The sequence below is a fragment of the Solanum stenotomum genome, chromosome 9 (genome assembly GCF_019186545.1).
Source record: "Solanum stenotomum isolate F172 chromosome 9, ASM1918654v1, whole genome shotgun sequence".
Taxonomy (NCBI): Eukaryota; Viridiplantae; Streptophyta; class Magnoliopsida; order Solanales; family Solanaceae; genus Solanum; species Solanum stenotomum.
Window position 1 is genome coordinate 6,940,023 of NC_064290.1, and position 72,089 is coordinate 7,012,111.

Genomic DNA, 72,089 nt, shown 5'->3' on the forward strand with positions numbered 1-72,089 from the left:
AGGGATGTGCGTTCGAATGGTTTAGATTGAATATGAAAATTTCGATTTAATTTTTTAGTTTATGAATTGAAAATATTACAATCCAAATAACTTTGGATTAGATTGGATTTCAGAAGTTTGGTTTAGATTAATCGGTTTAGATATTTTAGAGTTTCATTTTTCATTTTTTAACCTTTAAGTAGGACATAACAATTAACTAATTCGATTCATCTAACATATAGATTGCTTCTTAGAATGTACAATTTTATATAGTTAATAAAAATTTAGGTCATTTTGTCCGCCATGCCGTGTAATTACAATAAATATTGTTACAAATCAAAAGTGAAATGAGAAATACATCAAACTAAGTAGAGTGTAATACAACAGCAAACAATGCCACAAACTGAATATATACTAAGTGATTAGTTCATCTCATCATCTTCTTCCTCTGGTTCTCTCCAAAATCCTATATTCTTAACAGCACACGAGAACGATTTCAGCGAGTTGCAGTGGCTTACTTCAACATACTTAAGCCCAGGCATTGCACTTTTGATTTCTTCCCATGTCTCCTCTAGATCTGGCAAGTATTTCAAGCATATTTCTTCGATTTTCCATTTATATCCTTCAATACCCCTGAAATGATCACTCAGACGTTGTAACACGCATGAGTCTTCGATACAAAGATATTGTAATCGATCAAGCAATTTAGGGGCTATCCATGCTGGTGTAGTATGTCCACAGAATTGCCTTAGGTACAATTCTTCTAGAGTCTTGGGTGGTGACAACTTCTCCAGCCTCTCTAAGAAAATATCATCGTCACGGTCACCAGCATTGACAATTAGCATCCTCAGATATTGAAACTGTGCGAGTACTGTTAGTTCGTCTTCCTCTATCATGCTTCCTTCCATGACATCCAATTCCAATACTCGAAGGTCTCTAAGATCCTTTAGGTCACGCAAGTGACATGCATTTGATACCCTAGCATTAGGTATCTTGAAGCCATACAATTCTTGAAGATGGACGAGTTTGGAGAGTCCGCGTGGTAGATAAGAAAGAGAGGTACAATTCCCCACATCCAAGACAACCAGCTTTGGAAGAAGGGTGATTGATCTAGGGAGCTGTTTTAAGTTGATGCATTCACCAAGTACCAAAATTTGGAGGCCCCATAGCTTCTTGATGGATCGTGGCAGTTTGGTCAAATTTTCCACGTCTCGAAAACTCAAATAGGTTAGGCGTTTCAAAGATGTGATCCAACGCCAAATATCAGCTTCACGAAATTGGGAATTCTCCTTAAACTTAAGGTGTGAGAGGTCTAAAACCCGGAGAGACTTGACTTGAGCCAATGCAGTCTGCTTAGTGAAGCCAATGTCATTGGCTTTGGTGAGAAGAAGTGCCCTTAACTTTGCGTTTCCATCCAAAGGTTGCAGCAATGTTTCATTTGTGACACCCAAACGGCGAGAGTGGATTGTGGCTATGTTTGTATTATTCTCATCTAAAAAACTACAAAAGCTCTCTTTTCTTGCAACTCTAATTATCATTTCTCGAATCATGTCATGCATCTTGCAACTGTAAACTCTCCCGTCATAGTTTCTTTTACTCACAGGTTCAACAAGGCATCGATTAATCAATTCTGATAAACATTCAAGAGCCATTTTTCTTGTAGTTTTTGTCCCTTTCTTGTGAATGAATCCTTCTCCTATCCACCAATTTGCCAGTTGATCAACCTCGATCTCATAATCCTCCGGATAAATTGCAAAACATAGAATACATTGCTTTTGCTGAAGAGGAAGCTCATCATAACTTAGTTGCAAAGTAGCCATTAAAGAATCATGGCTCTTGCTTTCATTTGCCAATATATGAGGCAAATCTTCACATACCTCCTTCCACACGGAATATAACTGACCTTTCGATAACAACAGACCTCCAATTGTCTTGATTGCAATGGGAAGACCACAACATTTCTTCAGAATGTCATGTCCAACATGTTCTAGTTCAATATCCTTGCATTTTCCTCTGGATGATGCAAACGCAACCTTGCAAAATAACAACCAGCCCTCTTTCTCAGAAAGCAACTTGGGTCGATGAATTTGTTCTTCCTTGACTCCCATTCTCTTAACAACATCTTCATTTCTAGATGTAACAATGATGCAGCTGCTCTGCTTCTCTGTTTTGGGAAGTCCATCTAGGATCTGTTTCCACCACCCGTCATCAATGCTCCAGACATCATCCATGACAATTAAGTACTTTTTGTTCGAAAGTGCTTCATGAATTCTCTTCAACAACACATTTTTATCTGATGACCTGTGATCATCCATTTTGAGTTGCTCCAGAATACCCTTCATGATCTCAAGCTCACCAAAAGTTGATTTACAAACCCAAATTCTCACGTGAAAGCGTGAACACACTTCTCTATCGTTGTAAATCTTTTGGGCAAGTGTGGTTTTGCCCACACCTCCCATCCCCACAATGGCAATGAGTTGTAACGATCCGTTGCAAGGAAGGATCCACCTTTTCAGTGTCTTGGTATCTTCAGCTAAGCCAATGGTCTTAGATTCATCGATGATGTCTAATGTCCATCGCACTCTACCCCTACCACTACTGCCAGCCTCTTCAGTTTTACATAGACTAATCATAGAGGGAATGTAGTTCAAAGTTTCACGCATACTCTTTATATCCCTATTGATTTCTGCCAACTTCTTACCAACCTGATTACGGAAATTCTTTCCACGTAGAGAAATAGCAGACAAAGATCTGCTTTTCATATTTTCATATTCTACTCGGTTTTGGCAGTCACTGACCAAATCATCTATTCTGTAAATCAGTTCTCTTAGTTTCGTAGAGGGAGCCTCAAGAGTCTTGAACTTCTCTTTGTGCCTGTCCACATCTCTGAGGTATGCTTGCAAAAATTCAAGTTCTGACTTCATCTTCTGAAACTCATGTTCAAATCCAAGAACCTTTTGAATTTGAGAATCAACTTTGTGAAGAGTCGCATTAAGTAACGCTTCTTCAATCATTTTTGGTCTGCAAAACTTCTCGTCAGTCTAATACTTCACACACATAAGACTTTAGACAATAAGAAAGATGAAAACTACAATGTCAAATTACTATATCTACGACTCCTATACCCTTATGATAACAATGTATGTACTCATATGACGAGCAAAAATGAGCAGTTCCAATACAGAATCTATCAATATGTCCTTGCACTACATGGTTGAGGTGAATGATCAGTTAAAAGTTAACACTGATCATATAAACTACTAACTGCATTTCGACGAAAATTCTACTTACAGCACACAAAATGAATAGTGCTTTTACATAGAGCTATTGTCTTGCTCATGAACAAAGCTACTGCTAGTTCCAACACAAGTATGATAAAGCTATTGTTTTTTCACAACAAAATAGTGTGATACTCAAAATACAATGAACAACATATGGCTTATACGACTGGTACAAATGACAGACACTAACAAGCCTAAACTATAGCAAGGCAAGACAATACTCTACCCTTACTAACCTTTCTATCCTAATAAGCGACCTCGGTAGTATGAAGTTGCGTCATGTCCTATTTAATTACGTACCTTTCCCTAATATTTTTTTGACCTACCTCTACCCTTCGCGTACCCCTATAGCTAGCCTCTCGCACCTCCTCATTGAGGCGTCAGGGCACCTCCTTCCTCAAAAAAAATGGAAAACAAAAAAAGAATCCCAACACAGAGCAGCCGAAATTATGTTTTTAAGTAACAACAATCCAAACAGATTAAAACCCAGATTTTCCAAGGGTATAGAGGCCGTATAATTGGGGTTAGAAACTAAATTGAAATCATATATACCCTTATATTTGGCATAATGCATAAGCATGACTCTTAACTTTAGGTATGCACAAGTAGAGATTTAAACTTATATAAAATTGAACAAATGAACACATTCGTCCTACATGGAACCCTACATAGCAATTTTGTGTCATATATGTCGTACTACATATATTATGTTATATAGGACATGTGTGTCTACTTGTTCAATTTTATACAAGTTTAAGTGTCTCTTTGTGCACACTCAAAGTTAGAGGGTATAGTTGTCCGCTGAAGCCAAATTAAGGATCATATTTATGTATTATGCCCTTATATTTTGCGGGTAGATTTAAATATGTCCTGAGTTTAGTAACGGAGGGAAAATATAGTGAATTTCACATGTTTTAAGATATTTTGGATCCTTTTCCATACTTCGTAATTAAGTGTAACTACCCTAAATAGTTATAATTATGACTTTAAAGTAGCTTATATCCCGTAAAAGTCTCTATTTCTTAATGGTCAGTCTTTTTGGAGAAAAGCATGCGAATCAAAATAAAAAATATCACATCATGTCAACATGTTTCCTTCCTCAAAAATACATAAACTAAGTAGGTGTTTGGCTATAGATTTGAAATAATTTTTTCTTCAAAATTTATGGAGTTGAAGCTGACATGAGGTTGTGTTTGGTTATATTTTTTTTGCCAGGAATAACTGAAATAATGTTATATATTTGAATGTACTTAAATATAACTTCAAAAGTGAAAAGTCACCCAAAAACAAGTTATAATTTGTTTTCCGAATTTGGAACAACCAATTTCATGTTGGATTGCCTACAATTTTTCATTACCATACACTAATTTTGAAATGAAGTGAAAAAAAATTATTCTGAATTTTTTTTTCTATAGCAAAAAAGGTCCTTAAAGTTTCCAATTATTAGAATAAAACAACTTCAACATCTTTCTCCATGATTAAAGAAGTAAAAACATAATAAACCAACGAAATAACTTTCTTTAATTGTTTGATATTGGCATGTATGTAAATTTAAATATAAATAAACTTGATACTACATGTATTAGGTTAAATATATTTTCAACAACAACAAGAAAAAAGAAGAAAAACAGAGGGAGTTGAAATTCAGCTACACCTTAAAAGTATTCTTATATGAAAATCGATCTATAATCACATGAAGCCAAATAATTTGTAAAAGAATGGAGGATTTCGAAACAGAGCTTAGTGCACCAAATTGTGCGATCAGCAGAAACAGAAGAAAAAACAAAATACAGTATGTTAAAGCTATTACTCACCTGAATTAAGAGCTCAGGGTAAAGTAGTGCAGAAATCAGCTGCAAAATTAAATAATCAGACCAAAATTATCTTTGTTTCAGCAAACTTCATAAGAGTATGATAGGTAAGAAACTCAAAATAGCATACTAGTAGGAATAAATCACTCTACTTTTGGTGAGAGAACATGTATACTTGCCAACAATATTTTAATTTTATGAATTTTTGAATTTCTAAATGTTAAGAATTGAATTCTAATTTTAATGTTTATATATATTTAATAAATTTCTTAATATAAATATATTGTTTCAGTTAGTTCCTTATGTATATAAGTTTTTAGTTCCATCTTGTCTGTACTCTATATATTTAATTTATTATTCTCTTTGTTTAAAAAAAATGATATATATATTTTTTTTTGTCTATTTGATAAAGAATGATCCCTCCCTTTTTTTTTGCAACACTATAATTTTAGTTTTTCATGTGACATGATTAAAGCATAAAATTAAAAAACATTTTAATACATTTAACATAATTTTAATTTAACTCCACCATGTATATACTTCATCTATTTAATTTATCCTTATACTATATAAAATAATTTAAAATGTCCTTTTTGGTTTAGTGGTTTCAATTATTGGGGTCAAGTGACCCCTCGCTTGCCACAAAATCGACAATCAATCTATGCTATTGAATTTTTTTTAAAAAAAAAAATTTAATCTATGCTATTGATTTTGTGGTTTATTCTTTATTTTATTTTATCATGTTTTTAGGGATTAGATAGGTAAAAGTGAGAGTGCCCAAATTGTCGTAACTAAACCAAAACTATTAACAGAATTTTAAATTATTTTCGTTAAAAAAATAAATTTAAAAATAGAAAAAGAAATTTGTCACCCCCCCCTCCCCCGCACGCCCCCCTATCCCAAGAAAAATGTAAAAAAAATTGATTTTTTTTTTAAAAGAATGCCTTTTTACCACCCCACCCCTTACCTTTTTTCTTTTTTTTTTTTATGAATGAACATTTGTTACCCATTTTATCCATTTAACTATTCACTTATAAATAAATAATATGAGTATTATTCGTTTTTATCCATTTTTAAATGAGTTGGATACCCAATCCATTTAAAATGAGTAAATATGAATGAATACCCATATAAATTACCCATTTTGCCACCCCTAAATTCATAATCAGGCTGAGCTTGATCACCCTACTCGCATATTTTATTGCAAGTTTATTTTGTATACGTAAATTTTCATATGATTATAATTATAGCAAACATATCAATATGCAGGTTGAAATTAAATGAAGTCAACCTAAATTGGAGTTTAGAAAAGAAAGGGAAGAAAAGGACCAGGAACATGGCCTTGTCCTTCACTAGTGTTTAGTACTCTATAGCTGTACAATAACTTTGGGGTCGTTATTCAACCCTCAAAAAAACCTAGTTCATTTGATAGCTGATTAGAGCTATGTAAATATTAGTAATGTAGAAATCAATTATGAGAAAATGTATATTTTATTTTATGTAAACATAATGTTTAGTTATTCATTTGTTATTTATCACATAAAATAGTAGATATATTTATGTTAATTTTTAAATTTTAAATTTAACATAATATTAATTTTATATATGAATAATTTACCTCCTGACCAACATTAAATATAATATTACTTAATTATGTAGGATTTAATACATGCCTAACTTGTGTCCAAATCATCTACTAAACAACCCTTCAAGTTTAATTTATATTTATGTGCATGGGCAGAGCTAGTAAGAATCCAAGGGGTGTCCGAACCTTCTTCGGTGGAATTTTTTTTTGTTTATATATGATTTTTTTTTTATGTATATATGTAGATTGTTGCACCCCCTTTGACTTTTTCGTATATTTACTTTATCATATTTTGAACCCCTTTAATAATAATCCTGACTCATCCACGATTTGTATGGTGATCATTCTTCGGGTTAGCAGATTATAAATAACTTACAAGTATTTAAGTAGCGAATATATCATAATCAGCATATACCCCCCAAGTATTTAAAAGCAACTTTATAAGAAAAAGGATGGACGATAGAAAAGAAATGGAGGGGAAGTTGGAACTTTTCTTTTGAAGAAGATATTTTTTAAATTTAAGTTATAAAATTCACTATCTATTATTTATATACTCCATCTCTCTCAATTTATGTGACTTACATTCCTTTTTAGTTCGTCCCAAAAAGAATGACACATTTCTATATTAAGTAACAATTTAACTATAAAATGTCAATTTTACCCTTAATGAAATGATTTACCGCCACACAAATTTCTATCATTCATTTTGGACCACAAATTTTAAACTTCATGCTGAGTGAAACTACCTCACATAAAATGGGACGGAGGAAGTATATATATATATAATATATATAAAATGATTTTAATATATATTGCAATTTTCCGGGGGTCTGCAGCTCCACCCGAGTGTATGCAGTGGTGGAACTACATATATTTAAGGGGCATTAATCGATATTTTTTCGTCAGAAAATTACATTATGTAGCTAGATAAAAATATTTTCTTATATATATATATTCACACACTGTGACTTCTTCATTAATTTACTCTTTGTATATTTTGATACTCTTTAATAAAAAATTTGACTCCGTCACTGAGTGTATGGTCTAATTATGATCAACGTGTTTCATATTTCTCTTCAGCTTTTTTGTCCAAGTAATTCCATCTTTATTGGAAAGTCATTTTATTCATAGAGCAAGGTTATTTGTGTTGGTTCAATCACTTTTTTGTGTGCACTTCTACTTTTTTCCTCCAATAATTAATATAGATAAGATAGAATATATCACAATCAGCATATGTCCCTCAACAATCCTCCACTATTTTTCCACAATGATAACTACACTAGCTAGTCTCCCATTACTTCGACTTTGTGATAGATGGACCCTAATATTATATATAGTCTTGGTCTTAATTATATTCGGAACAACACGAGAAAATGATCTCTTCAGATCATTTATAAATTTTATTGATAAAGTAAAATTTGGGAAAGATAGAGTATATGTAAACTTAATTACCTCTATTTCTTGGAGGTATAGATAGGTTGTTTTCGAAAAACTCCTAACTCAAGTGAAGCAAATCAAAGTAATAATGAAAAGGAAAAATAACAGTGAAAAAAAACATGACAACTGTGCGAAGCATATATGCAAGGAATTGTAACATCAATAACAAGGCGTGGTCAATTACTAAACATAATAAACAACCGATGATACATATACCAAAATCCAAAAATACAACATACATGGTACTCTAAATTACTACCAACTCAAAGAATACATGAACAAGTAAATATTAAATATTAAAACAATGCTCGACTATCTATTAATTTTTTTTCTTTATATATACGACCTCCACATTCTCTATCTTAAGTCATACTCAAAAACAAAATTACAAAGAATTACAAAATCAAAACTGCCTAACAATCTATAAACATTTTTCTAAAAGGAATAACTTTAGAACGTTATGCACTGCCCTACTAAAAAGAAAAAAGTTGGAAAAATATTGCCTATTTACTTTTATTAAGGGCCCTAATAATGCCATATCCGACGGACTTGTCTGCAGTACTATGAATTATAAAGTAGTCTTCCATATCATAATTTATAGTATTATATAAACTGACAGAAATATATAATTAGTCTTTATAGCAAATAGAATTATAATTATAGAACGTAATTATTGTAATTATAGCTATAAAGTCTTATTATGTCTATTATATTTTCTATTCTGAAATTTATCCTATATANCCCTACTAAAAAGAAAAAAGTTGGAAAAATATTGCCTATTTACTTTTATTAAGGGCCCTAATAATGCCATATCCGACGGACTTGTCTGCAGTACTATGAATTATAAAGTAGTCTTCCATATCATAATTTATAGTATTATATAAACTGACAGAAATATGTAATTAGTCTTTATAGCAAATAGAATTATAATTATAGAACGTAATTATTGAAATTATAGCTATAAAGTCTTATTATGTTTATTATATTTTCTATTCTGAAATTTATTCTATATATATTGTATTGTATAATATTATTTAATAGATATAAATTTGGATATGTTATATATACCATTTTCTGTGTTTAAAGTACAAGATAAAGTTATTATAATAAAAGAAATAGGATAAAGAGTAAAATAATATTGTTAAATAAAATGTGAGGTAAGATAGAAGAAGAAAATTAGGTAATAACATAATCACATCAAATTAGTTATTATATAATATAATATTACATTTTTCATTATTACATAACAAGAAACTAAATGTCCTTAAGAAATTAGATATCTTGGTTAGACATATCTATTTTTAGTAAAAAAAAAAATGTAAATAGGAACAAAAGGAGTACAATCAAAAAAAAAATTGCATGTCGAAAGTAATAAAACAACACACTAATGACGGATAACATTGGCAGGTGTTTGTTCGGTAACTAATTTGTTTTGCTATTCTCTCATCTTCTCTTTTAATTTTATTTTGGTATATGATTAATATTCGAATTAAACTGATTTGAAATCGATAACAATCAAATTGATAAATATATATTATGTTTAGTTTGATTTTGATTTTGATCAATATCGACTCTAACTCTACCAAATTGGCTGTTATGTTTTTTCTATTTGACACGTACCTCTTTTAAGCACAAGACAAAACTAATTTGGATAAACATCATAATTAGAGGTGTCAAATGAGCGGTTGGGTCGAAATTGAAAATATTAAAATGGGTTGAAATAGAAATTGAGTTGGTTTCTAACTCGCATTTTGGGCTCAAATGGGTTGGACTCAAATGGACTAATTGAACCGCCCAATTTGACTCGCCTAATTTCAATAATTTTAATATATTGTTATTTAAGTTTTATAACTATATATAATTTGAATTTCAACTCAAGAAAATTTTAAAAAAGAAGTTACAAATGGATAGACAAATCCTAAAAGACATAAAATAGATAGTAATTCATATCTTCAATATAGTAAACATACATTACATCAATGAAAATAAAGATCTTAAAACGGGTTGAAATTGGAGATTAAATTGAGCTCAATTGAGGATTTTCTTAAAATGAATTAAGATTTGATGAGTCGAGATTGACCACAATTCAAATTATCTTGAGTTTAACCCTTAAAATTATGGACGGATCGAACGAGTTACCTATAGTTAGACTCATTTTTGACTCCCCTAATCATAATTACGAAGGAATAATTAAATTGGAAGCACGTAGAACACATTGATGGAACAATTCATGAGGATCAGATGCCCCTCACCTTCATTTTGACATACAAAAAAAAACTTCTAAAGTTACTTTTTGCAAGATTGATTGAAGAATACGAGCTATTTACAATCAAATGAAAAAAATACTATTTTTTTGCTGTCATGGGCCATGACTGAAGACTTTGCATGAAACATCCATCTTAAGCCAATCAAGCGTTTATTCTTTTATGGAAAAATTACTTGAATGAATATCTTTTAATAAATAATTATTGATTTTAGCAATAATTTTTTATTTATTACTATTTATAGCAATATATAGCAATACTATGATAAATCTACAATATGTATTAAAAGTGAATTATATATGCAATATATATGTATTAAAATTGTTTTAAAATATATTATGTTTGTTTGATAAGAAATTGACATATTGTATTAATAATGTATTAAAATGTGTGATAAATGTATTATCAATCAATAAAATGTGTTTTATATGTGTTTTATAAATTGTTCTTTGTAATATGTATTAAAATTGTATTATAAATGTATTAAAAGTGACCAAGTGAAAAAAATGTTATTGCTATAAATGGTAAATATTTTCTTAATATAGCATATTTATGTAAGTTTTCCTTTTTTTATTTTATCCAATAAATATCATATCATTAGTCATTACGCTGCATAACTCTAGGTTTTTTTCATGCACAAAATATTCTGCGTTTATAATTTGAGAAAAAAGTCACACCTTAAGGGGTGTGATATATGTGTATTCTGTTCTGATGCAAATATCAATGGCTCAACTTCAAACTGAGTAGGAATGAACATAATCGTTGATTTGATTTTTTTCATTTAACTAACTTAATGTCGGTCGGTTTTTTTATTCTATAAACCAAATTGAACCAATAAGAGTCAATTTTTAGATTTTTCAATTTGATTAGTATTTTTTAGGGTTTATTTCTCCCGTAAAGTCTCCACAATATAAAAACATGCAACAGATATTTCTTTTGTTCCGGTAAGACATACAATAAATATATAGAGCTTTCGAAATAATTTTTTTTTTAAAAAAAATAGAGGAATAACCATGCATTATGCTAAAATATAGTGTCATTAACAGTGATGATAATGAAAATCCATAAAACAATCACACTATTAATTAGAGATAATGAAAATGACCATGATTTTTTATTTTTATTTTTGTAAATAAATTTTTTTGGACCATTTCCCCATTTGTGCAGGGCGGTATGCTAATCAAAATAATAAGTTCAAATTTAAAATAACATTCTATTTGTCCCTAATTATTTGTTCAATTTTCTTTTTTTATTTGTCCATTTTGACAAATCAAGAAAGGACAATTTTTTTACCTATTATAATTTCAATTAATTACTTTGAAAAAGTTAGAACTTCTTGAAAATCTTAAATTTTTAATTCATCCACTTCATTATTAATAGGGGTAAAATGGTAACTCACTATGCCAATCATTATTTTCTTAATAGGTGTGTTAATTCAAAAATGAACAAATAATTAATAACAAAAGGAATATGTTAAAAACATGAATTGTGAAACTATTTAAGAAATACTTACAAATTATATTATGAAGTACAACATATGTATATAGTTGTATAAATAGAGTGTCATTTTGATTTGATTTCAGTTCGATTTTTTTAGTTAAGATCGAACTAATTATTATCGGATTTTTTCCTCTATATCAAACCAAATCATTTGTCATTTTATTTACCCTCGAATTGATTTGGTGTAATTAAATATGAAATGCAAATTAGACAAAAGATTTAACGGTATGGAGAAATTTCTAGTTGTTTCAACACTAATCAAACGATATCGATAGAATTTTGTACAATTCGAATAAAAAAACAGGATCCTACGAAATCTTAATGTGTTTTATTTAGCCATCTCTTTTTTTAAAAAAAAAAAGTGGTATAACTAAAATAGCATTGCTAATGACCACAAACAAATTAAATCGAATCTCCTACTTTCTACTTATCATTTTTGATACATTGAAGGAGAAAAAATTCCTTGTTTTTTTTTTTTTTTGTATAGTTTTTCTCCCTTTCTAATAAATAGGCACTTCCCAAGTTAAAAGAAACACCACCTCTCTTTTTTCTTCTCAACTCTACACTTGTAATCACTAGTTTAAGGTAATTAATATCCCTTTATTTATTCCTATTATACTATGCTTTAATTGTTTCAGATTATTTTAATGTTTATTTTTAATATGTCATACTTTTCTTTGATTTTAGTAATACCTTGTTTTCTTTGCTTCAGTTATTTGTTATCGCTACAACAATTCTATTAGTAATTGTTATCAACTTCATCGTTGTATTTAATTTGTTTTATATACTTGATTTTTTATATGCTTACTCGTAAGGCAACATATACAATCATCCTTTTCAGATCACATTTGTGATATTATATTGTGTATGTTGTTATTGTTGTTGTTGTTTAACATGACATACTTTATATTCTATTGTTATTAAATCCTACTAACTATTAAAAAGGCTTATGATATTATTATTATACCTACGGAAAAGGGTCAAAAATACCCCTGAATTATAGGAAAATGTCTAAAAATACTCTTCATCCATCTTTTGGCCTAAAAATACTTTTTTACTCATCTTTTTTTATCTAAAATTGCTCTTCCATTCACATTTTTGCTCACTTATACCTTCGAAAGTTGAAACTAACGACCCTCTCTTTTTTTCTTTTTTTTAATATTTATTATGTGTCATTCTCTTATTGAATGAAATAAAATCCACATCTCAACTAGATTTTTTCCCCATATTTATCGAAACCAAAAAGAAATTACTTTTTCAAGACCTCAATTATTTTATTTTTAAAGGAAAAATCTAATCATCTTTTATATTTGTTGTAGCTTCTTTTTTTTTTGGATCCGACTCCTCTTCATTTTTTTCTGTATTATCCACAAGTTCTTGCATGGATTGGCATAAGGAAAAATTAACAGCTAAAATTTAATTTAATCAAAAATTTAAATATGATATAAATAATTAATAATGTCATAATCATAATAATATTATCTTATCTATAATATATTATAATTTTTTCTCTCTTTTCCTATTTTTATTTTCCCTACGGGCAACAACATCTATCTTCTTTTTCTTCTTTCAAGGAGTTGTTAAAGAGATTATTAGGAAAAAAATTAAATTGTCAATTTTTATTTTTATTTTTAAAAAGAAGATAGACTTTATTTAGGATTTATGATAATATAATATGTCCTATAATTGAGGAATTACTAATAGTTTTTAAAATATATTAATTATCTAAAACAATTTTTTTAAAAACGAAATCTATAGAAAATAGAAATTACTAGATTTAAAAAATATGTATTTTTTTGGGTCTTGAAAAGGTATATTGTTTTGATTTGGATAAATTATGGGAAAAGATTAATAAAGGTGGATTTTTATTTCATTCAATAATAAAATGACACATGATAAGTATTTAAAAAAACAAAATAAAGAGGGGTTGTTAGTTTCAAGGGTATAAGTGAGCCAAAAAGGTGAATGAAAGGGTATTTTTAGACCAAAGAGATGAATTGAAAGATATTTTTAGACCAAAAGATGGATGAAGGGTATTTTTTTTACCTTTTCCTATAGTTTAGGGGTATTTTTGACCCTTTTTCCGTTATACATATGCCAATAGTAGATGCAAAACATGTCATGGTTTTTTTTTAATTTTCATGTACTTAGTTCCCCTAAAGGGTTACCTTCTTTATTTGAATTCACGACTTGTTATTAGGTGTTGAAGTGCTTTGTGGAGACACTTCTAGGATTTCTGAGTTCTCTCATCAAAATTGTCATCAGACTGTCTGCTAACAGTGAGGTAAGAAATCTCGAGACTCGTCTTGAAAAGTTACAATATACTTCCTCCGTTTCAGTTAGTTTGTTTGGTTTTGAGACACGTACGATATTTAAGAAAGTAAAGCAGAACTTTTTAAATCTTGTCATGTCTTGAAGACTTAAACTAAAGATATCATGTCGAATGTACCAAAATGTGGTTTATTTTTTTGTAGTCTAAACATGTTGTGTGAAAAGTTGAAATTAAAGAGTCGCAAAAAATAGACTAAAAATGAAAGTAAGACAAATAAATTGAAACGAAAGGAGTATTAATCATGGGCTTTGATCTGGTTATATTATCTCACCAGCAGACCTTTTCTACATTTTCTTCAAATTCCATCTACAGAACATCTTTATGATAAATTTAGTTTTATCAACCATTAATTTTCCCTTATTTCCCAAACATGTTCAGTCCCATAATACTGTAACCATCCTACAGAGTTGATTTCTTAGATGGTCATTCAACGAACGTTAATTATATCATAAATTCACCTTTATTAGTTGAGTGATTATCTAAGAAATCAGTTCCAATGTCATTCTTGCTAAAACTTTGATCCAGAAACCTTTTAATATTTCATCCAAGTTACACTATATCAAAAATGATCTTTAGCAGCAAGTAATTAAGGACAATAACTTAATTGCCACTAAATACGTATTTTTAGTAGCACTGAGCACTCTTTATAAATATCTCTAAAGCCTATAGCAGGACTCTTATTTTCTGCCCCCTTTAGTATCTATGAGGGCTCATTACATTTTCAATTTTGAAAAATTTGCAGCTAAGAGATGGGAGAGGCAATCATTGAAGCTGTAGCCGAGCTCATCGTAAAGGACTTGTCAAAGCAAGTGAACATACATGCTCAGTATGCAATACAATTTGAAAGTGAGTTTGAGGTGATGAAGAGAGAGCTGAATCTCATGCGTTCGTATCTCACTGAAGCAAACAGGCTGAAAGGAAACAATAACTCTGTCAAGACTACCTTATCTGAACTTCAAGAACTAATTTATGAAGCAGATAATGTGGTCACTGATTGCCAAATCCGCGAAGACCATCTAAGGACGAAAGGGAATCCTTCTTGCTTGCTTCCATCTCCGAAGGAGATATCTTTCAGATATATCACTGGAAAGAAACTGACAGGACTTAACAAGAAGATATTGAAAATGCATCAGAAGCTGAGGACCTTTGTTGGTCCAATAACTGAACAATCACGAGGTGACGAAAACATCAGCAGAAGGATAAGATGGACCTCACACATTTTTGATCAATCTGAAATTGTGGGGTTATCAGAAGATACAAGAAAAATCAAAGAATGGATCCTTTCTCATTGCGAGTCATTACATCGCGTTGGCATTGTAGGTATGGGCGGTTTGGGTAAAACCACAATCGCGCAAAAGGTGTACCATGACAGACAAGTGAATGTGAGATTTCAAAAGAAAGTTTGGGTTTCTGTATCTCAAACTTATGATGAGCTTCTCATTATGAAGGGTATTTTGAAACAGCTGAATGCAGATGATAGCGGAACTGACAAAGGAGACTTGCTTAACAGAATTCTTGAAGCACTTTCACATAAGTCATACTTGATTGTCTTGGATGATGTATGGAGCATTGATGATGGATGGTGGGATAGAATATCAAGGGGATTACCAAAGTTTGTAGAGCACAATTGTTGTATTATAATTACATCAAGAAATGATGATGTTGTTAAGAGAATGGGAGCTACAGAATCAAGAATTCATCGACCAAGATTGCTCGATGATGAAGAGAGTTGGTCATTGTTCTGTAAATTTGCATTTTTGTCAACTAAAGGGAAGTGCAATACTCAATTGGAAGAAGTTGGAAGAGAGATCGTGCGCAAATGTCATGGTCTTCCTCTAGCCATCAAGACCACAGGTGGGATGTTATCATCAAAACCACATTCACTCGGGGAGTGGACAAGGATATGTGAAAACTTTCGAGAGAAATTGGTATCGGATAGTGAAAGCAATATCTCTGTAATGGCTTCTTTGCAACTAAGCTATGATGAGCTTCCTGCTCATCTAAAACAGTGTATGTTATGCTTCTCAATCTATCCAGATGACCATGAAATTGAGGCGGAACAATTGGTTCGTTGGTGGGTAGGGGAAGGATTAGTCCGTGGTGATGGCACAGAAACTGCAACAGATGTTGCTTTTGGTTATTTGTCTGAACTCGTAAGTCGGTGCTTGGTTGAAGCTGTCCAAAGAAGAAGCTTTGATGGCAAAGTTTATAGTTGCAAGGTGCATGATATGGTTAGAGACATGACAATTCTCGTTGCAGAAGACGAGAAATTTTGCAGCTTCAATCGAGGCAGGAACATTGCCACAGTTAACTCTAGGCACTTGGGGGTCACAAGGGAAACAACTTTTCAGTCCTTATATGGGAACTCAAAGCTAAGCGCACTTCTTCTCACTACAACAAATTACATCGGCTTCAACAGGAAAATCGCTCTGGCTGAAATCAAGACTCTCAGGGTCTTGGACTTGTCATGTGTCAAGCTAGATAAAATCTGTATGATTGATCTATGGCAATGGATCACATCACTAAAGCGACTAGCTTATTTAAATCTGAGAAATGTTGCAAATTTGGACGAGATTCCAGACTCCGTAAGGAAGTTATGGGGCCTCCAAATACTAGTCCTTAGAGAATGCAAGGAACTGAAAATGCTACCAACATCAATCACAACACTTCCAAGATTGGCAATTCTTGATGTTGGAAGCTGTCCATCCTTGTCATGCTTACCACAAGGTCTCTCTAGGCATTCCAATCTTGAAGAGCTGTACGGGTTCAAGATACCTAGTCCAGCAACAACAGAAGCTTGTCGCCTGAGTGAAGTCGTTGCACTGACTCAACTTCGGGTACTGCACTTAGACATAACGGAGGAAAGCATGGTAGATGACAAGGAATTGGATGCATTGAAACAACTTGAACTACTAAGGGTGTTATCGATCAATGCAGGGGACTGTGAAAACAAGGACATCATAAGGAAGCTGGATAACTTGTCACCACCAACGCGCGTTGAAGAGTTATATCTAAGGCACTACCTCGGAGAAACCACACCAGCATGGATAAACCCCATTTCACTTCCCCAACTGCAGTACCTTTGCATCGAAGATTCAAGAGTGCTTAACCACATGAGTGAAATTTTTTGGGGAGATAATGAGGATAACTGGAATGTTGAAGGACTGTGCTTGAAATTCTTGCCAAGGCTGGAGGAAACATGGGAAACATTCCAAAGTGCAATGCCATCCCTCAAATACTTAGAAGTCAGCCACTGCAATTCGCTGAAAAATTTCAGATGTAACGTTGAGGGTTTAGGATATTGGACAAAGCCAGAGGAAGAGGAGCAAAACAAGGGAGATCAAGACGTGATTTCGTGCAACGAAGGAGGTAATGAAGGAGAATTTGATGACATGCACTGATGACTTATTTGCTATTTTGTATGTTTGTTGAGTTTTTATTCGAATATTGTTTTCATGTAACGAACTGGTTAATAACTTTGTATTGTATGCTGTTGTATGTGATTGTGAATGATGGATCTTAATATCTATTGGAAGTTCGCTAAGAGCAAAAATCAAATTGATATAGAGCTGTGATGCTCGGACTTTTCATAAATGTCGATGGGGCATCTGTGATCCTCCAAAAGTAGCGTATTTCTAGAGTATCTGACATGACACAGGTGCGCCTATGTTTTTGGAGAGTCCGAGCAACATAGATGTAGAGTATGATAGAACTAGCAAGCTAGAAATTAGCATATATGTAACATGGTGTTTATCAACTCTGCTTGCATATTTAAGATACATGTAAACGAAATGCTAAGAAAATTTTATTATCTGAATGAAATGGATAGCTCCTCCAAGTGAAAAGGGCGAGATATTCCATGGATGACGAACTTCTTAGACACGAAAATATCGGGTGCTGTGATCTCCACACCATCAATGATCAATACGCGCGAAAAATTGCTCTTAGAAATAGTGACATTCACGGCTGGAGTCAGTGTCTTGAGGGATGATATGTCAGGCAAGAGAGCCAATTCCATGGAAGTGTACCTCTGGGGCATTATATGAAGCCTTACGATTCTTTCGAGCAACGGTGAAGGAGATGATAAAAATCCCAAATGTGGAGGAGCAAAGATTGTTACAAAGCTTAAATTTGCAGAATCTTGAAGAACTCCATCAAGAACAGAATGCAATTCAATTGCAAAGGAGGCATATCCATTGGAGTTGAGCAATTTGATGATTCTTGGCCAATCAACCAAGTTCTTAGTACCGGTAGCACTTTCATTTGGCATTTCATCACAAAGCGGTGATTGAATAGCATCGAGGTGTTCGTCAATTCCATGAAAATCTAGCATAGAGAAGGCCCCACTAACTCCATGAATGGAAAGATTTCCTTCAAGAAACACATCAGGATGAGAAACAGAGACATTGTTGATCTCAATGATGCTCTGTTTTTTATCAATTCTGGTGATGGCAATTTTCTTCTGAGATAAAAGGGTCGTCAAGCAACAATCTCGGGACTTATTCAACAGTTCTTGAAATGGGATTTTCGAAGGAGAAATATGGTACTGAAGGAGCTGCTTCATTGCCCAAGAAGGAACAGAGAGCTTGGAAATGGCGGAATCTTGAATTGCAAAAATGGTGGATTGTGGAGTTGATAGGAAAATTTCAGGGGAGATTTGAAGTAGAGTAGCTATGATGTTGAATCCTTGATTTCGGAGAGCTTTAGAAGCGTTCATGGTGAGGGCATGTTTGCTGAATTGGTGAGGTGAATTTGAGTAATTGACGGTTGATTTAGAATGCATGGTGGATTGGATTGCTGTGTAAGCAAGAACTATGGAGAGGAGTACAAAAAACAGAGCATGACATCCAGAACTAGTCATACTTACTTGCAATTGTTTTCTTCTGTGTGCTCTGTGATTCTGTGTTTTGTGAAGACGAACAAAAGAAGTTCTTTAAAGCAGAGAAAGGAATTTTCCCTCCTAACGAATGAAGAGACCTCTGTGTAGTTCACTTATGTCATTAAGAATGACTCAAAATGACATAACTGGAGCAATGTAACAGAAATTAGGTAATTTTTTCATATTTTTTTTTTTGTGTGTTGAATTCATTTATTTTTTTAAAATATTTGGGGAACCTCTATAATGAGTTGAGGTATCAATATGTATAACTTCACCATGATTCACGATATTTTTAGACATTTAGAAGTCATTTAATAGAAACTAGATGATTTTCATAGTTTTTTGTGTGAACCCACAAATATTTTAGTGATATGATTTCTGGGCAATTTTCATAGAAAAAACTTAACAAGACACTCTATAATGAATTGGGGAGCAATATGCATAGCCTTCGTAGGAAGTTGGGGGAGCAGTACGTACAGTCTCACCATTTTTAGAGTGATTTTTGGGTATTTAGGGGTAATTAACTGGAATTAGGTGATTTTCTTAGTTTTTTTGTGTGTTTTATTTTTTGCAAAACTTTTATGAAACCATTTGTAGAGAGTTGGGGGAGCAAAACGTATAGTCTCACCACTTTTAGAGTGATTTTTAGGAATTTAAGGGTCAATTTACAGGAATTAGACTATTTTCTCAACCTTTTGTGTATATTTGCCTATGAATATTTTGGTGACATTGCTTCCAGATGACTTTTTGTGAAATCTTTATGAACCCCCATAGGGAGTTAGGGGAGCACTACATACAGTCTAACCATATTTAAAGTGATTTTTGGGCATTTTCAGGCCAATTTATCAGAATTAGCGATTTTTTTTGTCTGTTAGCCCATGAATATTTTTGTGATATGATTTTCGAACTAATTTTTTGCAAAATTTGAATGGAGGGAATTGGGGGAACACTACGTACAATCTCACCATTTTAAGATTGATTTTTGGACATTTAGAGGCCAATTTATAGGAATTAGGTGAATTTCTAAACAAAGTTGTGTGTTAGACGATGAATATTTTGGTGATATGTCTTTCAGAAGAATTTTTTGTGAAACCTTTATGGAACTCTCTGTAGGAATTCATGGGGGAGCCGTACGTACAGTCTCACCATTTTTAGAGTGATTTTTGGACATTTAGGGATAGTACGTATAGCCTCATCATGACCCACGACATTTTTGAACTTTTAGGAGCCATTTAACAGGAATTAAATGATTTTTCTGAGTTTTTCGTATGTACTAAGTATTATTTTACTTGAAATATCTTTTGATCTTTTAATATTTCAAAATTTTAAAGTTCATTATTTACATAGTGACGGAACCATGTGCAAGGAAGTAGGAAGTCGTAGAAAACTATACCGTATGAATACAATAAAAGAATTTGTTTATATAAGATTTTATATATAGCCTATAGGATGTGTTTGGTTTAGAGAAATTTCAATTTTGTTATGTTAGGTTTGTCAAATTTTTTTTAAAAATGTTTTTTTAGAAAAATTAACTTTCTAAAAAATGAAAAAAAATATCTTTTTTTTTTAAATCGAATGACAAATAATATTCTATGTTGATTATATTTTTTTCACCGTCCAACACTCTTCATGTGTATGTCATTCATGTATTCTTCATCCCCCTAACCCCGCTCCCTTTACCTCCATAACTCACCTCCAATTATATATTTTTTTAAGAAGACATACATAATTTTACGATTATATATTTTAGTAGACTTAAAAAAGAAAAAATACATTACCAACTTTTGAGGGTCTTTATTGTTCGTTCATTAATATTATTTACTACATAGAGTTTCGGTTAGATTTCAATTAATATGACCTTATAATAGCATAACAAAACATTTCATTTTACTTAAAGAGACGGGAAGATCAGTGTTGCAACGTTACAAAAAAATAAATATTTTAATGAGATTTTCTGACCAAGGTCGGTCCTTCATCTAATTGGGGCTTGCAAAATATTTTATCTGCAACGGCAGCAATAAATAAAGTACTTATAAAATAGATGAACTCCAACAATTTGGACGCTAATTTTATCTCAAAAGTTTTTCAAGTTATAATAATTTTGAATTTTTCTAAACTCACGGATATATTTATTTTCGTTCGATACATAAGTTATGAATCAGATTCATACTAATTTAGGTTTGAAATAATAGGATTATGTATCGACAATAACATTTGTACTAAATATATTCTACACAAGTAAAGTTGTAATGTATCTGATAGAGATGTTAAAAAAGAGAAGAAAAAAATAATTTTTTGTAATATAAATTCAAATGATAAAAAATTTTAAAAATTAAGTTATCTTAAGTCGTATAATTATATAATTTTTTCATAAATAAATTCAAGGCCTTTAAGAGAAATATTGCAATACGCGTAAATGGCTCCATTTTTCTCATTTCCTTCTCTCTTTTTTTCTTCACTAGGGCCCCTACTTTTGGGTTAAATACAACTCAGCCTACCTAAATTTTAATGATTTATATTTTTTTAAATTGTTTTTTTTCTGTTATTTAAGCACCTGAACTTGCACCTATTTATCATCTTAATATATAAACTTGAAATTTTCCCATATTAACCACTCTGAGAAAAAAAAAATAGGAAGAGAAGAATAATTTTCCTTTAGAAAAAACCATTGTACAGTCGTTTAACAGCTTCACTTAAATTAAGGCGCAGTCCGCGGGAATACACTATATTTAGTCAAGTACAATACTCGATTCATATTAAGTGAATTATCGAGAACACCTCTTAAAATATATATTTTAAACTAAGAAATATATCATGAATTAGAAAGAGTAAGTAGTAATTAACTAACTATTCAGCTCACCAACGTGAGTTCTGATGCAATGATGGAACTATTTCACTCTTAATCAGATCTTGGCAAAATCGCATTATCTCCAAATAAATATGTAGTCCGCAATTCAGATTTAATTGAGACTCCAAACATTAGACGAAAAAAATAACTACTATGCTCTAAGAATTCATAGAGGAAAGCTGAATTTTATGTAATTAATTATCTCCAAAAATGTTTGTATCTATTTCTAAATAACTCTTACTATTCACAAATTTGTACTCCATATTCTTCTAATGATCTGCATCTGATTTCTTTCTAGTAACTCTAATATAGCAATAAACAGTAGCAAAAATAGCCGTTACAAGTCCACCAATAATAACCCCTCCACCAGCAACCGATTTATCAGAATGATGATGCTCTGTTTCCATACTCTCTGGAGCTTCAACAATGAAATAAGAAGGTTCTTTTCCGATTTCATTTTCATCTTCCATTAACGACTTTATAGCTGGCGGATCTGCAATCAATAAGGCTCTTTCCACCATCATCTTTCTTGGGTATGTTAGCGAAGTTGTAATTGTAAATTCCCCTGCCTCTGCTTGAATCGCTGAAATTACTAGTAGCAGAAAGTAATAAAACATAAATCTAAATCGATCCATTATTTGAAAGAAAACAGAAATTTTGAAAAATTTAGCAGGTGTTTTGAGTGTGGACTGGTTGATGATACTACTATTGTTTTTGCTTGTGTGTGAGTTTTCTGAATTGTGTATAAATAGAGGAGACAAGTTGTGGAAGTGGGTGTGAAAATTAAACATATAAAAATTGAAGGTTGAGAGAAGTTTCAGCCTTTCATCGGTCCAGCAGGGGCTTAAGTAGGACCTAATTATGTCCAATAGGTTTGGAGCACAAAAAATTCCAATCTATGCAAACTTTTTAAATAAGGGTTTTGATAACGCCTCTGAATTTAGTATGAATTATTAGTTTTATCATTCTTCGGGATGACTCAATTGTTTGAGTTTGGGACTTCCATATTGGAGATTTCAAATTCGAAACCCCTTGCCAGCAAAAGCAAGGGTTTGTCTTCTGGGGCAAGCTTGTCACACTGGGCTTGCCTAGTGCGAATTACCTTTCATTGTGATTTGTGAGCTATTGCATAGCAGTGGGTTTTACTCTGGTCTTAAAACTACCTTTCTACTATGGGTTTCCCTTGTCATCAACAAAAAAAATTGTTAGTTTTATCTCAGAATTATTGACTGAGAAAATTGTCGAAAACATCCATAAATTTGAAGAAAATTTTGAGGATGCATTTTACTCATGTGACAAAATCAGGGGTATATTTAAGTTAAGTTAGTTAAGTAGAGAGTGTTTTTAAGGTTGTTAAAAATTCAGGTATAAAACTAATAGATCACTCCAAATTTTGAAGTGTATTCAATAATTCTCTCTTTTTAATCAATGTAAAACAAACAATACATTTTAAATTTAATTAAATTAATAATTTAACTTTAAATTAGTTTATTTTATCCATAAAAATATGAAGATTTATTTTAAATTATAATTTTTTAAAAAATTATATTTAATCAAAACATCATCACATAACTCGAGACAGAGTTAGTACCATTACAAACAACTTTCCTGATAATGTGATAGTAATGTGGAGTTTGTGAAGCTGTAATAACACGTAAAATTATGGACGGCAAGTGGGTAAGGAGAGTGACATCTGCTTTAATTACTGCGTATGACATCAATTAAAACGTTAACAAAGAAATAATAAATGGGACCGACGGAAAGTATTTTTAAAAAAAGTAAAATGGAGTTAAATTCATGACGCCGACTTTTCTAGACTCTTCTGACTCTTAAAAGTTAAAATCAACTATATAAATCATTTTATTTTTAAATTCTAGAAATAAAACAAATAGTACTAAGAATTTTGGCACATAAATTTTTGGACAAAAAGACTTCTAGAATTATTGAATCTAAATAATTCTGGGTGAGTGAGCTCTCATTAAATTTTAGAAAATAATTTGAAAATAAGTAATTGTGACAACTTTGTAATAATGATGAAATGTTAGATTTTAAAATATAAATGTATTTGGATGACTATTTAAATTTTACTTTTTGGAGCCAAATTTTTTCACCAATTGATCCAAAAAAAAAATAAAAATCAAGTTTTTCCCACCTCAATTTTCCTATATATTTTGTGTAAAATATTTTTTTATATTTTTATATATAAATTCTTAAAGCAAACATGACAACATCACAAAATATTCAAATTTCATTACTTCAAATTGATCTAAATTTTCCTGCTGAATTTGATGTTATTGATAATGAAATTAGACGACAAATGAATTTTAGTTCTAGTTCAACAAATCAATTGTTTTTTTGATTTAAATGGCACATAACTCCTTTATTTGGATCTTGATTTTTCTCAATTTGGCCTTCACATGTTTTGGTTGAGTCTTCTATTTTTACATCTTTGAACTTTTCGAAATGTCATCTTCCTTGATAAAATTTGTTGAAGCTTCAACTTTCAAGATTTTTTTGAATTTTTTTTCATCTTATATTTTTAATTTGTTTGTTGATATTTTTTTCAAAATCAAATTTTATAGAATAAGTAGTGAATAAAGAAAGTAGTTAATTAATGAATGAAGTAGTGAGTAAAGAAAGTAGTTAATTAATGAATGAAGTACTCTCCCAATGAAATTAATTACTTGTAGATTTCCTAGGTTAGCCAGAGTAAATACATTTTCAAGATTAATTAATTAATCAATCAAGAATATAATGGGCAAAATATAGTAATTTATGCATAATTTTTATAAAATGACATATATTGTGGTCCAGCTATTTTTAGAAAGGGGTGACTTATAATATGGGACGGAGGAGTATTAGTTTATTATTACTCCCTCCATTTCATATTAAGTTAATTTTTGAGATATTTTTCATTTTTCAAATTAATTTAATTGTTCAGTTTTCAAGACTACTTTTAGAGTTTTCTTTCAATTTTACCCTTCATTAGTTAATATTGGAATTAGTGATTAATTAATATTTAGTTATTTTAATCATAAATTTGACAATAATTAATAAGGGTAAAAATGGAAAACTATGTTCAATTTATGTCTTAATCTACTTTTCTTAAAGGGTGTGAAACACCTCAAAAATTAACTTAATATGGAATGGAGAGAGTATTAGGTTAACGAATTTTTAATGGTTTTATAAAAAAATATTAGGTTATCGGTTTGGTTTGGAATTTTAGTATTGGATTATTGAGTAAATCGATAACTCATTAAGACTATAGTAATTTACTATTTTAACCCTACATAAATATTAAATATTAATCCTAGTACTTTACTGGTTACTACTTTTTCCTTTAACCTCCAATTCACACTTCACATTTACTTTGAGTGCATAACTTCACATCACTACAACAAATTCGATTATCAAGGACAAATAATTTCGTCATTTATAAATCATATTTCGTCACTAAAATTCTTGTGAGACGAAAAATAATTTGTCACTCAGTCGTCACTAAATGTGTGTCTCTAAAAGTATACAAAGACGATTTAGTGCTTCGTCGCTAAAAGTATTATATTAACTACAAAAAGAAAAAATCGTCCCCAAATGCTTAAACATTTGTGACAAATTCATTTGTCGTAAAAAGNCTTTCATCGGTCCAGCAGGGGCTTAAGTAGGACCTAATTATGTCCAATAGGTTTGGAGCACAAAAAATTCCAATCTATGCAAACTTTTTAAATAAGGGTTTTGATAACGCCTCTGAATTTAGTATGAATTATTAGTTTTATCATTCTTCGGGATGACTCAATTGTTTGAGTTTGGGACTTCCATATTGGAGATTTCAAATTCGAAACCCCTTGCCAGCAAAAGCAAGGGTTTGTCTTCTGGGGCAAGCTTGTCACACTGGGCTTGCCTAGTGCGAATTACCTTTCATTGTGATTTGTGAGCTATTGCATAGCAGTGGGTTTTACTCTGGTCTTAAAACTACCTTTCTACTATGGGTTTCCCTTGTCATCAACAAAAAAAATTGTTAGTTTTATCTCAGAATTATTGACTGAGAAAATTGTCGAAAACATCCATAAATTTGAAGAAAATTTTGAGGATGCATTTTACTCATGTGACAAAATCAGGGGTATATTTAAGTTAAGTTAGTTAAGTAGAGAGTGTTTTTAAGGTTGTTAAAAATTCAGGTATAAAACTAATAGATCACTCCAAATTTTGAAGTGTATTCAATAATTCTCTCTTTTTAATCAATGTAAAACAAACAATACATTTTAAATTTAATTAAATTAATAATTTAACTTTAAATTAGTTTATTTTATCCATAAAAATATGAAGATTTATTTTAAATTATAATTTTTTAAAAAATTATATTTAATCAAAACATCATCACATAACTCGAGACAGAGTTAGTACCATTACAAACAACTTTCCTGATAATGTGATAGTAATGTGGAGTTTGTGAAGCTGTAATAACACGTAAAATTATGGACGGCAAGTGGGTAAGGAGAGTGACATCTGCTTTAATTACTGCGTATGACATCAATTAAAACGTTAACAAAGAAATAATAAATGGGACCGACGGAAAGTATTTTTAAAAAAAGTAAAATGGAGTTAAATTCATGACGCCGACTTTTCTAGACTCTTCTGACTCTTAAAAGTTAAAATCAACTATATAAATCATTTTATTTTTAAATTCTAGAAATAAAACAAATAGTACTAAGAATTTTGGCACATAAATTTTTGGACAAAAAGACTTCTAGAAATTATTGAATCTAAATAATTCTGGGTGAGTGAGCTCTCATTAAATTTTAAAAAATAATTTAGAAATAAGTAATTAATGTTAAGGGGGAAATATAGGGGTGTGCAAATCAAAAATGTTATTAGTTTATTATTACTCCCTTTATTCCATATTAAGTTAATTTTTGAGGTATTTTTCATTTTTCAAATTAACTTAATTGTTCAGTTTTCAAGACTACTTTTAGAGTGTTCTTCCAATTTTACCCTTGATTAGTTAGTATTGGAATTAGTGATTAATTAATATTTAGTTATTTTAATCATAAATTTGACAATAATTAACAAGGATAAACATGGAAAACTAGGTTTAATTTATGTCTTAATCTACTTTTCTTAAAGGGTGTGAAACACCTCAAAAATTAACTTAATATGCAATGGAGGGAGTATTAGGTTAACGGATTTTTAATGATTTTATAAAAAATATTAGGTTATCGGTTTGGTTTTGAATTTTAGTATTGAATTATTGAGTAAACCGATAACTCATTAAGACTATAGTAATTTACTATTTTAACCCTACATAAATATTAAATATTAATCCTAGTACCTTACTGGTTACTACTTTTTCCTTTAACCTCCAATTCACACTTCATATTTACTTTGAATGCATTACTTCACTTTATACAAAACGTCAAAATCTAAAATAAGAACTTTATTCCTCTTAATTTCTCTTTGTGTTGCACTTGTATAATTCTTTTAATGTTAGTTATTATTATTTCTAATTTATGAGTGTTCTGTAAAGTTACATTATTGTCTTGTCACGTCAAATTATTGAAGAAGACATATATTTATTTTATAAGCATTTTCTTATTAGCTAAACCAAAAATCGGATAATTAAAGACCAAAATCGATAAATTGACAATCAATAAAAAAAAAATTATTGGTTTAGTATATTTATAAATCGAAAACTGATAAATCGAACCGATAATATATAAAAATCGAACTAAACCAACCGATGCATACTCCTAGTAATCCTAGTAAAACATGAAAGAAAATATATTTTCTTGATATGTTAAAATTGACAAGTAAAAATAAAAATCTATTTTAAAATAGTGGAACTAATTATTTTTTGTCACTAGGACTAAAATAGATGGGAAGGAGTAGGTAAGATTGGTGCTCTCAAGATAGCAGCATGGCTGGGCTCAAGGGGGCAAGAAGATATTATTAGCAACCAATAATACAAACACAAAGATATATAATTAATCAATTAATGGCATTGGCTTATTGTGCATGTGGTATAGATTATGCCTAAAGGCTTCTGATATCTCTCACCTACATTGGACAAATTCTCATCCAATATTAGGATGCTCTAGCGGAGCCAGAATCTTTTATACGAATTTAAAATCTGAAAAAGTAAATAGATGAAGAAGTTAAAGTAATTATGCTCAAATTAAATTTACTATATATTTATAAATAAAAAAATTCAATCATATATAAATAGTATAATTTTTCGCTAAATAAAATTTAGATGAACTCCTTATCCCTATTAGCTCCGCCCCGGGCGCAAGTGGAACTCTCTCTCTATATATCTACTTGTAAAATTCAAAGTTGTTGATTAAGAACCAGTAGTTTAAAAGTGAGGTAATCTGTCAATTAGCTGGAACCCCAGCTGGGATACAACGGTTAGAGGTTTGTTTTCCTGTTATCTACTTGTAATAGGTAGTAGTATTTTCCCTTGAATATATTGGGGTCCATAATGTGTATGTTTAACTAAAAAGGTCCCTATCTTAATTAATTTCATTTTCTCGAGAGTAACTATAACGAACTAATTTATTTTAGCTAAAAAGTCGACCCAAAGCATGGTGTCAAAGGAAGAACACTATGGGAGCAGCTCAATAGAATAGACTGTCATTAGGATCATTCTCACAGAGAATAATGCTAGGACAATATATAATATAATAATCAATAAAAAATAATACTAGCATAACTAATTTCCTCGTAACTTGTCTTCAAATCAAACATATCTCAGTTTATGTAAAAATAATCAAGAAGTAAGAATAACGGATTGTGTATCATAATGCAATAGAAAAATTGTTGATCTTACTAGCAACCAAATTACCCTAAGTCAAATTTTGAATCACTAAAAAAACAAAGATTTGAATCCATAAACTATATGTCTTGTGTATGTGTTGTTAGAGAATTAGAAAGGAAGAAAGAGTTTTCTCTTGTGTTTTCTATAAGCATCTATTATTTCTTTCTCCCATATAAAAGAGGAGAAAAAATTACAAGAAAATTTTGATTTTTCCACGTTGATAACCATAGGTCACTAGAAGAGGTGTGGTAATACTCGTTCACTTTTATTTGTTACTTATTCCTAAAATATATTTTTATTTTTATTTATTCTTTTGACATATAAAAAAAAGACAAATTTTTTTTCATGTTTTACCCTCAGCATTAAATACTTATTTTCCAAATCATTTTTTAAGACATTATTTGTTGGGGGATAGTTTAGTTAAATACATATATCATTACTTATTTCTTAATTGATGTGTCAAGTCGAACTATGACAAGTAAAAGTTAATACAAGAGTAATTTTTTTTTCTAATTGGATCAAATTAGTCCACATAGGTGATCCCGCCCATAATAAATATCCAACAACTCTCATTTCGCACGTGATGGACTAAATCCAAGTCATAGGACAAATAATTTGTTCGACTTGCGAGAATCAAAACCAATCATATTCGTAAAAACTATTTTGGAACTTTACCAAAAAAAAAAAAAGAATTAGACATTTTTTTCTTTTAAATGATTAGTCTTTAATTTTTATTCTTTAGCAATTAAATTTATGCTTAGTAAGGTATAAATTCTTTAAAACTTGAAATTTTGTATGATATATTTATTTATTTTACCCCAAGAATAAATTATTTGTTATGACTTATGATAGGCAACCACTAACGACCATCACAAAATTGGGAAGATATGCAAATATATTCGTTTTGTAGTAAAACTATGCCCAAAGAAGAAACAAAAACTATTAATAATGGGATAGAGAACAATACTAAAACAACTATTTTGATATTTTGTAACTATATACTTTTTCTGGAGTAAGAAATTTTGAAAATGAGACTAGCTTGAGTCTGTTTAGATTGGCTTTTAGTTTTTAACTAATAAATCAAAAGTTATAAATTTGAAATCTTAGTTTATGACTTTTAATTTATGTTTATCATATTGACTTAAAATCAAATGATTATAAGAAACATTAATGAAGCGCATGCTTAAAAGCAAAGCCCTAACTGCTAATTGTTTGCTTCTTCTAATTTTCTCCCTTTTTTACAATTAATTACTAAGTGAAGGGATTTCCATATTTGTGAGTTTTTGAAAGTTATCGTTGATTTTGGTCACCAAATACATGACCGACTCTCTCTCTCACCTCTCTCTAATCTTGTTCGCCTCTCTCTCTCCCTATGACATGTATCTAGGGTGATTCTCATGTATTCGGCATACATTGACTTTCTTGCTTGTCCCTGTCCTTTCTCGCACATCTCGCTCGTCTTTCTCCATGTGTATTTGTACTTTATAGTGTATCTGGAGAAAAAATATATGTATTTAGATGTATTTGACTTGAATTTGATATAAAATTGTTAATAAGTTTATTTATATGTAGTTATTTCAAACTATACAGAGAATTTGTAAAATGGTAGGAAAATTCGTGTAATTACGTAGTTTTTCTTCTTTTTGTTCTCATGGACCAGCCCGTTGGTGCTTGTCTTTTCATTTGAAATAAAACCCAACCACAACAGAAAAAAGTAGCCCAACCCATTTATAACTCAACTTTCTTTCTGGGTTTGTTTGACTGTCAAGAGGGAAATGAATTTGGGCCTATGAGAAGCCCATTCCAATCAATTGTTGTAACTTTAATCATAATGCGGTTAAATTAAAATATTCAAACTCATGACATATTTCTAGAGTTTTATCATATGATTAAATACTAAAATTCTATGTAGATAATCGTGAAATGCTTATTTTCTTGAGTATCTTGAACATGGGTGGAGCAAGAAGCGAGAGTACAGATTCGACCAAATTCAATAACTCTTGCTTAAATAGTTTGTATTAAGAAGGTACAAATATTAAGTTTGGATCCAATTATTAATACTTGAAATTGTTGTTATAAAATTCAGAACGCATAAGATTAAAATTCCGATTTTTGCCTCTAATCTTGAAGTGCCTAGATTTAAACCCTTCCTGTAAGTCTCAACCAATTTTGTATTCCAAAGTCATGTACATCAAGATTAATCTACTATTATCTCCAACTTGTTTTTAGTTTAAAGTACTTAATAAGTTTAGGGGACTTATATGCATCACAAAAAATGTTTTATTCGTTCATTTTTATTTGTCAAGTTTTACTTTACAAAAGTCAATTTGATCAATCTTTGAAACTAAACTAAACTAGATTAATTCAATATTTCAATTTTTTTATGTTACAAACTATAAGAAAAACACTATAAGTTGCAATTTTTCTACATCTTAAAATATTGATTAAAATTCATTTAGTTTATAACTCTTGAAAAGCAAAATGTAACAAATAAAAGCGAACTGATCTGAGAAAGTATTAAGTTTCAATGAATTAAGTCACTTAAAAGATAACTTCAAATAAACAGTACATAATCGTGTTGATTATCTAAAGATAATGGTAGGTACGTAAAATTAAAGGTTATTTCTTTCACTGTCAATTTGCTCCATAAATCAAACTCACTGAAATAATTCATTGGGTCCCCATTTCTATTGTTTTGTTCTGAAATTGAACTCACATTAACCATTTTTTCTTCAAATAACTTTAAATAAATAGTAAATAATCGTGTTGATTATCTAAAGATAATGGTAGGTACGTAAAATTAAAGGTATTTCTTTCACTTTCAATTTGCTCCATAAATCAAACTCACTGAAATAATTCATTGGGTCCCCATTTCTATTGTTTTGTTCTGAAATTGAACTCACATTAACCATTTTTTTCAATTTCACTTTTGATTTAACCATGATATTTTATGTGGTCCAAATTAGAAGTTCTCTAGTGAAGATAAGAGTTTTGGCTTCTCCTTTGGTATGATTAGACACCCCCTACCTCTTAGCATATTTTGTCACTATATATATAAAAAAAATTAGGTCCACAATGAAGTCAATAATTGGGGTGTCAGCCAAGCACAAATTCAAAAGCATTGGATTGTCCCATTCCCCAAAGGATGATATTTTCTTTGAGGATGATCCAAAAGCAAGGGTACTGGAGCTAGAAGTCTAGCAACGGATTCAGCTGAATTCAATAATATTTGCTCAAATATGATATTTATATTTTATAAATAGTATTAAGTTTAGGACTAGATTATTAACACTTGAAATCGTTGTTAGAAAATTTAAAATTATAAAATTAAAATTTTGATTTTGTCTCAAACTCTAACAGTACCCTCCATAGAGAACTCATTTCATTTCAAATTAGCCCCACTCTTTGATTGAAAGGCGTAATAAATAATTTCACTGGCTCCAGCTGTTTCTCTTTATTACTTTCACTATATTTTTAATAGAGTTATAGTGCTTTATAAGGTATAAGAAAAATAAAAGATACTGTAGATAATGATTAATTGAGATGATGGGCCTTTACATAATTCGATTGATGAAGGATGGTAATAGTCTTTTTTATATGATTTTGAATGATTCTCATTGTATTTTTTATAATAGTATCAGAGTCAGACTCATCTCAATTTTTGTCTATCGATTTGGGGCTCATATTATACTTGTTCACGCTCAAGTTAACAGACCTAGGTGTGCGAGGATTTCATTTTGAGCTTTTCATATCAATTATTAAGGGGTGTCATAAGGTCTTATGATATTATCTTGATCAATTCTCGACTAATTATGAGTCAACGTTTGAAGTTAAATTATATTTAAAATTTATTTCTTTAATCATAGTAAAAATGGATATAAAATGATGGTCATTATAACAATGATTAATTTAGCTAATGGCCTATTTATGATTTCATATAGGAATATAATTATGAGCACAGTTGTATCACACTTATACATAGTGCATGGTATTGGTGGATATCAATACTCCTTAAGTAGGTGGTAATGTCATAATTATATTGGGATAACATATTTTAAAGTTTAGGTCAAGACGTAGGAGTCTTTCATGTAGTCTTATTTGTGATAAAATATATTCATTAGGGTATCTAGTCAGAGGTTAATTGACTTTATAACATTGAATTATTGAGGCATAAAGGTCATGAGCATCACGAGACAAAAACTATTAATACTCCCTCTCCACTTCTAATTGTCATGTTGTGCTTTTCGAAAATCAATTTAATTAATTTTTAAAGTTAAATTAGATTACATTAATTCGATATTTTAACAAAACATTTAGATATTCAAAAACTATAAGAAAAGTACTATAAATTCCAATTTTTTATCATATCAATATGATGGAAAAATATATCGTAAAATATTAGTCAAAGTTATTATCGTTTGACTCTAAAAAATAAAAGTATGACAATTAAGAGTGGACGAAGGTAGTACCACTTACATTACCAACCTATCGCACTTATTAACACTTTTTAGGGTAGGAAAATTTTAATCGCTCAGTTGATTGACTACCTGAGGTCCTGAACTCTCATCTTATTGGTAAGGATTCAATTCTCCACATTGTAATCTCCTTCCCATTTTTGACGAAAAAATTTCAGGAGAAACGATTCAATTTTTCTTTGGTAGATATTTTCTATAAGAAAATAAGTTTTTTTTTAAAAAAGTATATGAGAAAATGATCTTTCAAAATGAAAATAGAAAAAAAAAAAGTTACATAAGCATCGTTCAAAGTTCATTATGTCGTCTTCACTTTCCAATATATCTCATTTTCATCCCACACTCTTGTAGATCACCCCATCTCTTCTACCAACCTACACTCTATCCCCCACCCACACCTCCATAATATTTTATATAAATGATATATGTAAATGCTTTTAATATACTTGTATTTTGTTTACCTATAAAACATTTTTTTTTAGAAAACATTTTTCACGTACCAAATATAGATAAACAAAAGAGTAATTGCCCAAGCGGTATACGTAATTTAACAAGCCTTGTGAATTGATTTTCTTCTCTCTTTTTTTCCCTTGTTTGTTTGTTTAAAAGAAGAGTTGTGGTACAATAATTCAAAGTAAATTACTTCTCGTGTACAATATGAATGACTATTCGATGTGATATACAACAGCCACATTAATGCATCTTTCATTTGCCTTGCAACCTCAATAACTTATTTAATAGAGTTAATGTCCCCATCCTAGGCTGTAACATCTAAAACACGAGTGATGGAATGATAGGTACTTCTTCATCTTTAATTGGACTCAACTTGAGAGAAGGTTTGAGCAATTCAAAAGTAGAGTGCTCGAGCACAAGACACTCACCTACCACAATTTGAGTTTTGTTGATCTTCTCAAATAGAAAAGTGTTTGGATCAAAATAACAAGGCTATCATGCGAAAGCTAATAATTACTATAAATTTTCATGGCGATATATCAAATGACACATAAAGTTATATTAAAATTCAAAAGATAAATCTGAAGTGACACCCCTATTTGTGCTGCCTCGACATGGACCCTCATATTTATACCTATTTTATTTCTCTTGTTGTCCCCACTAGGGGACATGATGCAGCCCGTGAGTTCGTAGCGGGACCAACATAGAAATAAAATGCTATAAAATTATACACAATTATCACATGGAAATGTGCAAAATTGCCTCATAAACTTGATTTTGACAACATAAATACGATTTTAGTCATGTTTCCGTACACCCCGCAATATTATTTAAAATACACCTTTATGTATTTCGAATCAAATTTAAATTTTTTATCTACACTAGTTATTGATTCATTTTATATCTTATGGCCAAACGGGAGCCAATAGTTAATTTAGTTGATCTCATCACTTAACAATAATAATAAAAATAGCAATAAGTAATATTTGGGCTAAGAGTAGAATGCAAATGAAAATACTTCATTAAAAAGAACAAAACAAAGAGATAATGAAAATTTTTACATACTACAACATAAAGTGGCACCAAAAATATGTAACATGGAGTTCATGTCATTTTTTTCTTTTTGTCTAATCTTTTTATACAATGCAAGACTGAACCCCAATTTTCCTCCACACCTAGTAATGATTAGTCTTGTGCTGGTGGTGCTGGCACTCAACAGGGGCAACAGGGAACCTAGCAGTATCCGTGCAATAGTCGTAAACCATATGGTTCGCCCTGACCCAAATCAGCTGATGACTCTGGTGCACATTCAACTCGGACATAACAGGTTCGTCCCACCAGTACTTCTTTTGTCCATTACTGCTGCACCGCCGAGTATTCTCGGCAGCTGCAACAGTTGCTGGACACGCACAACCGTTAATCTCAAATCCCTTATAGGATGCTACAAAAGGCGCGTGTGACCAATCAGTCTTAACAAGCCCGCCTTGTGTAGCCCAATCATCTGCATTCCAAATTGAACTATACACACCCATTGGTTGATCCTTGGGGTATGGGATTCCTCTGTGCTCCAAATTCGAATGCACACGAACAGGGGTCTCATCTACCAAGAATCTGTTTTACAACAAATTCAAAAATTAAGTAATCAAGAACAAACATTCAAGCTCGATTCTTGAAAAATTAAACGAATCTTTGTGATTTCAAGAATTAGGATACTTACACAACTTGACGTTGATTCCACATGATGGAATAAGAGTGGAAATCCTTCGATGGATCGAACCAAAGCTTCAATCTTTGTTCTCTGTTACCAGCACCATTGACATATACATTGGTCTGTACTGTATATGGTTCACCAGTTGTATTGCCTAAAAACTCAAAATCAAACTCATTGTGGGTTGGTCCATCTGATGACATCTGCATATTATTCACAAGTAAAAACAGAGTCCATAAGATATACTCAATCCAATAGAACAATGAACTAAATGCTAGATTTATTACAATTTAACATGGTTCACAGAACTTGAAATTATGACCCAATGCATGTACTGAAAAATCTGATATAATGTCGCACTACTAACATTGTCGGTCTTTAGAAATTTCATTACGCCCCTAAATAAGTGTTGTTTTAACAACAAAAAAAAAATTATTCCCAAAATCAGCGTCGTCATTTCAAAAATTCAAGATAAAAACTAGTACTATGTCATTAAAATATACATTCTATTGACATGAAATAAACTAAAATGACTGAGACGAAGAGATCAATTTTACACTTACATAGAATGCAGTGACAGTTCCAGCAGAGTCACCTTCAACAAGCTTAATCTGAACAGTAACTTTCCCAAACATATATTTGCTCTTTGATTGAAACCCGGTACCTGAAATTACACATAAAAACCAGCAAATAAGCAAAACTACCAAAAAAATCTTGAATTTATAACAATACACCATTAAAAAAACTCAAAAAAAAGTACCAGAAAGATGGTCCAATTTCATTCTAAGAATTTCTCCTTCAGTTGTCAAATGGTCAAAAGCCCAACTGGGTTGATACAGCTCCTCAAATTTTGCAGAGCTAACCAAACCCACCATAAACAGCACAACAAAACTCGAAAAAACACAATTAAAAGATACCATTTTTTTTTTTAATTTCAGAGTTATATGAATTTATCTCTTGTTTTTTAGATGAATAGGCCAGAATGAAATGGAGTGCATTTTATAGCAAAAATGAGAAGCCATAGTGCCACGTCAACAAACATTTAAGTTACACGTCATTGTCCACGTAGGACACGATACTCGATGTGTCAGAGGGTAAAAAAATGAAAAATATTATAGCCGTTAGCACTAATTGGCTTAGCTGGAATTAAAAAAAAGTTGGTCCCATGGTGGGGAACAGCACAGTAGGTGTAGTCACTATTGAGAAAAGGATGAGTACTTGTACTTGACTAATGATAGATTGACACGTGGAATATTACAGCTGGGTTATGGCAGTGTACAGTTGTCATTAATTTTGGCTGTAGCAGATTTTTAAAAAAAGGGAAATTCTTTTTCCTTTGTAAAAGCTAAGTATTCTATTCGCGTGTAGTGAAAAAAAGACAATTCTTTTAATTCGTACAATAGAAGTTTATAAGTAGACATATATTGATATATCTTCATTTGCTCAATTTTATATGAATTTAAAGATATAAGTATAGTTAGATATTTATTGAGAGACATAATTAATGTATAATGCATATATTATATAGGAAGTGCTAAATAATGAGGAAATTTGGTCAGAAATTGGTAAGAAAATTGAAAAAAAATCATAATATTTTTTTTTATTTTAAAATAAACTGAACTTTTTTTCATTTTTTAATTAAAAAGTATTAAAGTTAAAAGGGTAAGAATATTTTAAAAAGGTAAAATAACATAGATAAAATAGGCATAATACATAAATGTATCATTTAACTTAGCTTCATTTCACATTTATGCCCTCAAACTTTGAATATGCATAAGTAAACACTTAAACTTGTATAAAGTTGAACAACTAGACACATTAGTCCTATGTGACACAATACACGTAGAACACCACGTAGGACAAAAAATGACATGAAAGATGCCATGTAGGACATGCGTTGTCTATTTGCTCAACTTTATACAAGTTTAAATGTGTACTTGTACACACTCAAAGTTGAAGGGCATAAATGTGATTTGAAGCCAAGTTAAAGGACATATTTATGTATTATGCCGATAAAATATCATTCTGGCCAAATTTTTTGGCCAAAAAGATTTTTCCATATTATATTTTGTATGGTTAATATCCTTATATTAGGGAGAGATGATAATAGATATGACGTATTTGCAGATTCCTGAGGACATGTTTAGATAGAAGAGTATGGACGTCGCGTATAAGGATAATAGGTGGTGAGAAGTGTTCTTATTCTGATGTTTGGTTGGATACGACTCGATTGTAGTATTTGTGTAGAGTTTTTGAGTATCATTTGTGATTTACTGTGTATAGATGACTGGACCTTATTGTTCATGTTACGATGTCTTGCATATATGCGCCGCACTCTTTTGCTATTAAATGTTATGTTTTTATTTTGATAACTACTCTTATTTGCTTGAGTCAGGTTTGGGAGGGGGGAGGGGTATTGTGGAAGCAAACTATTTACCTTCTAGAGATAATGGTAAGATTGCGTAGTACTTTATTCTTTCCAGATCCCAATTTGTGGAATTTCAGTGGGTTTGTAGTTGTTGTATCCTTATGCTTATTATTTAGAGGTGAAATGAAAATTTAAAATTTTTGAGTTCGAGTTCATTAATTTGTTTGATTCAAAATTAATTATTCCCAACTTACCCTCTACCGACGCTCCTTAATTAATAATTCATAACTTCCAATAGAGAGTGATTCTTAATAGTATGAATGAATTATGTTACTGAAAATATGATATTATTAAAATAGCAATCATAGATATTACGATAAGTTAAACGTGTTAGAAGATTTATTACTTTATATATATTGGGAAGCAATCTTTTTTCTAAGGTTGGCCCATGAATAACAAAGAGTGGAAGGAAGGAAAATAAAATGAGGAACATATGGTGGAATATAATTGAAAACACAATCGCAGCCACGTTACATCATTAATCTCAATTATGTAGTTAATATCTTAAATTTGCAAATAAATTTCATTTAGTTTCTCAAATTATATGCAATATATTTCTATTGAATATCTAAACATATTATAAAGTGTTTTCTAAATATTTTCGATTTAAAATTTTAAAGTGTGCTTTCTCAAACGTCTATTATATAGATAAGTTGCTCACTTAAATATGTCACATTCATTAATTATACAAATTAACCTCGATAAGACTTGAAATGTCATTCATGTTCAAATTGGTGTGAATCTGTATATAAGAGACGGCATATTCTATATAATCTACTAATTTATGTAAGGTGAGCTTATAAACATACACACAAACCTTTTCAATATGTGAAAAATATTTTATCATGTGTTTAGACGTTAATTCAAATATCTACAAGAAATTTACTACTACAAAGAATACGTACCATATGTTTTCAAAAATCTATTTTTGAAATTATACTTGATGATAGTGAAGAAGCTTGTGGGGTTGTTGGTTACTTTTATTCTTTGCATTTGTTTTTGGAATTTGTATAGTGTGATAATGTCAGTGCCAGCTGCAACTTTTTGCCAGGGCGCACTTATCATACTCTTAACATCTTCTTTTTTTTCTCTCTTTATACTATGCTTTTCTTATTTAAAGCTACTTATATAATTTTGAATCTACAATGCACACTTTATTAGTAAGTATACATTTTAGAGCCTCAACATGCATGTGTCCCATATTACACAACTTGTTTAGTATACTATGTTTCAATTTATGTGATAGTATTCGAACTTCGTTAAATAATTATATGTTATGAATTTAAATGGTAACCCAAACATTGTATTTAACTCACTAAAATATAAAAGGTAACACATAAATTGGGACGAGGTGAGTATCATTTTAAGTACAAAACGAAGAAATATTCTACAGCTGGATTCTAATATTAGTAAAGAAGCATACACTAAAAAATGTTTTTTTTGCTAGGGTTTAGTAATTAAATATAAAGGTTATTCAGAGAATTAATTATAATTACAAAATGATAAAGAGGAATGTAGCAGGTGAGATCTGGTTGAGACTTCAGACAGATCCCAGATTATCCTCATGTTGAATGTTTTATTTACTTCAATTTGCAGATAAAACAGTTGTCTTCCAATAAGTAATAGTAATATATTTCTAATCGAATCCCTCAAATAATGTATCCTCTGTATAGGTTTTTTCGTTTCTGAGTAAGGTGAGATATCTCAAAATTAAATTTATGTTTATTTAATTGAAAATATAACTTATCTCGTGATAAATTGATATTTCAAACTTAGTATTATTTTATTTCGTTCAAAAGATGGATAAATTATTTAGAAATAACTTTGTCAGCGAACCAAACGATCCAGATGATATTATTTTGGATATGTTAACGTCAATAAGTTTTTTTTTATGGTAAAAATGAATTTCCATAATTGAAATTGCTTTGTTCACCGAAAGAAATGTACTGTTTGATTGGTGTTGTGTCAAATCTTCATAATTGAATTGCTCTTTTCATTGAAACAAAGAGAATAATTTTTTATCCTTTTTATTTTTTGGGTTTTCGATAAAGGAGCACTGAGTTGATGGATGTATTTTATCAACTTTATTTCTTTAATCTTTTTAGCATTCAATTGATTTAGAAAATTGACAATCAAGTTGAAAGGAAGAAGTCCAGCTACCAAACTATCCCTAATAATTGTATATATATATATTTTTTAATCATATTAGTATGAGAAAGATTGCAACTTAAAGTATTTAGATGAGTCCAGATGCAATCAAGTACGTCCAATTTCATGTATCTGAGGACATGTGTCAAATTTGTTTTAAATAGATTGTATCCAAGTGAATTTGTATGTATATGAGATACATAACAAATCTCGTTCACTTTTCTCGTCATATGCGAATCACACCAGATATATGTATCTAGTATGATTCACATATATCTGAAATACATAAAAAAATCTCACTCACCTCTCTCCCTATTCTAGTGTATCTGGTAGCAAAAATACTTGTATCTAAGTGAATATTTCTCAATATATGATAGAAAAATCTTAATTAGTGATAAAATATTTAATATTTTGAAAGTAATAATAATAATAATAATAATGGCAGTGAAGTACGTCTAATTACTAAGTAGTTTCTCCTTCTTTTTTTCCTTTTCTATATTTGATAAATTTCTAGTTCTAATTAAATATGTTTCAAATAGGAATTTGTTTTTTCTATATTCGATAACTTTCTAATTCCAACAATTTAGATGATATGTTTATAAATGACATTTTAGTACCATAAATAACTTCAATTAAATATTACAACATTTAAAGTGAAATTTTACTTATGGGAAATTTCACGAAGTGTCCAAGTGCTGAAGTGGACCTGCTCTTCTTAAAAAGTGAAAAAAATTGCTACTAGTGAGATTTGAACACATGAACACTTTAAGTTCGTATGTATTTTACTTTTTCAAGGAGTCTGAAACAAATAAGCTACATCACATTGTTGTGTCAAAAGTGTCCAAAATATGTTATTTAGCCAATTTATTTATCATTTTACTTATATATACTGATATAAAAATGGCTACGCCACTAAATTTAGAATTTTATATCTAATCAAAATAAGATAGTTATAAATGAATACGCAGAGAGTAAGTAATTTGTTTGGAGAGAGAACTTAATTAGCGCATGGGTTGACGAAAGGTTTTAAGAAGAGATAAAGAAAGCCAAAAAGTGGGACACAAAGTCCATTCTAGTCCTCTTATATAATTTAGGCTACATATTTTTTTTAAAAATAATAAATGAAAGGAAGTGGTTAGGTTTTTTTACAATAGTACATATTTTATTTTATTAAATGAGTTTTATGTCTTCCATGCTACGATTCCTTGCTGTCCAAATTTAGTGTCGATATAGGTTAGGAAGCTGGACAATAATAGCTTCTTAATGTCAAGTTAAAATCGAATGTTACCGCAAGAAAATAAGTGGCATTTGAAAAGTGTTCGGAGACCAAATAGAGCCTGACTAAATTCAGATTGCACATTGTATAGGGTTCATTCGGAGATGACGCTTCCAACATGATTTTTTCTATATTCAGAGCTCGAATTCGAGACCTTTGATTTCCATTATTATACATAACTAATCCTCCATATGACTTAATAACATTGAGGGATGTGTCAACTTCAAAGTTACCGGCAGAGCATGCCCAAATTGTTATGGGGGTGTATGGGCTTCTGATTCAATGCCCAAATTGTCAAAGGCTTAACTTGTTTTCATTATAAAAGGTACACTACTTTTCAATGTAACATAATTACCATTCAAATGATTTAATTATTTGAAGGACAGTACAACGTATTAGCTTGGTCATTTTCTAGTGGAATTTTTTAAAAAAGGAAAAATTGGGGTGCAGATAGGGAAATGGGAGAGAGGATTACAATGTGAAAAATCGAACGCTCACCAAAAATGTGAGAGTTCATATAATCAACCAACTAAGTTACTATGATTCTCTACTAATGGAAAATAATTGAACGAATATTTTGAACTTTATATTTGGTTGAACACAAACATAACCTAAAGTTGATCTAAAATTTTATTTAACTAAATTACATTTTAATTGCATACTCAATTAACAAAAAAATAAAGTATGATACACTCGTTGTTGACGTAGGAAAACAATAAATTAACTTATTACATGAGATGTTTTTAGTTTATTAAAAAGGAAATATATTTTAAAAATTAAAATGAAACTCAAAAAACTTCACATCTTCTAAATAGACAAACTAAAATTTGAAAAAAAAAAAATTGCACTTGGAATTTATTTTGTAACCTTTAGGCTTTTATGATTATTTTTTTGTACTTTTTTTGCCTTTTCACACGCATGTTTGTTGTGAATTCGCATAACTCGTCAAGTCAATATAATGTGTCAAAATGACATAGTTAAACCCTAATACAAGTGCTTCAAATACAAATTCAATTTGAAGTATCAATATATATGTTTTTCTGTATCGATGGTATTCAAATTTACTCTACGACAACCCACAAAATTTAATGTAGTGGTTAATAGTAATAGGTCATTGAATCTATAGAAATCTACTCTCTTCTCTAGGATGCACAAAATTTAACACTCAATATTTTTCATCGTCAATTGATATGGTGTAACGGATGAGATTGTTTTTTTTACTATTCGATCGGTCTACTTTTAATTGTCATGTTGCGTTTTTCAAAAGTCAATTTGATTAATTTTCAAAGTTAAATTAGATTACATTAATTCGATATTTTACACAAAAAAGTTTCTATATTCAAAAACTATATGAAAAGTACTATAAATTCCAATTTTTTACTTATCAATATGATGAAAAAATACATCGTAAAATGTTAGTCAAAGTTACTACTCCCTCTGTCCCTCATTACTTGTCAACTTTTAAATTGACACACCTATTAAGAAAACAATAATTGACATAATGACTTTACCATTTTATCTCTATTTATTATGAAGTGGGTGAATTAAAAGTTTAAGCTTTTCAAAAAGTTCTATCTTTTTCAAAGTAATTAATCGATGTATAATAGATAAAAAAAATTGTCCTTTCTTAATTTGTCAAAATGAACAAGTAATTAAGGACAACCATAAAAGGAAAAGTGGACAAGTAATTAGGGACATATAGAGTATTGTTTTGACTCTAAAAAAGGAAACTATGATAATTAACTTTCACATATAGCAAACACAAAATTCATATTTGTATGTTATAGCAAAGTTTGCATAATTGCGCTCCATAACAAACATATATATGTAAAATTCTCTATACATATACAAAAAAACAGTTGTATAATCTGCTTTGGTATACATATATAAAAAGATCAATTGTATAAAGTGAGAGAGGCGAGTGAGCGAGCGAGATCTAGGAGAGGGGAGAGAGGGGAACGAAAATATATGTATATATACAATTTTCACGCATTTTATACATTTGCGTTTTTGTATAAAGTGAGAGAGACGAGTGAGAGAGCGAGATTTGAGAGAGTGGCGAGCGAGATCTGAGAGATGGGAACGAAANTAGATTACATTAATTCGATATTTTACACCAAAAAGTTTCTATATTCAAAAACTATATGAAAAGTACTATAAATTCCAATTTTTTACTTATCAATATGATGAAAAATTACATCGTAAAATGTTAGTCAAAGTAACTACTCCCTCTGTCCCTCATTACTTGTCAACTTTTGAATTGATACACCTATTAAGAAAACAATAATTGACATAGTGACTTTACCATTTTACCCCTATTTATTATGAAGTGGGTGAATTAAAAGTTTAAGCTTTTCAAAAAGTTCTATCTTTTTCAAAGTAATTAATCGATGTATAATAGATAGAAAAAATTGTCCTTTCTTAATTTGTCAAAATGGACAAGTAATTAAGGACAACTATAAAAGGAAAAGTGGACAAGTAATTAGGGGCATATAGAGTATTGTTTTGACTCTAAAAAAGGAAACTATGATAATTAAAATGGATGAAGGTAGTAGAAGTTTCTGGTTCAATCCCTGATATAAAAAAATCTTTGATAAAAAGTGTTTCACCCTCCTCTCCAAATGAAGCCCTACACAATACATATAGAAAATAATCGAGCTTCAATACGAATACTAAATAGTGAATGAAATTTTGGAACTTAGAATTGGGTTGGGAGAAGGAAGAAGTTTTGTCCATTGGGGAAAAGAGTAGAGAGGAAGGCAAGTGACGTGAGAAATGTGAAAAGAGGAGAAGGCACACATCTTAATGTCAAACATGTCTTATCGATCTCTGCAAAAATCAGTAAAAATCCAACAAGTAACTTGTGCACCATCAACTACTACATATAGTAACTCTATTATTAGACCCATTCTTTCATTGGGTTTATATTATTCCGTTCACTTTTAATTATCTATGATAACTATTCTTTCTATCTTATTTACTAGTCAATTTTTAAATTGACATATCTATTAATAAAAATTAATAATTGACATAATGAGTTTATTATTTTATCTATATTAATTATGAAGTGGTTAAATTAAAAAAACTTAAAATTTTTAAGAAATTCTACATTTTTCAAAGTAATTAATAGAGGACATAATGGGTAAAATAAATTTATCCTTTCTTTTCTTGATTCGTCAAAATGAATAAGTAATTAGAAACAAACTAAAAAGAAAAGTGAACAAATAATTAGAGAGAGAGAAAGTAGTAATTTTTAGCATATCAATAAAAAGATAATTTTTTATTTGTGTTTTACCTTTCAACATAAATAACTTATTTTTCAAATTATATTAAAAGTATACGTCAATAACACATATAATATGATTGTTTATTAAGAAATGTGCAAAACTTAAAATGTTAGAGTAAAAATAATCAGAGCGAGTAATATGACTACTATAACTATGGGTGGAACTATAGTAATGTAAAAATTGTCAGTCGAACATTATTCATCGAAAATTACTGTATGTATAGATCAAACGTTACTTAATGTTTGTATATATAATATTTTGAATACTCTTTGACGCCATAGAGAGTGACAACTCTGTGGCAAGACTGTGCATGAAGTTGGATGCTTAGCTTCTTTCCCCTTGTCCCACATATTTATTCATATTATTTTATGGCTTGCCTTTTTTGCTTTAAAACTGGGCCTAAGTTGTTTTTTAGTTACATATTATTTTATATTTGATTTTAATCATTTTGTTGTGAATTAAAAAAAATATTAGTATTTATAGTTTGAATACCGTTCATAAAATTTCTAACAATGCCAAACTGAACAACTCATCAGGCCATCACCCAACCTTTTTTTTTTTTTTATTTGTGCTTCTCAATATTCATTCAAAAATTTGAAATTTATAATTCCGTCGGAATAATCTGAATTCTTTGTATTAAAAATTTCTTTTATTTTGAAATTAAAACAAATCCGTCTAACATGTGTTATTCTAACAACCAACGACGAGCACCTTAATATACAATCACTCAAAGGAGTTCAAGTCTTAATATTTGTAAAAAGCATGACAAATAATTCAAATCAGAGAAAACAATAGCTAAATTAATTAGATCTTTAATAGTAACATAATTCTTTTAATTTTTCGAAATGTATAAGTTAAAGAAAGGACAAGTAAAAAAGAACGGAAGGAGTCATTTTACTTTATAAATGCATTAGAGTTTGGAGATTTGAGAAGACATAGAAAGTCTCAAATGTAACACGTGATAAAAAGACGGCGTTTTCATGGAAAACCAAATATCTATACAATGCACGTGAGGCTGTTGAATTCTATGCACCCATATTTGCACATCAATACACTACTCCTCTATTCCGTCAGTGACAAAGATTTTCACATATTGTGTTATTGATTGATTAGGATTAAGGTGAAATAGTAAGTATTCTTTTATTTTTAATTAAATAGTCTTGAGTTTGAATTTTCATGGATATAGAGTTGTCTTTATGTTAGAAAGCGTTTTATCAATGCGAGACTTTTCGATGCGAATCTAAATTTAGTCGAGTACCAATATCACTAGAGACGGAGACAACATTAGGAGTTTGTGGGTTCTAAATTTCCTTCCCCTTCCTTATCATTGAGTTGTCAATCACTTTTGTTAGGGGTTCACAAGTTATTACTTAATTTTCTAGTACAAATATAGGGCCTACGGAAAAGCTACTGAGTCTCCACCTAGCTGCGCCCCAATCAATATGGATATTGAATATCGGTTAGGAAAATAAATTCACATATTGACTACACAAACATGATATTTTAAAATATCATTTTATAAAATTTGTGATGGAATATGCTTTTTCTTTCGTCTCACTTTCGCGGATTAAAAGAGGGCGAGAACTAACCTACGTTTTTATGTTTGTCAGCTTTTTCTCTTGTTGTAAAAAATTAGCTTGTACCCTTTCTATATGTCTAGAAAATCCTGGGATAAGAATTAAACATATAATTAGTTGTTTTTTTAATCAATTGAGCGTCTGGACTTTTGAAATTTCTCTTCGAAAGCAAGCAAAATAGCTTCATTTTTACACAAAAAAATAACTTTATTTTACATATAATAGATCGTAAATACTATTTATATTATAAATGATCAAGAAATCTTATTCCCGGATTTAATCAGAAAAAATACATAGAAATCGGAGATGTAACGGGCCTGATGATTCTTAACCCAATCCACCGCTTGGGCCCAAATTAGAAAGCTGCGCAGTCCAAAGAGGCCAGAATAAAATTAGGTGGGATGATAAGCAAAATAATTGAAGTGTACATTTACGTAAGTTTCTCTTTTGAGTTTACTACGAAAGTTTAGGCACTGTTTTGAAAAATGATAGGTAAATAGACACATGTTAATGCATAAAGAAAATTTGGAATAAGATGCAGCTCAACTTTAACGATTATTATATACGTAATTCTTTTCTTATAAAACAAGGAATCTAGACTGTCCAAGCAACATAATTAGAGTGTTCCGGCCCACAACAGATGTCGAATGAAGCTGAAATGGGCCTAATGTTGGTTGAATGTAACTTCAGCCCACAGTAGATATTGAACCAGGAAAACACCAGTTTTATTATGTATGCTCTCTCTTTCTTCGAATGCCTCGCCCGGTTCATTGGACTACTGGCTTAACAAGCTCCTATCCAGTGCCCTTGTCGCACATTTGGCGGGCAGAACGCTCGTTTATTTGATTTTACTCTACTCTCCTATTACTATAGCCATGAGTGATTTATATCTCCAACTCACAAGTCACAACCATAGTTTGTGATCGATTTTGAATATGATATAACATATGTTTGATAATAGGAGTGTGATAAACAATAAATGAGAAATTTAAATTAAATTATTTTCAAATTTATAAATGATTCATTCTTTTCTATATGAACTAGCTAGTAATGAAATAGTGTCAAGTAAAATGATTTTGAATACACGAATAAGTATTGTATCAAAATATTATTTCTCGATTCTTAACATTTAAGTATACAACTGCTAATATAGGATTTTCACTTAGGAGTTTGATAAATAACAATGTGGTGTCTAGGATTTAAACTTGAAATCTCAAAATAAATTTTCAACCTCCTAATGATTGAGTCAATCTCTTATTTTATGTTCTAAGGATTGAATTCAAAATCTATATATGCATAAAATAAAAAAGTAAAAAAAACTCATCTCATATATACATAAATATAATATAATTTTTTGTCAAGAAATTTGGGTGAACACCCTCCCGACCCCTATATAACCCCTCCAAACATAGATGAGTAGGAATCGAAGTAATTTGTTTTAGCAAAAAAAAGTTTAGTATTCTTTCCAACACCAGCAAAACGAAACATCTTCATAATTAAACCGCAAATATCATTAAATTAACTTGCATCATCTCTTTTTCAAAGTCTAAGTACGTTTTAAAGTCTCATAATTTTACCTTATAACAACCTCAAGCTGGAATATATTTTGGAATACAAAAATGTTCAATTAACTATAAGATTCTAACTAATTTGATCTTTGCTGTAATATTTGATTTTATGTATCGAAGTACTATCTGATGTTTACCTTTTTAATTAGATTAAATATTAGAGGTGAGGCTCATCTCCCAAGGTAAGTCAATTAAAAAGNTCCGTTAAAAGTTTGGCTCATCTATGCCATTACCGTTTAAGAAAAGGCTCATTCAAGCCATTATTTTTTAACGGTGATTTTGCAAAACCATTTTTTACACGTGGCCTATTATAATTCGGCCACGTCATTATTTTTTATATAATAAAAATTCAAAATTCTGAACAAAGATTTTTTGCAAAATCATTTTTTACACGTGGCCAATTATAATTCGGCCATGTCATTATTTTTTTTATAATAAAAAATCAAAATTCTGAAAAAAATAATGACGTAGCCGAATTATAATTGGCCATGTGTAAAAAATGGTTTTGCAAAACCACCGTTAAAAAATAATGGCATGAATGAGCCTTTTCTTAAACAGTAATAGCATAGATAGGCTAAACTTTTAACGGATGACATAAATGAGCCTTTTCTAAAAGTTTGATGACATATTTGAGCCTTTTCCCTTAGATTAAATATTAGAGGTGAGGCTCATCTCCCAAGGTAAGTCAATTAAAAAGAGGTTAATGACAGTTTAGCTACTGTTAATAACGGCTTTATGACGCCTTAACCCTGTTGGTCGGTTCTGTAGGGAATAATGTTTTATTTTAAATTACGATTATCAGTAACAATATTCGTTCTATGAATTAAATTTATTAAATAATGTCGTGGATTTTAGACTCTACGTCTGTTTATTTTTATTTGTTCACTTTGAACTTTGTACGTCACCAAAATAACATATTAATATGAATATTTTAACATAATATTCATATTAATTGATATTTAATACTAGGTGTTGAAAAAATAATCTGAAAAATAAGTAATTAATTTTATATTAAAGCATGGGAAAAAATAATTTTCCTTTCTTGGTATAGTAAAAGTGATAAGTAAAAGTGGAAAAAAAATAAATCTATTTTAGAATAGTTGATAAGTAAAAGTGAATAGAAAGAGTAAAATTCATTTTAAGTTACTCTACCAGTACTTTTACTCCCTCATGTCTATTTTAGTTAGCGCGCTTATTAAGAAGGAAAACTTTCGCTTATAGCTATCATAATTAAATTAATTACTCTCATTAGCTAAAGTTTTCATAATTACTAATAGTAGCTATATTTTTAAGTTGCTACAACGGTGATCGGCTGTGCAATTCTGTTTTCTTCAAAGTTTTATACAAAATTGAATTCAAATTTTTGAAAGCTATGGCGGTGATCTCGGCTAGAAAAAGGTATAAAATTCCTTAATTCACGGAATATTAGCTCGTTAAACTTTCCTTCCAGTTATATCTTCTTCGTACAACCCAATTGATTTCATCCTCGTACATCCAATCGAATCTCGGCGGCAACTCAATTTTCTCAGCTAGAAACATATATTTGATTTGCATTGATTCGTGTTTTTGATTTGCATTTATGTAGATGAAGAACTTGAAAAAACAGAGCAATTGAACTGATTTGTATATGTAATTGTATACATTCTCCATTAATAATTGGAGTTTCATTCTAACAGTTGTTTACAATTGTATTTTAATAAACCGAGAATTAACTAAATTTATCTGTGATTGTATAATTACTCCATTGATAAATTGGAGTTTCGGTGAAGAATTTGTTTTCAATTGTATTTGAATTGATCGAGACATACAACTTGATATCTGCAATTTTAGTACGTAAATGTATAAAAATAGAAATCAATTGTATAATCTACTATAGTTTATGTCAAATTGTATACGTTCGTAATTGTATAATCAAATGATTGTTTATAGACTTGTATGTTTTGTATATATATAATTTTACATTATTTGTAGAATCGTATAACTTAGTGTTTGTATGTGTATAATTAGACTTGATGAAATTAGTATTTGTATGTGTATAATTGATTGTTGGGTGGAAATTATGTGGAAAAGTTGTTTGTATAAGTTAACTAATTACGCTTGTAGTTGTATAATTGACATAAATTTGATTTGTGGACTTGTATAATTTGATTGTTGACTTGTATATTTGTATATGTATAATTTTACATTATTTATTTTGTGGAAAAGTTGTCTGTTGAATGTGTGTTTGTATATTTTTTAATTCCTGTTTGTATATGTATACATGAGTTATTTCTATCTGTACATGAATGTCCTCCATCAATATTTTGGTAATATATTCTGAAAAATGGGATGATGCAAACTGCTACATTGACTACGTTATCGAGGGGGTAGTTTTTAGAGAAAATGCGTTTATGAATATATGAATTTATACAAACAACAAACCTCAAGAGTACATATGAAAACAACAACTATACAATAGTGGATCCGAACTTGAAGAGTTTATACAAATAATATTATACAATTTGAATAACAATTATACAATTATTATACAACTATGGGTACAGATTTGACCCAAACCAAACCCAAATACAAAGAAATATAGTAAAATGTAATTTATTTGAAAAACTAAAATGAGATTTCCCTTTACCTCATATATATACAATTGAATTCGTATATACAAAATATGAATTTGTATGAAAATATATAATAAATTGTAGATCCAAACTTCAAAAGTTTATACAAATAATTTTATTCAAATTACCTCAACTGTTACACCATCTTCATCTTTAGATATACAAATCTGAAAAATCAAAAGAAATCTCATAAATCAGGAATCACGATTGGTAGGGAATGAATGAAAATTTCAAAATTTGAAATCAATTTTAATTGAGAGAATAAAGGAGAACATAAGGGAAAGTGATTGAAGAGAGAGAATTGATCCATTTTATATAAGGAAAAGAGTGTTGTACACGATTATACATTTAAGAAGAACTGAAAAACGTAATTATTGAGATTAAATGGCTGCGAATGGTAATATAAACAAGCATTAGCTATAATACACAATTAAGTAGTATAAGTTTGCTTAGCTACGAACTTTTCCCTATTAAGAATAATCGATTAAAAATAGTTATATTACTTTTCACTAACCTTATTCAATATATGTGGAAAGAGATTAATGTAGTAAAGAAAGAATAGTATTAAATTGAAATAAATAAATTTATATATATATATATATATATATATATATAAAAGGACCTTTTGAATAAATATTTTTTTTAATGGGTGTGAAGGGAAAAAAAATATAGCAAGTAAAAATATATAAGGATGCAGATGTTTAACAGAGATTTTATATGGTTTATATGCCAATTATTAACAATGTTAATCCTTAATTAATCTGCATGGCAACTACTAAGTTGACTTCATTATAACTACGTGACGGTAAAGATTCTTCTAAGTTCTTGTACGACTAACTATATAATAAGGAAAATAATTGAGTTAGGTAAGAAAGAGTTACTAGAAAAAAAAAAGGCCGGGGGATAGCAGAATCAGGATTTTCAATATGGGGGTTCAAAATCTGTAGAAATAGACACACGAAGTAATCGAAGAAAGTTCAACATCTACTATATATACGTAAAAAAAAAAAAGGGACGGGGGGAGGGGTAAGAAAAGAGTTAAAAGGTACGTGTTTTAAAATAATACGGTATTTTATTTTGTAGTGAAAAAAGACTCTATTTTTAGTAGTGTCCCAACTCACTAAACTTTATATTCCATTATATATAGTACAATATATAAAATTATATTTTCATAGACATTAAAGTAATTTAATTTTACATACTATAATAGTAAAGTACTGAATCTTTCCTGCTAATAACAACAAAACTACCGATCAAGGTGAATTAATGTTATACTATGGGAAATTTAGAAGTTGTTTGTTACTTTAATGTGACAAATTAAAATAGTTTTGTGACTTTACTATCACGTTAAAAATGAAGTTCATTAATTATACACAAAAATAAACCTAAGTTCCGAGTTAAATGTTCAGACTTTCAAAGACCCCATGACAATATTAATCGTCTAATCAAGTAAACTCACTTACTTTATGGATACCATCAACCATAGTATGAGACAAATATCCACAGCTAGTTTTCACACTTTGTTCAGAAAAGTCTGTTTTTTTCAAAATTCCTTTTGCTGGCTGTTCTGCCCCTCCAACAAATGCAGTGGGGTTGGGTAAGAATATCAATATGAAAATTTCAGTTTTTTGATAGAAACTTCTCATCTTTATGTAGTAAGAGATTCTTTTACTTGTTTTATAGACAATTTTTACAACTAGCATCATGCCATTGTCTCATTATGAGAATGAAATGGAAAGTGACTTTACCTTATCATCCTTCTGCCACAAATCTCAGGGAATTATCAGATTTTTTTTTAATTTTTTTTAACTTTTATGCCTCAAATTATAATTCAGCTTTTCAATTGTTCTTAATTCCTTTTTCCATACCTATATGCTCAAATACTTTCTGATTAGTCCAAATCATTCTACTATTGGCAGCCAGAAAAAAGTAAGTGGTGGGGTAAAACTAGTATGTACTCCCTCTGTCCGACTTTATATGTCATAGTGACTTGTCACAGATTTTAAGAAAGGTTTTTGAAATTTGTTGTCTAAAATAAGTGTCATATTATGTGACTGTAAATTATTTCATTAAAAGTAAAACTCATATTTTAATGTAAATTTGTTACTAAATATAGAAATATATCATTACTTTTGGAACTGACTAATAAAGAAAATGAATCATATAAAATGGGACAGCTAGAGTAGTAGTTATAGTACACTTTGCTATTTACATACAACATTTCAAAAAATAATAATATTAATAAAGTAAATAAATCAAGAACATAGCCTAGGTAATGATCTAGCATTATTATGGCTTGATATTCTTGATTTCAACATCTTTGCCATTTGATTTTGCATTTTCCTACAAGCTTTTTCCAATTCTAGTACTCTCCATTGCATGCCTTGTAAATGTTCTTTGAGCTTCTCATTCTCTGTTGAAAGATCTAGCTTTCCCGCGTATAGCACGATTTGTTGATCTTCATGTCCTGGACTTCCTGTTTCCACGAAACTACAAGGCGAATCGAGGTATGGACTGGCTTGATTGGTTTCTTGAAGTAAGCTTTTGAGCTTTACTTGCTGAGTTATGAGAGCTTGTCCAGCAGATTTTGAAGGGAACTTTTTGTTACAAGCAAGGTGGCTACAAGCCTCGGATGACAACTTCTCGTAGCTCAGTCCACTACATACTTTCATCTTTTCCTCTTCGGATAACCCTGAATGGACCTGCAATTTGTCATCGATGATCAACGTTTGACAAATCATCTAAATATCGAAACAATTTGCCATAATCTTGAACACGAAGTAATTGTATCAGTCTAAATAAGCATCAAAATGCAAAGAAACAAGTGATGAATTGAAGGCCTCTTAAGGAGAATCGAAAAAGGCATACCTCGAGATACATAACTGTGGCATGGTATATTGCATCATATGAGTCCCTAGCAGACTCGGGGAGCGACCTGACCAGGGCAAGGAACTTGGAAGGTTTTAGGCATGGATCAGGAGCTACTTCTGCGATGTACAAGTCCATCAAGCTAGCAACTTTCCTCAATCGAGTTAACGGAACACAACATGCCCCTTTGCTGATGAATGATTTCAATAACCTAAGAAGTAAATTTACATCATATAAATAACTCGATCCAACAGGTGACGGGAGCAGGAGGTTATCCAAAGTCACTTGATCCAACTGGAAGCCAATCATGCTCTCTAACTTGTTCCTGGAGCACTTGCTTATCTTTAAATTCAGAGTAATTCGAAGCATTCCAAATAAGGTTTTGAAGGAAATGCAGCTTAAATCTAGCAAATGAAGCATCTCAATAACAGTCTCCATGGTCTTGCATTTCTCGTCCATCGTTTTGGCCGCTGAAAATCTTGATTTTTGGTAATAGAACAGGAACTTACTAAGAATACCATGGTCAAGGTTTTTGGATACCATTTGCTTTACCAAAGTTTCTATCAAAAAGGGCTCAAATGAACCAAGATCCTCAAACCACCATGTTGCCCGAAATGCACTATTTCTCAAGCTCTCTGTACTTTTCGTATCACATGACAACCGAAATCCAGAGCTGTCAGCAGAAGAAGTTGACGGACAAGGGCTGGTTTCACACGAAGACGCAACCCTCCCAATAAGAGAATCCAGGTATTTATCAATTACACCTGAAGAACTTGCCACAGGCATCAATTTTTGACACAATCTTAGAGCATCAAGAAGCTCAGACCAAGACCAATACCTAACATCTTCGAGCGATTTCTCAGTTAGTTCAAACAGATTTTGGTTCCCGGATACAGATTTCTCCATTTCCATATAAGAGGCAGCACAATATAGAGTTGAAACATTAATAGAATTTATCTCAACCTTCCCTTTGCTGTAACAAAATCTTGTAATTAGCTCAAAACTCTCAGCTCCACCAGGAAAGTCATGAAATATAACCTTTAGATATTGCGTCCCTCGTTTCGATTTTCCAAACAATTTGTTTATTCTCCCTGAATACGAACATATAACCTTCTACACAAATTTACAACAAAACACAATCAAATAACGAAACTAGCATATTCAACAAACCAAGAATGATACTCAATAGTTATTTGGGGACCATCTTAAGTATTTAATAAGATTACATTAGTAATCATTCAATCACTTTCATAATTTAAGATATAAGAACATTATCAAGGGCATTAAATTAAAACCACAAAAAGCAAAAACTTAATTGAATAATGTAAAAGAATTTTCTAAAGAATGATGACAGGTCGTTATACTAAAATTAAATTGAGGAAAAAAAGTTTGTGATATACCAGCAAAGTAGGGAAAGCATAGTAATGAGTTGATTTGAGAGCAACCTTTTTGGGCACTCTAGAAAGATGTGAAAGAAGCAAAATTTGGGCCAAGAACATTTAAACCTCATAATAATAATAATGGGAAAAGATATAAATTCCCCACTAACTTGTCTCGAAAAGTTCAGTAACACATTAAAACTATCTTGGTGACCTATTACATACCTAATCTTGTTTAAAATGATGAGTTCAGGGCAATTTCGCATCATCAATAATAAATGAGTGGACACATACCAAAAAAACAAACAAAAGTGGCGGTGATTTTACAAATCATATTGGAGAAAATTAAAGTGGCCAAGAAATAGTACAAACTTATCCCCACACATGAACAATGTAGGTACAAAATTTAATTTTGTGTTAAAAAATAAGTAGCAAAAGTTAAGAACAATAATGTAGAAAGAGTTAAAAGACAGCAAAGAAAACATATAGGAGAATGATCATGAACTTCACAATAGCACAAAATGGAGCCAGACAAACTCAAACTAAACTTAAAACCAGTCTATATTGCTCGAATTCTTCAAAAATATCGAGAAAATTAGTGTCCTTTTAGAGAGGATCTATCACAGGTGTCACAACTTTTTCGGAGAGTCCGAACAACTAATGGACTATGTGTGGCAACATTTTCAGAGAGTCCGAGCAACTATGGGAAAAAAGCACAATTTTGCATACAGAAATTGGACAAAACAGAGGAACCAAGAACAGAGAATTAGAAATGAAACAGAATAACACTAATTGAGAACAATGCTTGTTGTTATTTACAAAGGACAAAAGAGAAGAAAATTTACCTTATCAACCATAAAGATTTGTTCACCATTAACATCCACTTGAAGATCACAAGAAACATCCATTAGAGTCAAATTAAGAGTCCCTTTTGGAATTTACTTGAATAAAAAACTAATCTTGGAAAATACCCACATAGATTTGAGAAGAAAACAAGAAGTTATTCTGAAATAAGCATAAAGACAAATGGAAAAAGATGTGTTCTTGATAATACAAACTGAGAATAATAATAAAAGCTTAGAGAGACAAGAGTATGGGTGAAGCAAAGAAGGGGTGTCTCAAGGACTGAGTTAAATAACAGAATATATAAATGCATATAATAAAAGGGGGAAAAAAATGAAAACTTTCAGTGTGAAGAGTAAGAGAGAAAAATGTTTATATGGTAAGACAAAGAGAGTTGTTGACTGCCCACTAATCTATATCTGACATTCCTGTAAAATAATATGAGTCAATTTTTGATAAGCATATGCTACTTCTGGCTAAATCAAGAGCTGAACTTATATTATATGTAATAAATATCTGCTGGTTTTATCATATTCTGGTTCTCAACTCCTTTACTTTTATGTGTGATCGAGTGGATGAGATTATTTTTTTTTTTGAGTTTTGAATATGAAAAAATTATTGATAAATAGACTTTTATCAATTGGGGTCATATGAAACACAAAATTGAATTAATCAGAATTCGATATAGATTACAAAAAAAAATTACTTTCATGAGCAGTCACAACATTCTTACTAATATAATATAATAAAATTTAAATAATAATTAAGAGAAATATTATATTTAAATTAATATTATAATATTTTTTCTGTATCAAAATAAATATCATTTTAACAAAGTAATTATCGCTTTAGAAATGGTTCAACTCTTTGACAACCTAAAAAAATAATCAAAAGTTCTGCCTTCCTCTCTATCTTTCCAAGGGCCGGAAGGGTAGAGGCCTTTGGTGTCCCCTCCAGTCAAGAATTAGGGTCTCACAATCACTAGTCAGTATGCTTCCATTTCATGTTTTTCTTTGTTAATGGTTCGATATTCTGGGGTCTTAGGCATAGAGGAACCATACCAATTCATTTCAAACTTGGTGGTTAAACTCTAGTACGGTGACGATACTGTAAGGGAGAATCTGTGGAAAAATAGCTCGACGCCAGGATGATAAAAGGATTAACACCTCTCATTCTTATTACTTTTTCAATAAAAACGAAAATTGAAAAATCAAAAGGTCATAATCAAAACCCCAATTGTGATATCCCTTCTCTCCCACTTCACAACTCAACTATATTTTTATCTTAAAGAATGTGTTTTTTTAATAGTGCTCAATTCTCAAATAAATATTTGACAAATAGTTTCAATTTAGTAAATGATATCCTTATATTTAAATGGGCTGAAAAGAGTTATTATTCACTGTGTTTCAATTTATTTGTCTGATTTTAGCTTGACACAGAGTTTAAGAAAAGAAGAAAAATCTTTGTATTTCATGATTTTAAATTTAAAAATATATGAAATATATCAAAATATCATTTAATCATATGATTTTATAGACAACTCACGTAGGAAGATAGAATTAAAAAGTTATAAAGAAAATATTCTTTTTAAAATAATTTTTTTTTAAAAAAATTAAAACGAACAAACAAGATAATCGACAACACTTACATTAAAACGGAGAAAGTATGATACAATTGGTAACAACCATCGAACCAAGCTGCAGTTTCCTTCCGGATCAGTCACTCTACTAATTAATCTCTCACTGCCGTATAACATAAGTTGACGCTGTTTTATTTTATTAAAAGTAAATTGACATATTTGCCACTGCAAAGCACCTTTCCTCATATTTTATTTTTTTTGTCTGTTACATTATCTTTTGCATATTTTCAGTTTTGAGCATGACCAAAGCTTTTGCTTTTTCTCCTGCTTGTGGAAAAGAACAATTTATGTTTTCAAGATCAACAACAATGCAATTTTTCTCTGTGAAAAAATAATTAAAAATTGTAGTAATGTTTAAAAAAGTATGGATAAAAAGGAATTTTAATTATATATACTAGAGTATTTTGTTAAGAAGTGTTTTAAAGTATTAAAAAAAAATCCTTTATAAACTTTTTATTTTAGATTTAATAAGAGAATTTTATATGATCAGAAGTTTTAAAAGTCCTTATAATCCCAACAAATGATGTTAAGACCACAAATTTGAAAAATATATCTTTCTTTGTAATTAGTTTTCTCTAAAATGTACTATAAATAGTATCAATTCAATTTTAAATGAGTCGGGAGTAGCAATTGAAAAATTCAATTTCATTTTTTTCATGTTTGATTGGTCATTTTTTGAAAAATATTTTCTCTAGGAAATGATTTTTTTTTAAATGAGGAAAATGATTATTTTACAAATAACATTTCTCGTTATTATGTACTCCTCATCCAACAACACACATGATGAAAATACTTTTAAAATAGTATTTTTCTTACCTATTAAATACAAACAAAATAACTAATAAACTCACTTATTTTATCTATGCAAGTTTTGGAGCAAAGGATAACATCTTGTTGAAGTATGTATCATTTTATTGAGTAACCACCTCTTGAATATAAAGGTGCTAAAAGTTTAATGATTTCAACTTTTTTTGGTAAAATGATTTCAACTTGATTAGTTCAAAAAATTATTTGAAATCTTTATCACTTTCTTTTGCTTTTTGATTCACTTTCTCAGTAGTCAGTACACATTGATGCTTTTGTATTGAGACTTCCAAGTATAAGCTTTAAAGTGGAAATTCAATTTGTATACCTTTAATCAGTAATAGTTGTTTGGTATCCGACATGCCATGCATATTGTTCAAGCTTGGAATATGCAATATGTCAACTTGTACCTAAAGTTTTAGCAAGGCATAATATCTCAACGTACCATTTAACTTGGTCTCTCAAATGATACACTAATAGACACTTATAGTGGTGGAATTTGTTAAGAATTCATCACCAACTTAATTATTACTTAAGATAAGTCAAGAAAAATCTAGAATATTCCGAAGTTGTAGAGAATTGAAGGAAGATCTCTAGAATGAGTATTCTAGAGAGAATAGTCTAGAAGTGTTCTAGAAAAGGTAGTTCTAGAAAAAGATAGTTAGTAATATTCTAGAAGAGAGTAGTATGTATCCCTCTAGATTCTTCCATCACCTCCTATAAATAGAGGTGGTTCATTTGATATGTAAGTAAGTAAGCAAGTAAGTAACAAACCAAGAGAGCAAGCAAGTGTGAATGCTCAAGTAAGGAGTGTTGCTAAAGCAAGCAACAAGTGTGATCAAGATTGTAAGACCGAAGTGGGTCCTTACCTTGATATAATAAAATTCAAGTTGTGAGAAGTCGATTGTACCCGTTGTCTCCAAATAATATTCAACAAGTGGTATCAGAGCCTGATAGATAAGAGCGAGGTAGTAACTCAAAGAAGATCTTACAAGCTATTGTCGGAGGCTACAAGTCGCGAGGCAATTATCAATGGCAGATTTCGCAAGTACTCTCAATAGCGTTGAGAAGCTCAACGCAATCAACTACGGTTCATGGAGCACGAAAATGCAATATTACTTTCTCGGCCAGAAATTATGAGATATCGTCGATGGATCAGACACCACACCACCAACAGATGCTGAAGCAGCAAAAAGGTAAAAGGTCAAAGTTGGAAAGGCCATGTATGCTCTCATTGTAACCATCGAGGATGAGTTCCTACAACGGATTAAGAATGCCAAGACACCCAAAGAAGCTTGCGACACCTTGGTAACGGTTTTTACAAAGAAGAATGATGCAAGATTACAAAGGCATGAAAATGAGCTTTTGTCGATCTCTCAACGGAATATGACGATCAGTTAATACTTCTCAAAGGTAAAATTTTTATCTGATGAACTATCAGAGTTAGATCCAGAGAATGCTATCATATAGACAAGAATGAGGAGAATCATTGTTCATGGTTTAAGGCCAGAGTACAAAGGCATAATTACAGCCACACGGGGATGGACCACAGAACCAACTTTATCTGAGTTGAAAAATATGTTGGCAAATGAAGAAGATTTGGAGAAGCCATTATCAAGTCTCACTATAAAAGACGAAGATAAGGCGTTCTTCAGCAAACGACAAGACTATCAAAAGAGAGAAGCAGAGAGAAGCTCACGTCCAAGGGGAGACCAAAAGAATCAACATCAAAGAACTCAACGACAAAACAAGCAGGCGAAAGGTTTCAACAACCGACTAATGAAGAAGTGCTACAATTATGGAAATAAAGGACATTATATATGCTAGAGACTGCTGGTATAAGAAAGCTGAAGGTAAAGTAGCTACTTCTACTCTAAACAAGAAATATGAAGAAGAAGTTTGGGATTTCGAAACCTCTTATGCAGTTAAATAAACTAATCAACAAGAGGACCTTGTCACCTGTCATTCTAACTGATAGATTATTAACATAATTGGATCGTTGATTCAGGATGTTCACATGACTGGTGGTGAGAAAAAGCTCATTAACATGAGTGAATATAAAGGCGGTCGAGTAGTGGTGAGTACAAATAATTCAAAAATGCCAATAACTCATATTGACGGTGTTTGTGCCTCATCACAACTAAAGACAAGTGGAACTTCAAAATGTTTATCATGTTCCAGGTATGAAGAAGAACTTATTCTCTGTGTCACAACTAACAGCTTCAGGAAACTATGTTGTGTTCGAATTGGATGACGTGAAGGTTTATCAAAGCTTAAAAGTAACAAGCTCGCTAATCATGGAGGGAAGAAGATTAGATTCAATCTATGTCATTCCAGCCGAAATAACTTATGTGGTATTTGATGAAGCATCATCATGGTGGTTTGAAGAAGTTACCCTGCCAGGTTCAATAACTCTTGAGAAAAAGTTGCAACATAAGCTCAACGAAATATAACAAGAGAACACGATTGAATATTACCAGGAGGTATCTCCACAAAAGAAAAAGAAAAACTTATGTCAAACTGGAGCTTGTGAGACACCAGATGAGTTGAAAGAAGTCCAAGAAGCGTCACAATCGCAACTAAGGAGGTCTGCACAACTAAAGCATCCAAACACCAAGTACATAGATGCAGCATTAACCAAGGTGGTTAACAACAAAGAGACTACTACCTTTGAAAAAGCTTCAAAGAGTAGGGATCGGAATAATCCAATGAAGGTGGAAATCCTCAAAGAGCATGGACATCATGATGCTTGCAAAGTTTCAGGAATCGCTCACAACAGATACAAAGAAAAAAATAAGTTGGTGTTGAGGGGGAGTGTTAAGAATTCATCACCAACTTAATTATTTACTTAAAATAAGTCAAGAAAAATCTAGAATATTTTGAAGTTGTAGAGAATTGAAAGAAGATCTCTAAAATGAATATTCTAGAGAGAATAGTCTAGAAGTGTTCTAGAAAAGGTAGTTCTAGAAAAAAATAGTTAAGAATATTCTAGAAGAGAGTAGTATGTAATATCTCTCTAGATTCTTCCATCACCTCCAATAAATAGAGGTGGTTCATTTGATATGTAAGTAAGTAACCAAGTAAGTAACAAACCGAGAGAGCAAGCAAGTGTGAGTGCTCAAGTAAGGAGTGTTGTTAAAGCAAGCAACAAGTGTAATCAAGATTGTAAGACCAAAGCGGGTCCTTACGTTTGATATAATAAAATTCAAGTTGTGAGAAGTCGATTGTGCTCCTCGTCTCCAAACAATATATCCAACAGAATTATAGCCACCCCAGAGTGTCCAGTCAAAAAATTATGTTATATATATATGTCAAATTCTGCGTTTAAAGGATATATATTTAAAGTTGGACACTCTTGACAAAAGCTATGCCTTTAGTATAGTGATAGTGGATGTCCATTTGGATCAAGTAGTTCTGGGTTAGAACCCCATAGCACAATGTTTTTTTTTTTTGTTTTTTGTTTACAACAAGTCATGATTTGTACAAACATCATTATCTATTGTTGAACATTCTTGATAAAATTTCTGGCTCCATCACTGGACACTTAAACTTATATAAAGTTGAACAGATAGACACATGTGTCTTATGTGACATATACAAATCATTTTGAATGTATCTCACGTAAAACGCATGTGTCTGTCTATTTGACGTTCAATTTTAAACAAATTTAAATACCTACTTGTGCACTCCAAAAATTGAAGCAAGACATAGATATCAATTCATGAGGTCAAGTTAAATAACACGTTTATGTATTATACCTTCTACTAATTCCTCTATTTCATTTTACTTGACCAAAGTTAATTTTACACGATTCTTAAGAAAATTTGTATTAGGGTGTATTTTTACTAAACTAACCTCATTGATGAGAAGTCTAAATTTGACTACTAATATCTTATATTGTTATTTAATATTAAGAATAGTATAAATAAATAAATATCCTTTGTATTTGTGATATGATATGGCCAGGAGACACCTTGAATGTTGAAGAGTTCTACAACATTCGAAGAGTATTGAACTTCTTATTTTCATTAAGACTATTTCAATAATGTTTGTTATGCATGTGTTTTCAATTAATGTAATCATATATGTCATTTCACTTTCTTTCGAGAAACATGTGTTGCATATAATTTGACTCGTAAAATTTAATGTTTGTTATAATTAATTAGATTCCAGTAGTTGTTGGTCCATTTTAAAAGATATTGATGTTTTTATGCAAATGCAGATGAGACATGTCTTAAGTAATTTAATCTTTTTATTTTGTTAAGTAGAAATATAAGAACTTTGCTATGTCTTAAGCATTTTCAGTAGAAACTGAAATAATTAATACCCTTAATTAAATGTTACTTATTTAATATAGTGTCTTGGTTCGTAAAAACCACTTGCCTAAATAAGGATAATTTGGAAGGAAAGATATTATTATTTGACCTAGATATAAAATTTTAAAATACACACTTTTGTCACGGGAAAAATGAAAGTTTTGGAAAAAAACATAGCTCCCCGCACAATGATGTACTAATTACTTTAAGAAAGTTATGGACTAAAGTCAAAATTATTAGTGCGCCGTTTCATATTATTTGATTCATGTTGATTTTGATAAACTCTCTTCATCCTCTTTTAGTTGTCATGTTAGACTTTTCAAAAGTTAATGTGACTAATTTTTAAAAGTTAAATTATATTACATTAACTTGATATTTTAAACTAAAAATTTATATATTCAAAAACTATATGAAAAATACTACAAATTGCATTTTTTTATATATCAATATGATAAAAGAAAATACACCATAAAATGTTAGTCAAAATTCTTATAATTTGACTCTAAAAAAAGGAAATCATAACAACTAAAAGAGAACGGCAGAAATATTTTTAATTTTTTAAATTAAAAGTATATTTTATTAAATTAATCTTATAATTAATAATACTTTATAACTCTAAATTTGAATATATATATATATATAAGTAGGCATAAAAATATGTATTTTAAATACAATAGTATATATCTTTGTATATTTGACAAGTAAATGCGATTACTGTTATCCTAACAGATTGAATAATGTAACTTGGCCTAACATAAAACATAAAAGATAAAGCTAATTTGGTATAAATTAATTAAGCTACCTTTTACCACATGGATCAATTAAGTACCAATGACAGCTGAGCATCACCCAAATAAATTATTCAATCTAAATTTAATCGAAATTTTAATACGGACTTAAATATTGAACGAAAAAAAAATAAAATTTATATACATGTTTCATATATATTGTTAGATATTAATTTAGGCTTCTTACCGGCAGTACATATTTACAACTCGAATACATCTCTATGCTACGTGGAACTCTCTTGATTTTCTCTTAATTTATTTATTATAATAAAGTTTGTCGGTTGGCTTCAATATATAATTCGTCCACCCTAATATTCTATTTGTAGTCAGTTCCTTCATGCATGAGCATCTTGACCTTTACTTTAAATAGGTAATAAAATATATACTATAATTTTATTTTATTTTTATTTGATATTTATATTAAAATTTGTGTCGTAATATTGAATATGTTGTACGTAGACTTCTTCACTAATTATGACATTGTAATAATAAATAATGTGTGGGTTAAGCGATCGTCTGTCCATATAAACTAATGTATTCTCCTTTATGTATACACGATAGGATTTAAAGATTCTTTCAGTATCAATTGCTTGTTTATTACAAGAAATTAGTATTTGTAGTTTTAAAAGTAATTTAATTGTATAAATATTTTTAGACTAATACTCAAAACTATAAAATGTTTTTATACTTTAATTAAATCACAATGGGTTGGCTATTCTGCACCCAATTTGTTTTTTGTAAGGAGGCGTTTGTTAAAAAGGCAACCTTACCCTGTTAAAACAGCAGCCAAACGGGACTCACGTGAATAACTTTTGCACGTCTTTTTTACGTTTTCTTTATTGGATGGGGAGGGGGAGGGGGTGGGGTGGGGTAGCTTTTTCTCGACATCTCCGCACTAAAGCTCGACTAATTTTGAATTCGTATCGAAAAAAATTATATTATAAGATAAAACACTCTTAAACAAATACGACTTCATATTCAGGGTGTTCTCAATGAAACATCCACTAATATGAGATGATCTTTTCAGTTCATAAATTATTTTTAAAATATCATTTACCTTTTAAAAGAGATTAGAGTTATACATATATTAGTTATTCTCTCTTTATTTTGCATAAAATAATTAATAAATTTCCTTATAACTTATATGTGTGTAACTTATACGTGTATTAATTATGCGAAAGAAAAATCTGAATCAAATATTATATTAGCAATGTTATGTTTTAGGTGTAAAAGAGAAAAATCCAAGCAAACATTATACAAACTTAGCTAAATTTTATGAGGAGAGGATCTTTTTCCAATTTAAAACCAAATAACAAAGAAACTTATGGTAATTATTATACATGAATTTAATTTCTCACTAACCCGCAACCAAACATGTCATAGGCCTATGGTAATGAATACATAGTTATAGACCCCATAAACTTCATTTTTATAAAATAGTACTACTAGATAGTTGTTCTAAAATATTATGTGAGGAAAATATATAACTTTAATCAAAATATTTAAAATGATGAGTGAACTATCTTCTAAGTAACTAATTATTTTCTTGAAAGAAAATATTTTTTAATTTTCTTATGTGGTTGATCAGAATTTTTGAAAAAGATATTTTAGTAAAATATAATTTTTTGAAAATAACTTCTCAGATGAAAATAAGATAAAACAAGTTTTCGAATTAAAGGTGCACAACAACAAAAGTGAATTTTAATAAAGGGTCCACAGGAAACATATAAGGTCCCTTCCTTCATGGTAATCTCATATTAAATCCAGCCATTATATGTAGAACCGTCAATGAGTTAGGTCCGTTGGGGGGGGGGGGGGCTCTGGCTTAATCCGTAATTTAATAGAATTGGATTATGATTTTTGGAGCCCATTTAAGAAAATAGCTTTTTAGTCCGGCCTGAATAATAAGTCTGTCAATTTATGGGGCTTGAGAAATATGGATAGGGCCGGTTCGTAGGCCAAATAAAAATTAATTAAAAAATAAAAATAAAATAGAGTATTAAAAATAATAGGAGTCTACACTCAAAATCTGTTTAAAGTTTGAAAATTACAATTTAAATACAAATTATGTTTATAAAATACGTACTACATAAAATAAAGTTCCTAAAATTTCTAGGGAATCACTACCCTATGGAATATTATCATAATTTTTGTGTTTTATTATGATCATTGGAAAACAATTAGGTTAATATTTCTATTTAGCTATTTATGTTTTTACTTGAATCAAACTTAATAAATATTATATAGATAATTTTATTTGTGTATTTGATTAACAAGTAGTAACACTAGTCGATATTTATGATAATATTTTTTAAATTATAATTTAATTTAAAAAATTATAAAAAAATATACTTTTAAGAAAAGAGGGTTGACCCGACAAAGCCCGTAGTCCGCGCACTTGTGAGCTGGGCCGACCATTTTCTGGCCCATATTAAAAATGGGCTAGCCCGACCTAGCCCGTCAAATTGTAAAGCCTGTATGAGTTAACTCGAATGGGATAGACCAGCCCATATTGACAGCTCTAATGATATGTATGCCAAAATCCAAATTAAGTGACAACAAATCTTATATATAAAATATTAAAAAGATACCAAAAAAGAGATTTTTTTTCCTGTTTTTAGAGAAATAATATAAGTAAGTAGAACCCACAATGTATTGGAAAAAGTTAAAAACATAATCTATGCCAATCTATTTTGCGAACTAAATAATTAATGATTACGAAATCAAAGATAAATACGAAGTTATCAAAATTTAGGGAAAAACATGAAGAACTAATTTTTTTTTTGTCTCCGCCCGATGTTCGAAGCTAATATTGGAGTTTCAACAAAATCTGAATTGCACTTTATTGGTCCATCCAGGAGTGACGCTTCCAATAGAATTTTCTCCATATCTAGGACTCAAATCCGAAGCAATCACTCACTACACCACAACCCATGTTGATAATACAAACAAATAATTAGTCATCCTTCTTTTAAGGAGGTCCGAACATAAAAATCTATCGAGATTGTTGTTTGATTCTCCTTTCATGTGTAGAAACTTTTTCCAAAAGATTAACAGGAAGTGTACAATAGGAATATTTTATATATTTATCATGTGTTCATATACTCAATAAAAAAATAGATAATTTGAATATCTAAACACAACATATTTAACAATTTAAATGGTTATCGATATATTCGCCTTTAAAAAATGTGGAATCATAAAATATCAGCATATCAAAGCGGGGCAAACATGCAACGGTAGTGTTTTACTTTAGTTCGAATAAATTAAATGGAAGCTCCGTTAAAGTTCTTCCATGTTGAATTGATTATAATTTTATAATCATTATAATAGTCAGCTAATTATAGTTATTTGTTGATGTGATTTTTATAAAGTATAGTAAGAGGTTAATACAACATTAGTTTATAATTTAAAGCAGATAAAGAAAAACTTGTCTTTCTTATCTACAAGCTATCAATTCCGCCCTCCAAAATAGGCTACAAAAGAATCATTTTTTCGGATGAGGAGAGCTAAGCAATTAAAAAATAAATCAAATCAAATGATTATTCTAAAATGACTATTTGTTCTTGTTCGGTTGGAAGGTTGTGTTGCAAACTAAGTCCATAAATAAATAAATAAAAGCTATATAATTAGACATACTTCACTATCATATATATATTACATATACTTTTAAAATATTACATATCTTACCAGAGGTTCTTACATATTTTACATTTAGATACATGTATTTTTGCTACCAGATACACAAAAAAAGGGAGAGAGACGAGCGAGATTCATATATATCCCATGTACATGTGAATCACACTAGATACACTGTATGTATCTTGAATGATGTGCATGTCTCTAGGATACATGTGAATTCCTTAGATACAATGTATCTAGAACAAATTACACCTAAATTTGACTCAATGTATCTGAGATACATATATCTGAACGTATCTGAAAACATCAAAATCTGATAAAATACGTAATATTGCAAACTAAAATATATCTAATTAATTAGCTCCTAAACTAATGAAATTTACGTAAATTCCCTAAAAAAAAAATTGTGATATATCACTCAGCTTAACATACGTGTTCTTAAGAATTGCTTTTATTTATTTTATAGTCAATCGATCGAACTTTGAATTTGGCATTTAAAGTGTAGTTGATGTCATTATTGCAATCAAATGAAAATCATGTGGCACTATTCAATTTCATTTTCTGGATTTAACATTACAGTGAAATCTTAAATACATTCACATTTTTTATATACCAATCATTCTTTATATCACAATATTTTATTATAATAATTATATTTTTTTTTGGAGTCAATCTATTTTGTTATGTTATAGTTTAGAGTGTTATTTTATTAGTAAAAATTAGGCAAATCACATAGTATAAGAAAGAAATTACTTCCTATCCCTACTCTTTCATTAATTACCAAAAATCCCTTTTTTAGTGTCTTTCGGATACATAATATAGCAGTGCGGATACTTTAATTAATAAAGGGCGGATACTTAAATTATTAAGTTGTTGGCACGGATACTTTAATTAATAACGGGTGGATACTTAAATTAACAACGGATGGATACTTAAATTAACGAGAGGATGCATAATATAGCAGCGCGGATACTTTAATTAATAACGGGCGGATACTTAAACTAATAAAGTATCCGGTTAAGTTGAATTGGGGGAAAATAAGGGATTTTTGTATTTTAGTAAAAGAGTAGAGAAATATTGAGAATAGGTAAAGTAATATTGTGTACTTAAGTAATTTGTCCATTTTAATTATAATAATACTAAAATATAATTGAAATTTGAACTCAACTAAAGTTCTTAACATCTCCAATGGTACACATGATAGCCCAATTTTTCAGCCCACCATACGTTTCTCTTCCTGACGTAGCAGCAAGCCAGCGACGTTTGAGATGATTTTTAATTTTTATCCTCAAATTTTGTGGTTTTTGAATCCTGCTCTTCAACCTCACAAATTAAAAAAATAAGTGGTCGAAAATATCTTGACAACGAAATGACAAATACTTCCATTCAGTAGAAGTTTATATTTTTGTACGGTAATTTAACACAAATTATGCTACTTAATTTCTACAAAATTTCGTTCAATAGAGACAAAAGTTTAAGTCAAAATCCACAAGTTATGTCGCAATTTCGAGTGAGATAAAATCTTACTAAAATTTTGTTGAGTGAATTAGATACTACAAAATTTATGCCTGGTAACTTAATTCTTGCTTCTCTAAACTCATGCCAAATGAAATTAGGTCATAAATATGAATACTTTGTGCACAATTTTTTTAATTATGAGCAACATGAATAAAAATTGAAATTCATTGGCAAAAAAATAATCAACCACCCCAAAAAGGGAAATCCACGCAAAAATTTCAAAAATAAAATCACTAGACTAGCTGTATAATAGATTGTAATCATCGTCGGTATATACTCAATATATAATTAATAGATATTGACCTAAATTTATAAAATTAAAGTTTAATATACTTTTTGTTGTGGGTATTGTTAAGAATTCCTGTAGATAGAATATAATCACTAAAAAGAGTAAGAAAATAAACGATATTATGAGTAATATTAACTAGAAAATATAATCATCAAAGTATATAAAGAGGAGAGTATGGATATTTCACCAGTCACGAGTATACTCACATTTATACTTATAAAATTTAGGGAAAAGGGTTCGAAATATATTCGAACTTTGATTGAAATTGCGGTAACAATTCCAAACTTTTGGGAGGACCTATTACCCTCATGCACTATTTAATAGTGTATTTTAAAGGTATATATGTGCCCACGTGGACAAGTTACTATTTATAATGATGCAATATTTATGATGTCCACGTGGGCACATATATACCTTTAAAATACACTATTAAATAGTGCAGGGGGTAAAGGGTCCTGCCCAAAGTTTGGAATTGTTACAACAGTTTCGGTCAAGGTTCAAATATATTTAAGACCTTTTCCCCTAAAATTTACCATAATTTATATCGACAATTATAAATAGTTGTCATAATATGACATTAATCATTAAGTTATGCCTAAGTGGTGACATGACATTCTAAATGAATTTTTTGGGCTTACATTTGTGAAGTTTAGTACTTTTGCATATCAATGTATCTCAAACATGTATATATGTGTATATCAGTAAAATTACATGTAGATTTGTAGTGATATACATATAATGTACAGGTGGTATATGTTATTGTATTGTCATAAAATACGCTGGAAAGGAATCTCCTCATTACCTTCCTTTCCTCATATTTGTGTATATCATAAGTGTATATTATATATATTCATAAAATGTGTGTGACATACAATAAAATATATGATATACATCATCTTATTTGGAAAAATATGCCAAAACTGGTGTTCTCCAATGGCCTTTGTTGAGTTCTTACACATTTATTATTTCTTTGATTTTCAATATATTAAATAGTCCACAAGCTTCATTACATAGCTTGTTACTGATCTTCTGAAATTTGTACATGCTGCTCAATCAACATCGCAAAAATGTTGTGAGTTTAGTTGACGGTACGCAACCATAGATTTTGCAAAATACAGAAGATTAGACCGTTTGTGGCAAAACACAAGCATCAACGATCCTCAACTTTTTCTTAATGTGCATCTTCTTGCCTCCAACAGTCTGTGTGGACTATATTAGGAGTATTATTTAAAAATAATTAAGCTTTAAATAGAAGGGTATAAATGACCATCCTATACCATTTCTAAATTAAAAAACAATAGCTGGTTTTGGTCCTTATACAAAAGACAATAGGTGATAGAATATTTTCAAAAGATGCGAGTGCAACAAGAAAATTAAAAATATGATTAATCTTTTGGTCTCATATATATAGTTTAAATAAAATAGCCTCATAAATAAATATATTTCCATAACTAAAGTAGAGCTCATGCCTCTTTAGGATAATGAGACATGCTGTTGGGGTTCTACTATTATAACAAAGGTATTTTTTTCGATTGAAGCACCATATATACTATTTTTTAAAAAAATGCAAAGTGTTAAGATATTTTTAATGATATTCGGGCTTCTATCCAGCAGAGTCTTCCATAGCTGACCGACCGATGAAAGGATAGCCGGACCCGTTGAAAGCCGGCAGGATGGCTCTTATATAGTTGTTATAGTAGTTGAACTTTGATATTGTGTCTTCGCATAGAGTGAATTCTTTCTGCAACTAATTTAAAACTGAATATTGTAGTAAATCAAATACTTAGATTATTCTACAACTAAAAAAAAACTTGATATTAGTACATATTTCTTCCTGTTCCTCAACTTTCATGTGACATTAGTAGGGGACAAACTGACAAATAATACATTTGTGGCATGGGATGAAATTAAAGTTTTTCTTAGATTCCTAGCATTTTTAGCCCTTGTCTTGTTTACATAATAGCACCATGACAAAAAAACTATAAAATAAAAAAGCAAATCTTATATTGTCACTTCTCATCTAATGGACCACTTTGAGAATGAAATTTCATCTCTATTTTGGCCCTTTCTAGCTAGCTACTTTAATATAAACCTACCATTATTATATATTTAAAAGACCACTTGCAAGTAAAAATATAAAACTTAGCTACTTTTTTTATTATTATTATAAGCTACTCAGGTCCATATGGGGTGGTGGGGACTATGACCCAAGATGTTGCATAGACTGAGTTATGACCTTTCCATGTTAATACAAGCATGTCATGTTCCTCTTTTTTCATGCCCCATCCACTTGCATGCTCATCTAACAATGACTTCACTTCCTTAATTGTTTCTTCACTAAAAGGTACACTCATGTAACCACTATTTTCCATCCTTTGTGAGAACTTGTTGCAACTCTCTAATCTCTCTATCCTTTGGTTCCCTTCAAATCCAATAATGTTTTCAATTTTGTGGCCAATATCACCTTCATAATCTAGCCTTTGTTTACTATCCTTAGGCAAGAATGTCTCTAATGCATCAAAGGGTATCCATAGATAGTTGAAACAAGTGGCTATTCTTGATGTTAAAGTAGTTGAGTTTCCCAAATCACAATCCTCATCAACAATAGTCACAATACAAGGGTTTAAATCCTTAACCCTATCAAGAAATATGTCGCGAGACGAAATTGCACCCTTAATTTGTTCATCATCATGCAAGTACCTTAACCAATTTTGGCAATTCACAACCAAAGCTTCATCATCTCTAATTTGAAGAGTTGAAGGATTCAATTGGCTCAAGAACATGTCATAGTTCAAGTCTTCAATCACATGGAATTCAAAAGGAACATCTCTAAATTTCGCGAAATTTGCCAAACGTTGGCCAACTTCTTCACTTGACACATTGAGCAATGGAGGAACTTGTGGTCTCCATGAAGGCACTGATATTCGGAGTGAAGGAGGACCCTCAGGCCTCTTAGCAATTGCATCAATGAGAGTTGGCCATTGCATACAATGAGTGATACTAAAATCTAATATGTGAACTTTTGTTTGCCCTTCAATTGCCTTATAAATAACACTATTTGATGCACAAAATCCAAATCTATGCCATGGGATGAGATCCACATACCCTGCTAGCTCAGTCACACTCATTAATCTCCTTTCAAGATTACTACCTCCATGAAGATTTGTGGCATTAGGACAAACCCTAGAAGCCCTTGAAATTAATGCCCTAAGGAACCATGATGTGAGTCTTTGATTTGGATCTCCATTAGAAGAAGCCAAATTGTTGAGCACCCACATGACTTGTTGAGCCAAAGTAACATCATTGTTCTCTAAGGCACTTGCACAATGAAGCAATAGTTTTTCCAAACATGCTCCATCAAGGCTCCCAATGCATCCTTGTAGTGCTCCTGCTAGAGAACTTTGAGAGTTGTTGAAAAAACTAGGGTTTTGGAGGGGAATGGTTGTGAAGTTCATTGAAACTTGACTCTACTATAATGCTAAACACAATAAAATGGAAGCAAGGACCAACTTGAATCTGAACTACGATTGATCAGATGAAGTCTCACCGAAATAGGATTTCCTTTTTCGTGATGAAGTGATGTATGTTATATGTGAGGAATAAATAAATTTTGTAAGTTTTTATTATTATTTATGTGCATGGAAGTTTGAAGAAAAAGATAGAAGAAAATGAGGATCCATTTGTGTATTCCATCAGACTGGAGATATATCTTATATATATAGATGAAGTAATGATCATATGTTTAAA

General features: G+C 30.4%; 7 protein-coding genes across 7 annotated transcripts; 1 reads left to right on the plus strand and 6 right to left on the minus strand.

Moving 5' to 3' along the window:
* Nucleotides 1-315: 315 nt before the first annotated feature.
* On the minus strand, nt 316-5,284 carry LOC125876694 (disease resistance RPP13-like protein 4). The gene is made up of 2 exons (XM_049557923.1): nt 5,075-5,284; nt 316-3,000 (listed from the first exon to the last, which is right to left on the minus strand). Exon 2 carries the CDS (start codon nt 2,991-2,993, stop codon nt 402-404), a length of 2,592 nt encoding a protein of 863 aa, XP_049413880.1. The 5' UTR covers nt 2,994-3,000; nt 5,075-5,284; the 3' UTR covers nt 316-401.
* A 7,090-nt stretch (nt 5,285-12,374) lies between these two features.
* LOC125876693 (disease resistance RPP13-like protein 4) lies at nt 12,375-17,660 on the plus strand. Its single transcript, XM_049557922.1, has 3 exons — nt 12,375-12,442; nt 14,058-14,141; nt 14,932-17,660. The coding sequence occupies exon 3, from the start codon at nt 14,939-14,941 to the stop codon at nt 17,588-17,590; it is 2,652 nt and encodes an 883-aa protein (XP_049413879.1). The 5' UTR covers nt 12,375-12,442; nt 14,058-14,141; nt 14,932-14,938; the 3' UTR covers nt 17,591-17,660.
* Nucleotides 17,661-17,889: 229 nt separating this feature from the next.
* On the minus strand, nt 17,890-19,157 carry LOC125876699 (fasciclin-like arabinogalactan protein 21). The gene has a single exon (XM_049557927.1). It carries the CDS (start codon nt 19,048-19,050, stop codon nt 17,998-18,000), a length of 1,053 nt encoding a protein of 350 aa, XP_049413884.1. The 5' UTR covers nt 19,051-19,157; the 3' UTR covers nt 17,890-17,997.
* A 2,986-nt stretch (nt 19,158-22,143) lies between these two features.
* On the minus strand, nt 22,144-22,555 carry LOC125876702 (uncharacterized). The gene has a single exon (XM_049557931.1). It carries the CDS (start codon nt 22,549-22,551, stop codon nt 22,186-22,188), a length of 366 nt encoding a protein of 121 aa, XP_049413888.1. The 5' UTR covers nt 22,552-22,555; the 3' UTR covers nt 22,144-22,185.
* A 12,095-nt stretch (nt 22,556-34,650) lies between these two features.
* Nucleotides 34,651-36,323, minus strand: LOC125876700 (xyloglucan endotransglucosylase protein 6). The gene is made up of 4 exons (XM_049557929.1): nt 36,121-36,323; nt 35,924-36,024; nt 35,370-35,563; nt 34,651-35,263 (listed from the first exon to the last, which is right to left on the minus strand). The coding sequence occupies exons 1-4, from the start codon at nt 36,278-36,280 to the stop codon at nt 34,828-34,830; spliced, it is 891 nt and encodes a 296-aa protein (XP_049413886.1). The 5' UTR covers nt 36,281-36,323; the 3' UTR covers nt 34,651-34,827.
* A 16,040-nt stretch (nt 36,324-52,363) lies between these two features.
* Nucleotides 52,364-55,742, minus strand: LOC125876695 (BTB/POZ domain-containing protein At3g22104). The gene is made up of 3 exons (XM_049557924.1): nt 55,349-55,742; nt 53,125-54,237; nt 52,364-52,958 (listed from the first exon to the last, which is right to left on the minus strand). Exons 1-3 carry the CDS (start codon nt 55,409-55,411, stop codon nt 52,512-52,514), a joined length of 1,623 nt encoding a protein of 540 aa, XP_049413881.1. The 5' UTR covers nt 55,412-55,742; the 3' UTR covers nt 52,364-52,511.
* Nucleotides 55,743-70,503: 14,761 nt separating this feature from the next.
* Nucleotides 70,504-71,846, minus strand: LOC125876697 (scarecrow-like protein 32). The gene has a single exon (XM_049557925.1). The coding sequence runs from the start codon at nt 71,795-71,797 to the stop codon at nt 70,514-70,516; it is 1,284 nt and encodes a 427-aa protein (XP_049413882.1). The 5' UTR covers nt 71,798-71,846; the 3' UTR covers nt 70,504-70,513.
* Between the last annotated feature and the right edge of the window lie 243 nt (nt 71,847-72,089).

Bases quoted from the DNA above. Each gene is read 5' to 3' on its own strand.
- LOC125876699 (XM_049557927.1), bottom strand. From the start codon at position 19,050: ATGACTAGTTCTGGATGTCATGCTCTGTTTTTTGTACTCCTCTCCATA.
- LOC125876700 (XM_049557929.1), bottom strand. From the start codon at position 36,280: ATGGTATCTTTTAATTGTGTTTTTTCGAGTTTTGTTGTGCTGTTTATG. The intron at 36,025-36,120 runs GTACTTTTTTTT...GTGTAATTTCAG, and splicing joins GAAATTGGACCATCTTTCTG to GTACCGGGTTTCAATCAAAG. The intron at 35,564-35,923 runs GTAAGTGTAAAA...AATAATATGCAG, and splicing joins GAACTGTCACTGCATTCTAT to ATGTCATCAGATGGACCAAC.
- LOC125876702 (XM_049557931.1), bottom strand. From the start codon at position 22,551: ATGGATCGATTTAGATTTATGTTTTATTACTTTCTGCTACTAGTAATT.
- LOC125876693 (XM_049557922.1), top strand. From the start codon at position 14,939: ATGGGAGAGGCAATCATTGAAGCTGTAGCCGAGCTCATCGTAAAGGAC.
- LOC125876697 (XM_049557925.1), bottom strand. From the start codon at position 71,797: ATGAACTTCACAACCATTCCCCTCCAAAACCCTAGTTTTTTCAACAAC.
- LOC125876695 (XM_049557924.1), bottom strand. From the start codon at position 55,411: ATGGATGTTTCTTGTGATCTTCAAGTGGATGTTAATGGTGAACAAATC. The intron at 54,238-55,348 runs GTAAATTTTCTT...AAATTTGTGTAG, and splicing joins AAATCTTTATGGTTGATAAG to AAGGTTATATGTTCGTATTC. The intron at 52,959-53,124 runs GTATGCCTTTTT...GACAAATTGCAG, and splicing joins CCACAGTTATGTATCTCGAG to GTCCATTCAGGGTTATCCGA.
- LOC125876694 (XM_049557923.1), bottom strand. From the start codon at position 2,993: ATGATTGAAGAAGCGTTACTTAATGCGACTCTTCACAAAGTTGATTCT.